Source organism: Lithobates pipiens, unplaced genomic scaffold (assembly GCF_037356315.1).
Source record: "Lithobates pipiens isolate NorthernLeopardFrog02 unplaced genomic scaffold, aLitPip1_a1.2 Scaffold_25, whole genome shotgun sequence".
Lineage (NCBI taxonomy): Eukaryota > Metazoa > Chordata > Amphibia > Anura > Ranidae > Lithobates > Lithobates pipiens.
The window spans coordinates 44,392,471-44,464,559 of NW_027507787.1; the positions used below are offsets into that span (position 1 = coordinate 44,392,471).

General features: G+C 45.3%; 1 protein-coding gene across 1 annotated transcript; it reads left to right on the forward strand.

Moving 5' to 3' along the window:
* Positions 1–2,310: 2,310 nt before the first annotated feature.
* On the forward strand, positions 2,311–29,835 carry LOC143929874 (beta-microseminoprotein-like). Its single transcript, XM_077453835.1, has 4 exons — positions 2,311–2,381; positions 16,299–16,404; positions 18,118–18,217; positions 29,426–29,835. The coding sequence occupies exons 1-4, from the start codon at positions 2,349–2,351 to the stop codon at positions 29,553–29,555; spliced, it is 369 nt and encodes a 122-aa protein (XP_077309961.1). The 5' UTR covers positions 2,311–2,348; the 3' UTR covers positions 29,556–29,835.
* The last annotated feature ends 42,254 nt before the right edge of the window (positions 29,836–72,089 follow it).

Below are 72,089 nucleotides of genomic sequence, written 5' to 3' on the forward strand. Positions count from 1 at the left end.
AGTTGTTGTGAAGCCACTCCTTCATTATTTTAGCTGTGTGCTTAGGGTTATTGTCTTGTTGGAAGGTAGACCTTCAGTCCAGTCTGAGGCCCTGAGCACTCTGGAGAAGGTTTTCGTCCAGGATATCCCTGTACTTGGCCGCATTCATCTTTCCCTCGATTGCAACCAGTCGTCCTGTCCCTGCAGCTGAAAAACACCCCCACAGCATGATGTTGCCACCACCATGCTTCACTGTTGGTACTGTATTGGACAGGTGATGAGCAGTGCCTGGTTTTCTCTACACATACCGCTTAGAATTAAGGCCAAAAAGTTCTATCTTGGTCTCATCAGACCAGATAATCTTATTTCTCACCATCTTGGAGTCCTTCGTGTGTTTTTGCGTAAACTGCATGCGGGCTTTCATGTGTCTTGCACTGAGGAGGGGCCACTCTTCCATAAAGCCCTGACTGGTGGAGGGCTGCAGTGATGGTTGACTTTCTACAACTTTCTCCCATCTCCCAACTGCATCTCTGTAGCTCAGCCACAGTGATCTTTGGGTTCTTCTTTATCTCTCTCACCAAGGCTCTTCTACCCGATAGCTCAGTTTGGCCTGACGGCCAGCTCTATGAAGGGTGTGGTCGTCCGAAACGTCTTCCATTTAAGGATTATGGAGGCCAATGTGCCCTTAGGAACCTTAAGTGCAGCAGACATTTTTGTAACCTTGGCCAGATCTGTGCCTTGCCACAATTCTGTCTCTGAGCTCTTCAGGCAGTTCCTTTGACCTCATGATTCTCATTTGCTCTGACATGCACTTTGAGCTGTAAGGTCTTATATAGACAGGTGTGTGGCTTTCCTAATCAAGTCCAATCAGTATAATCAAACACAGCTGGACTCAAATGAAAGTGTTGAACCATCTCAAGGATGATCAGAAGAAATGGACAGCACCAGAGTTAAATATATGAGTGGCACAGCAATAGGTACTTAGGACCATGTGATATTTCAGTTTTTCTTTTTTAATAAATCTGCAATCTTTTTCGTTTTGTTACGTTTCATATTAGCCGTTAATTCGTATTGCGTAATTCATGTCCAAAATTCTATTTGGATTCGTACAAAATACGAATTTTTGTTAGGTTTGTTAACTTTTTGTAACAATTACGAACGTTCGTTATGGTGAATTTAAAAAAGCAAAAAATACCTATCTCAATATGGCAGTCGTCGACTCATTATGAGGGGCTCCCACCATCCCTGTGCTGTGCTCATTATGAGGGGCTCCCACCAGCTCCCACCAGCCAAAGGAGGAATTCAGCTGTGCTGACTTCCTCCTGGGGCTGTACCCTTGCTGTGCTCATTATGAGGGGCTCCCACCATCCCTGTGCTGTGCTGACTTCCTGGGTTTGTACCCCTGCTGTGCTCATTATGAGGGGCTCCCACCATCCCTATGCTGTGCCAACTTCCTCCTGGGGCTGTACCCCGCTGTGCTCATTATGAGGGACTTCCACCATCCCTGTGCTGTGCTCATTATGAGGGGCTCCCATCATCCCTGTGCTGTGCTGACTTCCTCCTGGGGCTGTACCCCTGCTGTGCTCATTATGAGGGGCTCCCACCATCCCTGTGCTGTGCTGACTTCCTGGCTTTTTAACTTCATCATAACGAATAATCCTAATTATTATGACAATAATAAAACAATATTAACAAACATTCTTATTTTATCCGATTCTGAATCTCCCATTGACTACCAGTACCAGTCTCCCACTCCCACATAAAAAAGGTAATGCTATGACTTTTTTTCCTTCAGTTACATTTTTATTATATTACTGCTAAATATAGATATTTGCAGCCTGCTTTGTGTCAATTTATATTAATCAGTTATGATGAGTGCCACACACATTCGCTTTATAGATTTTTTGGGGTCTAGTTTTTGCTTCAAGTCCAAGTTTGGAACACCAAGTCATGATGACCTTGGTTGCTGCTATAGGTCTGTGTGTGAAGAAAAAACATTTGTTCTGGTTTTGGTTAGTCGAAAAACAAAGACTTAAAATCAGATTAAACTTGAGCTCTACTGCAGACCACATTTTCAAACATTAGTACTGGTGGTAGCACAATGGACACACCTGCTCGAGGATTTAAGCCTTGACATTTCTCTGATAGCACAACTATATTATTTCATTGAAAACCACAGGTTCCAACAAGAGTTCCCATGAATATTACAAATTGACACTGGCATCCAAACACCGCTTTGTCAATACATGTCCTTCTCTATCTGACAATCACAGCGTCACTTATATTTCTTAATCCTCACTGGGTGGTGTGGCAGACAATTTCTCACCATCATTCATACTATATAAATGGTGACTTGTGAATGATCAGAGATGGACCCTTGCAAGAACAATTGTGCAAAAATGGTGAGTCTAATGGTTTTTTAAGTAGATCTAAATGGGATGATATTTCGCTTTCAATCAATAATTTATAATTTTTTTCATGAATAATGATTTTCTCTTTTCTGCATCTCAATACTGCTGATCTCCTGCAGTCTTTTTTTTCAGGCATTTCCTGTCTATGTGCACTTGCTCCAGTGGCAACTGCACATCACTGCGTAATGCCAGCTTACCAGTTGTGACAACAGTGGACCATACTTGTACAATGTAGGTTGGTACTGTACACTGCTGGTAGTCTCCACCAGGGGTCTTCACAAGGTGCAGATGTGACAGGGTGAAAATGCAGGAGCACACTGGGGATGATTTATTAAAATCTTAGCGTGAAAAATCTGGTGCAGCTGTGCATAGTAGCCAGTCAGCTTCTAAAGCTGGCCATACACCATTCAATTTTCTTATTCAATTTCCTTTAGATTTGCCTTCAACTGTGTAGTACAAGGGCCTGCCTGATTGCACACAAGCTGAAAGTGTTCAGATTTGACCTCATATTATATGGTTTTGGTAAATCCAAACGAAAACTATAGAAGAAAATTGTATAACGTATGGCCAGCCTAACTTCAGCTTATTCAATTAAGCTTTGACAAAAAAAACTGGAAGCTGATTGATTTCTATGCAGAGCTGCACCAGATTTTGCACTCTCCAGTGTTAGTAAATCAACCCCACTAAAACAGGACGATGACTTTATAGCAAGATCACCAGGTATTAATTTAATCTAAAAAGGCTACTTTTGACATTACATTTGGTAATTTGGTTTAGAATTTAAGTGGAATGTATGGCAGCTCTGTACATACATATTCCAGAATGGTCAGGACTAAAAAAATATCAGTTTAAATTACTTTTTTATGTTAGTCATAAAAAATATGAAATATTTTATTTTAATATTTTGCGTTTTATTTACCAGCAGGAGCAGCTCTTGGCTCCTTTCCACACCTATTGCAGGCTCCAGTGACAAATTTACATACAATGGTAAAAGTGAATGATTCATGCCAGTCATGGGTGTGTGCAGCCTATTGCATTAGGGTGTGCACCCCCAAAGCTCAAACACATGTGTGTGTGTTTTTATATATATATATATATATATATATATATATATATATATATATATATATATATATATATATATATACACACACACACACCTAATAATAAAGGTAAACAGGCATTTTAAATTAAAACTTTATTAAATAAACACATTTCTACTTATTAAAATATTTAGTTTAGTGATGGAAGGCAAACCAAATGATAATGCCTGAACACAATTTTGCAACTTTACATGTGGTAGTAAAACGCACATATCATCGCTACTTTGTGTATCCAGGTGAATTATACTGCGTTTTTTACAGGACATATTGGGCTTTCTTTTGTAGGTAAATGGTAATGAACGTCTCATGATTTGTTTTATATCATCAAGGAAAACTGGCCCAAAATAGTAAAAAAATAAGATTTTTTTTTAAATTTAGCTGTATATTTCTTGCTATTACAGTAACTTACCACCATCAGATTTTCCATCTCCCTCTTTACTTTGGAGTCTTATGTTTATAAATCACTATTAATATTCTGCTGTCTTCATAGCAATCGCTGCACATTGACAGGTGAATGCCTCCGTATTTTATAGATTCATTTGTGGTATTTGCCCCTTCTTTTTCAAATATTTATTGCAGTGTTATCAGCACCTAAAGTGGCATGGATTGTATTATTATATGAATTCTCACGTTTTCGATATTTATTTGCTCAATGTCACATTATTTAAATCGCCATTATTTACATCCTTGCACATCAATGTCATGTTAGCTTTGTTGCATAAATTAATTTGGCAATCACTACAGCAGCGCAGCCCCGCCATTCCATATATATACCAATCATATTAGATACCGATAAAGTGCCTGCAGCAACGGGTCACTTTTCAACATTACATCTAATTCAAAGTTGAAGTATCCACTACACAGTTATTATGCCCCCAATCCCCCCTCCTAGCAGAACTCTACTCCCCCAATTCCCTATACCAGCACAAATCCCCCCCCCCCCAATCGTCCCCCAAATCCCCAACCCCATCCAAATTACCCTTTTCCTGGGAACAAATTCTTCCTCCCTACCCAAATCTCCCCCCAGCAGAAAACTACTCCCCCAATTCCCTATCCCTAGGATGGCCTAAAATACATTTTGCTGCTCCTGACGATTTCAGCAATACCTCACATGTGTATGTTATTTGTTGTTTGTATTTGGTTTTTATTATAACAAACCTACAAAATTTCTTAAAAGCATATAAAAAAGAATACAGACTTATATAAATGATATCAGCACATCCAACCCTAACCGAAAGACACCTCCACCATTGGATTCATACCATCCGGCAGGTTGCTTGTTTCCAGCGACACAAATGGGATTTCTTGCTGTGAAAGACTTGCATTTAATTATACTTCATTTCTTATAGCCCATAAATATTATAACTGACCAACCAGAGCCATATCTCTTTATCTACCATCACTGTTTGAGATAACATCCTAATTTTGTGAGCTTGTTACAATCCATTCTAGTACTTCTTCCACATGTGTCTGCTGGACTGCTCATATCGATGAATCGATCTTCTGGCCACTATGTGTATATATACTTACAATTGTGAAAAATATTGATAAGCTCCTGAAGAAGCAATATATCGTGAAACATGTCGAGCTTGCATTCTCAAAACGTTATCCTGCTCCCACTCTGCTAAGGGATCTTCCCAGTTGTTGTTACAATTATCGACCCTAGTCCAGCGGTTAGAGCTGGACGTGCTGACTATCATTTATATAAGTCTGTATTATTTTTATATGCGTTTGAGAAATTTTGTACGTTTGTTATAAGAAAAACAGTTTTTTACATTGGTGCTTGTAAAGTCCACAATTCTCCAAATTTAACCAAATCTTAAATAATGGGATGTAGCACATTATTATTATTATTATTATTTACACACCCACAGTACCATCCCATGGTGTATTTGTGTTAGTTTGTCTGATTTGTTGTACTTTCTGTGGGTAAGGGAACTGGACTGCACAGTGGTTACCACCAAGCTGGCCTAGGTCCCTCCTTGCTACTTCTCTAGATGGAATACACACATTCCTGTCTATTAGACTCCACCATATTGCGTCACAGATACGCCAGGCCTGAGGCCCACCCACTTCACAGTACTCACAAATTCCTGGCCAGAGGCCTGTTTTCCTAAATAATTAATGTCCACACAAAATGTCTTTTCAAAAATTTACTGAAGAACAACTTGCATATCTCATTGACATAATGATATTCCTCTTCACAGTGTATAGCACAACAATCTCATTAATATGACTTGTTGAATAGCAGCTACCTTCCCAAACAGTATATTATACGATTCTCAACTATGGGTCATCTCTTGGTATGTACTGCCAGTCCCAGCCCAGAAAGCCTTCAGACTACAAACCTACAAGATGTAGGTCAGGGGTAGCTGATTTTTTTCTGCTTTCTCCCTTGCAAGTCCCCAAACATGGGTCCTCATCTCAAGCATCCTGTCAATGCAGCCCCATAGGAGACCCTCTGTCTTGCATAGATGAAAGACCTACGGCCAGGGGTGACCTATTGACATGCTACCATCTGCTCTGGGACCCACCCACAATAGATAAAAAAAGACACCCACTAACATCACTGGGGCGGGGTGAAATAATCTCTAAAAGGGCACTACACCTGCCAACACGTGTAATATATGTTGCTTATTATTAAAAGACAATGCGGTTGATTTACTAAAGGCAAATATACTGTGCACTGCACGTGCATGTGTTCTAGATCTAAGGGGAAGCTCTGCCAATTTCTATCATTCAATCACGTGCAAGTAAAAATTCAGTTTTTTTTTTCATTTTCCTTGCATGTGATTTGATTGGGCATTCTTTTCATTTTCCTTCTTATTATAATCAGGACATGCTTATTATAATAGTGCATGCTAATAAATATATACCTGTAAAAATAAATAACATAAACTGCTCTATAGATAAGCAAGGATATAGATATATATATACAATATATATATTATTGTATTATATTGATCTATGCATACTTAAAGTATATCTATTTGCTTTTTTTATATAGGGGTGGGATGGGTTAGAACCTTGTCATTTTTTTTGCTTCCATTCCTATTAAGGAGAATTTACCCCAGGGACAGAACAGTGAGGAGTTCATTTATAAAGAACTTGTATAGCCATTTGCCCACTGGAAGTGCATGTACATTCATTCTATGTGAATAAAAACTGTTATTATTAGGCTATATCCTTTGGTTTTGAATTTCCTATAATCCTTAGCTCCATCTAGTGGCCAAATGGGGTATATTCTATTTAAAATTAATCATTTACAAACCAAAAGTGCAGAATGTAGCCTAATAACATTAGTTTTTTGCCCCATTCACACAGAACAAACATACATGCCATTTAACTTGATGAATGGCTATGCAATATCTTTACACATATACCCCTGTCTTTCTAGTTGTTGCCTAACTTGTTGCTTAATATTGCTTATTCAATAATCGTGTGGAGAAGAGCTCCCCTGTCACAAAAGTCCCCAGACCTTTGCACTGTTTTATAATAAGTAGTGATGGACGAACTTCCGACGGGACGTTTCGCGAACGCGAAACGCGAACGGACACAAACGTTCGCGAAAACGACCGTTCGCCGCGGGCTCCATTGACTTCAATGGGAGGCGAATTTCGCAAACCTTTAGGTCGAATTTGCGGCCACGGGGTAATTATTAGGGGGTAGCACGTAGTCCCACCACCTGGACAATAGCATAATACATGTATGAGGTGAATTTGGGATCGATAACTACAAGCATTTTTTTTTTATTTGGGAAATTGTTCTGACAATTCAGGACTATGGAGCTAATGAAGGCAATGGAGGAGAGGGAAGGTCAGGGACCAGGGTAGGCAAACAAGAGGGTGCAGGAGATACAGAGCACTGACAGCAGCACCGTAATACAGAGCACTGACATCAGCACCGTGACATACAGCGCTGACAGCAGCTCCGTGACATACAGCGCTGACAGCAGCTCCGTGACATACAGCGCTGACAGCAGCTCCGTGACATACAGCGCTGACAGCAGCTCCGTGACATACAGCGCTGACAGCAGCTCCGTGACATACAGCGCTGACAGCAGCACCGTGACATACAGCGCTGACAGCAGCTCCGTGACATACAGCGCTGACAGCAGCTCCGTGACATACAGCGCTGACAGCAGCTCCGTGACATACAGCACTGACAGCAGCTCCGTGACATACAGCGCTGACAGCAGCTCCGTGACATACAGCGCTGACAGCAGCACCGTGACATACAGCGCTGACAGCAGCTCCGTGACATACAGCGCTGACAGCAGCTCCGTGACATACAGCGCTGACAGCAGCTCCGTGACATACAGCGCTGACAGCAGCTCCGTGACATACAGCGCTGACAGCAGCTCCGTGACATACAGCGCTGACAGCAGCTCCGTGACATACAGCGCTGACAGCAGCTCCGTGACATACAGCGCTGACAGCAGCTCCGTGACATACAGCGCTGACAGCAGCTCCGTGACATACAGCGCTGACAGCAGCTCCGTGACATACAGCGCTGACAGCAGCTCCGTGACATACAGCGCTGACAGCAGCTCCGTGACATACAGCGCTGACAGCAGCACCGTGACATACAGCGCTGACAGCAGCTCCGTGACATACAGCGCTGACAGCAGCTCCGTGACATACAGCGCTGACAGCAGCTCCGTGACATACAGCACTGACAGCAGCTCCGTGACATACAGCGCTGACAGCAGCTCCGTGACATACAGCGCTGACAGCAGCACCGTGACATACAGCGCTGACAGCAGCTCCGTGACATACAGCGCTGACAGCAGCTCCGTGACATACAGCGCTGACAGCAGCTCCGTGACATACAGCGCTGACAGCAGCTCCGTGACATACAGCGCTGACAGCAGCTCCGTGACATACAGCGCTGACAGCAGCTCCGTGACATACAGCGCTGACAGCAGCTCCGTGACATACAGCGCTGACAGCAGCTCCGTGACATACAGCGCTGACAGCAGCTCCGTGACATACAGCGCTGACAGCAGCTCCGTGACATACAGCGCTGACAGCAGCACCGTAAGCAGCCCCAGGAGGAAGTCAGCACAGCACAGGGATGGTGTGATCCCCTCATAATAAGAACCCCCAGGAGGAAGTCAGCACAGCACAGGGATGGTGGGAGCCCCTCATAATAAGAACACCCAGGAGGAAGTCAGCACAGCACAGGGATGGTGGGAACCCCTCATAATAAGCAGCCCCAGTAGAAATATGACACCGCTCAACCTCTTCAAAGAGGAGGGTAGGGGCATATAGTACGGTGTGCTTTTTTGGGTCAGGGAAGTGAGCCAAATGAATTAAGAAGGTCTGTGTGCTTGATTCCAAAAATTGTTTATAGACATATACATGGTCTACTGATCACATGTGTTGAATTCCTCCGAGATCCATGCCTCATTCATTTTTAGAAATGTGAGGTAGTTAACACTGTGGTGAGCTAGGCGAGTACGCTTATCGGTCACAATCCCCCCTGCTGCGCTGAACGTCCTTTCGGACAGGACACTGGATGAGGGGCAAGCCAACAGTTCGATTGCAAATTGGGCAAGCTCTGGCCAGAGGTCAAGCCTGCCCACCCAGTAGTCTAGGGGTTCATCACTCCTCAGAGCGTCCACATCGGCCGTTAACCCAATGTAGTCGGACACCTGACGGTCTAGGCGTTCCCTGATGCTGGATCCGGATGACACCTGTCGATGGGTCGGCTGAAAGAATGACCTCATATCCGAAGTCACCAACACATCTTCAAACCGGCCTCTTCTTGCAGGCGCTGTTGGATTGGTACCCGCAAATCCTTCTCTGGGAGTGGGAATTGCTCCTCTGCCAGCGCACGCAAAAGCAGAATGCAGCATTTCTCGAAGCAAGGCCTGGAAGTGCTGCATTCTGACAGCCCTCTGCGACGGCGGTAACATTTCCGCCATTTTGTGTTTGTACCGGGGGTCTAAGTACGTTGCCACCCAGTACTGGTCCTTGACCCTCATGCTTTTTATACGGGGGTCCCTATTAAAACACTGGAGCATGAAGGCCCCCATTTGCACTAAAGTGGAAGCGGTGTGGTGGCCTGGCTCCTGCTCATCATCCAGGATAATGTCGTCCTCTTCATTCTCCTCTCCCCATCCTCGCACAACAGGGATCCCAGAAAGGTTTAAAGCATGCTCTTCTTGCTCCTGCTCATCCGCCCCGGCACCATCCTCCTCTGACTCCTCATCAGACTCCTGTTGTTGACTTGTCTCAGATAGAGTAGCCCCCCCTGGGAATTCATCCAGCATTGCGACTTCCTCATCTTCCCGCTCCTGCTCCTCCACAGCCTGATCAATGACACGACGCAATGCACGCTCCAGAAAGAAGGCATAAGGTACCATGTCACTGATGGCGCCATGGCTGCGACTGACCAGTTTGGTGATCTCCTCAAATGGCCGCAGAAGTCTGCATGTGTCGCGCATGAGCAGCCACTGGCGCGGTGAAAAAAAACCCAGCTCCCCAGAACCGTTTCTTTCGCAGAGTTCATACAGGTAGACGTTAACTGCACGTTTCTGCTGGAGCAGCCTATCAAGCATATAGAAGGTTGAGTTCCATCGCGTCGGGCAATCGCAAATAAGACGTCTGACCGGCAGATGGTGTCGCCGCTGAATGTCAGCAAGGCGAGCCATGGCCGTGTAAGATCTTCTGAAATGGGCCGAGATTTTCCTTGCCTGCCGCAAGATGTCCTGGACCCCAGGGTATTTGACAAGGAATCGCTGCACGACCAAGTTTAAGACGTGTGCCATGCACGGCACGTGCGTGATTTTGCCCTGTTTCAATGCGCTAAGCAGATTGGCACCGTTGTCACACACCACTTTACCAACTGTCAAATTGAGCGGTGTTAGCCACTCATCTGCCTGTGAACGCAAAGCTGAAAGGAGTGCCGGGCCAGTGTGGCTCTTTGCTTCCAGGCACAACAGACGCAGCACGGCATGGCAACGTCTCACCTGGCATGTGGAATAGGTTCTGGGGAGCTTGGGCGGTGCAGTGGAAGAGACGCTAGCAGCGGAAAAGGAGGAGGCAGCTGAGGAGGAGAGGGAGGAGGATGGAGTAGGAGGAGGAGAAGAAGAGTCAGGCCTGCATGCAATCCGTGGCGGTAAAACCAAATCTACACGGGTGCCACGGGTTACATGCTTGACGGCCGTCAGAAGGTTCACCCAGTGGGCAGTAAAACTGATATACCTTCCCTGCCCGTGTTTGCTAGACCACGTGTCTGTGGTCAGATGTATCTTGGCACCGACACTGTGTGCCAGAGATACATTCACTTGCCGCTGAACATGGCCATATAGCTCTGGGATGCCCTTCTCTGAGAAATACTTCCTTCCTGGGACCTTCCATTGTGGTGTTCCAATGGCCACAAATTTGCGAAAGGCCTCCGAGTCCACCAGTTTATATGGCAGTAGTTGGCGGGCTATGAGTTCTGACAAGCCAGCCGCCAACCGTTGGGCAAGAGGGTTATCCGGCGTCATCATTTTTTTACGCTCAAACATTAGGCCCACGGAAGCCTGCCTTTTTGCAGAAAAATGTGAGCTTGGCGTGATGGAAGGTGGAGTGGAGGACAATTGTGAGGAGAGAGGAGAAGGAGAAGTAGAAGACGAGGCTGGACGGTGAGAGCCTGCAGTGTGGCTTTGTGTGTTCCGTTGCTCCCACTGGGCTCGGTGATGGCTGCTCATGTGCCTTCTTAAGGCGGTCGTCCCTAGGTGAGTATTGGGCTTACCGCGACTAACGCGTTGACTGCAAAGATTGCAGATGGCAACGCTATTGTCAGCAGCGGACACGTTAAAAAAAGCCCACACTGCGGAGCCATGTGCCGGTGTCCTGGGAGCGCCAGATGTGACCGTACATGGTCGATGACTCGCTCCTGATACATTTGCAGTCTGCTTTGTCCCTGCTGTGCAATGTAAGTCATTGCTGCTTCTCCTCCCTATCTGCTGGTCCATATCTCCCTCTGAACTCCCCTCCTCTTCCTCTCTTGTGGGCACCCACGTGACATCACTAGACACGTCATCATCAACGTCACCTTCCCCACCGCTATAAGTAGAGTAGGCAGCAACACCGGGGACCAACCTCCTCCTTGGGCTGATCTGGGTACTGGCGTCAGACTGCTGAGTAGCGCTTGTTGCTACCTCCTCTTCCTGATCCAATACCAAGAGTGGCTGCGCATCAGAAATGTCCTCTTGATATGGATCGGAAAATAATTCCAGTGACTCAAGCGGAAGGTATGTGGTGGTGGTGGTGGTGGTCGTGTTGTTGGTGGTAGTGTCTTTGGGGGTGCACATAGCAGAGAGTGAAGAAGAGGGTGCAGATCGAGAGGATGAGGAGGGTGCAGAAGAGTAAGGCTGAGCGAGCCACTCAACCAAGTCTGGTGCATCCTTTAAAGTAATTGAACGCACCTTCTGCAACTTCCCACTTTGGCTCAAGCCTGTTGCTCCTGCCCTACCCCTACCACCCCTGCGGAAGGGCCTGCCTCTTCCTCTGCATGTCATTTTTTAAATGACCCTGTGACAAAACTCTTAGTCCCTATACCGCTGAAGGACTGCTGCAGTATAGGTGAGCGGTCAGCAGTGGTGCACGTCAACCCTATCTATTGTGGACCTATAGCGGTCCTTACAGAACAGCAGACTGTACCGCACTCAAGCCTATGTACCGTAGCACCCTATACCAAGTTACCAGTCCTTATAAGAACTTTTGTGGACCAAGCAGGTTGTGTATTAGTGTTTAGCAGACTGTACGTCAGTCCCTATACCGCTGAAGGACTGCTGCAGTATAGGGCAGCGGTCAGCAGTGGTGCACGTCAACCCTATCTATTGTGGACCGATAGCGGTCCTTACAGAACAGCAGACTGTACCGCACTCAAGCCTATGTACCGTAGCACCCTATACCAAGTTACCAGTCCTTATAAGAACTTTTGTGGACCAAGCAGGTTGTGTGTTAGTGTTTAGCAGACTGTGCGTCAGTCCCTATACCGCTGAAGGACTGCTGCAGTATAGGGCAGCGGTCAGCAGTAGTGCACGGCAACCCTATGTATTGTGGACCGATAGCGGTCCTTACAGAACAGCAGACTGTAACGCACTCAGGCCTATGTACCGTAGCACCCTATACCAAGTTACCAGTCCTTATAAGAACTTTTGTGGACCAAGCAGGTTGTGTGTTAGTGATTAGCAGACTGTACGTCAGTCCCTATACCAATGAAGGACTGCTGCAGTATAGGGCAGCGGTCAGCAGTAGTGCACGGCAACCCTATGTATTGTGGACCGATAGCGGTCCTTACAGAACAGCAGACTGTAACGCACTCAGGCCTATGTACCGTAGCACCCTATACCAAGTTACCAGTCCTTATAAAAACTTTTGTGGACCAAGCAGGTTGTGTGTTAGTGTTTAGCAGACTGTGCGTCAGTCCCTATACCGCTGAAGGACTGCTGCAGTATAGGGCAGCGGTCAGCAGTGGTGCACGTCAACCCTATCTATTGTGGACCGATAGCGGTCCTTACAGAACAGCAGACTGTACCGCACTCAAGCCTATGTACCGTAGCACCCTATACCAAGTTACCAGTCCTTATAAGAACTTTTGTGGACCAAGCAGGTTGTGTATTAGTGTTTAGCAGACTGTACGTCAGTCCCTATACCGCTGAAGGACTGCTGCAGTATAGGGCAGCGGTCAGCAGTGGTGCACGTCAACCCTATCTATTGTGGACCGATAGCGGTCCTTACAGAACAGCAGACTGTACCGCACTCAAGCCTATGTACCGTAGCACCCTATACCAAGTTACCAGTCCTTATAAGAACTTTTGTGGAACAAGCAGGTTGTGTGTTAGTGATTAGCAGACTGTACGTCAGTCCCTATACCAATGAAGGACTGCTGCAGTATAGGGCAGCGGTCAGCAGTAGTGCACGGCAACCCTATGTATTGTGGACCGATAGCGGTCCTTACAGAACAGCAGACTGTACTGCACTCAGGCCTATGTACCGTAGCACCCTATACCAAGTTACCAGTCCTTATAAGAACTTTTGTGGACCAAGCAGGTTGTGTGTTAGTGTTTAGCAGACTGTGCGTCAGTCCCTATACCGCTGAAGGACTGCTGCAGTATAGGGCAGCGGTCAGCAGTAGTGCACGGCAACCCTATGTATTGTGGACCGATAGCGGTCCTTACAGAACAGCAGACTGTAACGCACTCAGGCCTATGTACCGTAGCACCCTATACCAAGTTACCAGTCCTTATAAGAACTTTTGTGGACCAAGCAGGTTGTGTGTTAGTGATTAGCAGACTGTACGTCAGTCCCTATACCAATGAAGGACTGCTGCAGTATAGGGCAGCGGTCAGCAGTAGTGCACGGCAACCCTATGTATTGTGGACCGATAGCGGTCCTTACAGAACAGCAGACTGTAACGCACTCAGGCCTATGTACCGTAGCACCCTATACCAAGTTACCAGTCCTTATAAAAACTTTTGTGGACCAAGCAGGTTGTGTGTTAGTGTTTAGCAGACTGTGCGTCAGTCCCTATACCGCTGAAGGACTGCTGCAGTATAGGGCAGCGGTCAGCAGTGGTGCACGTCAACCCTATCTATTGTGGACCGATAGCGGTCCTTACAGAACAGCAGACTGTACCGCACTCAAGCCTATGTACCGTAGCACCCTATACCAAGTTACCAGTCCTTATAAGAACTTTTGTGGACCAAGCAGGTTGTGTATTAGTGTTTAGCAGACTGTACGTCAGTCCCTATACCGCTGAAGGACTGCTGCAGTATAGGGCAGCGGTCAGCAGTGGTGCACGTCAACCCTATCTATTGTGGACCGATAGCGGTCCTTACAGAACAGCAGACTGTACCGCACTCAAGCCTATGTACCGTAGCACCCTATACCAAGTTACCAGTCCTTATAAGAACTTTTGTGGAACAAGCAGGTTGTGTGTTAGTGATTAGCAGACTGTACGTCAGTCCCTATACCAATGAAGGACTGCTGCAGTATAGGGCAGCGGTCAGCAGTAGTGCACGGCAACCCTATGTATTGTGGACCGATAGCGGTCCTTACAGAACAGCAGACTGTAACGCACTCAGGCCTATGTACCGTAGCACCCTATACCAAGTTACCAGTCCTTATAAGAACTTTTGTGGACCAAGCAGGTTGTGTGTTAGTGATTAGCAGACTGTACGTCAGTCCCTATACCAATGAAGGACTGCTGCAGTATAGGGCAGCGGTCAGCAGTAGTGCACGGCAACCCTATGTATTGTGGACCGATAGCGGTCCTTACAGAACAGCAGACTGTACTGCACTCAGGCCTATGTACCGTAGCACCCTATACCAAGTTACCAGTCCTTATAAAAACTTTTGTGGACCAAGCAGGTTGTGTGTTAGTGTTTAGCAGACTGTGCGTCAGTCCCTATACCGCTGAAGGACTGCTGCAGTATAGGGCAGCGGTCAGCAGTAGTGCACGGCAACCCTATGTATTGTGGACCGATAGCGGTCCTTACAGAACAGCAGACTGTAACGCACTCAGGCCTATGTACCGTAGCACCCTATACCAAGTTACCAGTCCTTATAAGAACTTTTGTGGACCAAGCAGGTTGTGTGTTAGTGATTAGCAGACTGTACGTCAGTCCCTATACCAATGAAGGACTGCTGCAGTATAGGGCAGCGGTCAGCAGTAGTGCACGGCAACCCTATGTATTGTGGACCGATAGCGGTCCTTACAGAACAGCAGACTGTACCGCACCCAAGCCTATGTACCGTAGCACCCTAGACAGACCAAGTTACCAGTCCTGATAAAGAGCTTTGTGGAACAAGTGAGTTGTGAATGATTAGCAGACTGCAGCAGAAGGGCAGCAGTCAAGTATAATATTCTTTCTATATTTGGAAGAAAGAATATTATACGTGTACAAGCCTATTACCGTACCACTGATACCAGTCCTGAAAAGAACCTTTGTGGAACTAATAGTAACAGCAAGTCTTTAAAATTATCCTCACTGCCTGACACACTGCTTCCTGCCTGTCCCTATACAAATTGGCAAAAAAGAGTAGGCTGGAACGATTAGCTGGAACAGCTCTTTTGTGGACCTGATAGTAACAGCTAATGATGATGATGATGATGATGATGAAGAAAGACTAATCTGGCTGAGCTGTCCCTAAAATAGCAGCATACAGCGCTCTGTCCCTTTATCTAAACTGACAAAAGAAACTCAGGCTGCTGACCTAACACCTATACCAGTCCTGAAAAGAACTTTTGTGTACCAAATAGCTAGCGTTTTCTCTGTCCCTACTCCACACAGGATCCTTTCCCTACAGTGACAGAAGAAAGAATGTAAAATGGCCACCGGATCGGGTGTATTTATAGGTTAGGGGGAATGTCCAAGTGTCCATGAGCTGTCATGTCTCAATTGGTTGTCCTGTAACACATGATAAACGTGTCACGAAAGGTTAAAGTTCTTGTATACATTAAACACGTAAGTCCGCCGGGGCGAACGACGGAAAAAGGCGTTCGAACCCGCGGACGGCGAAAGTCGGAAATTCGCCGCGAAACGACCGCCGGGCGAACCGTTCGGCCATCACTAATAATAAGCACTATAAATATAAATATTCAAAGGAATCGAAGACAAAGAGCTCCAAATAAGAATTTTTATAAATATCAACCTCAGTATACCTAGAACATTGCTGTTTACTATATGAAATATACTCAACGATTTTTATCTTGTGTGTGTGTAATAGTATGCATGTCTTCCTCCCAGTGCAGAAAGGAAAAAACATTGATGTTTATGATCTTATTTATTCATCTTTTGCAGAGGATCCTTTTGACAGTGTGTATTGTGCTCGCAGTCTCAGTGGCACTGTCCAGTGCTTTATGTACACATGGTAGATTAAACATAGACTTTAAAACAAGAACTAAAGGTAAGTACCAGAAAATTTACATTTTGAACCCGGTAACTCTACTAGGTTTTACTTGCACAACCATTCACAAGGAAAAAATAGTGCTCGCTTTCTCTACCTCTCTGTAGAAGTAAATGCCATCATTTCCCACATCTCTTTTATTTGTACATTAAGACCCCTTTCACGTGGCAGGCATTTTTTAGGTGCTAAAGGTGCTAAAATCGCACCTGTAAAGCGCCTGAAAAATGCCTCCCCTTCAGCCCCAGTGTGAAAGAGAGTGCTTTCACACTGGAGCGGGGCTCTTGTTAGAAAAAGTCCTTGCAAGCAGCATCTTTGGAACGGTTTAGGAGCGGGGTATGCACCACTTCTCCAACGCCCCTGCCCATTAAAATCAATGGGTACTGCTGTCAAAGCGTGCTTACAAAGCGATTAGGCGGCGGCGCTTTTCAGGCACATTTAACTCTTTCCTCTGTGGTTAAAAGCTCCCCGCAAGCGGCTGAAAAGCGCAGCTAAAACATCCGTAAAGCGCCACTAAAACTAGCAGCATTTTACCACTACCGCGGCCGCGCTGTGTGTGTGAAAGGGGTCTAAAAATCACACTATTGCCATGATTGTGCACAATCCCGGGCATACATCATGGGAGGCAGAGAAATAAAATCTTTTTTTTTGAGCTGCAGTGTGTATGCGCCCTTATAGATCTCCTATTATTCTGTACCGGTAAAATTTCCAATATGCTCTACTGGTTTATCTTCTAGTTGTATTACTGGCCACCTGCATTAAATTGTGTTTTATATCTGCCTGAAGTTCAGCTTCAGCACCACTTACCTCTATAGTAAAGGAGGCCTGAGTACATTCCACATCACCTTATTTCACCCCAGCTGATTCGTTGAAAAATCAGGCCCTTTGAGTGATACACAAGTAGTATTCTTTCCCTCAAATGTTCACCTTTCTGATGACTGACAGCCCTTTAGTAATTCAGTGTTAGGCTGGATTCACACCTATGCAGTTTTAGTGCTTTTTGCATTTTGCAGATTTGCACTACAGAACGTGTTCCATAGGAATCCATGTTAAATGGACTGTAGTGCAAATCTGCAAAATGCAAAAAGCACTAAAACTGCATAGGTGTGAATCCAGCCTAATGCCAATGGCTGCTTTCATTAGTAAGGACAAAGCACCTGATCCTAACTGCCTTGGCTAAGCAGCTCTTAAATTTTCCAATGCATTTGTAGGGCTGGTTCACACTGCCCTGGACAGCTGCCTCCCACTAAACTGCAGCAGTTTAGTATGCGGCACCTGTCTGTTCTTGCTGCAGTGAGCCGTTGATAGTGGGCAGTGTGATGCGTGCTTCAAACACGTCAAACAGCTCCCTTTTTTTGTACCAACTTTATTTGAAGTGCACAAAAGTGACACTTAATTCATGTCACTGTACACTGTACAGCAGCATGCTGCGTTGGACTGTTGTATACTGAAATGTGATTCACAATTTATTGCAGCTCATTGTACCGCACCTCTGGGGTTTGTTGCACAATATGTGGTTTATTTTCAAAATCTGGTGCAGCTGTGCATGGTAGTTAATCAGTTTCTAATTTCAGCCTGTTCAATTTAATTTTGACACAAAATATATATATAATGCTCATTTCTGGGAAATTCTCACCATCCTCTAACCTTTGATCCCATCCCCCAACTCATCCCTGCTGGAAAATTAGCCTAAATCCAATATATTTCTTCCACTAGGGTGTATGCACAAGGGTACATTTCATGAAATGAATACCAAGTGGACTGTCAAATGTGAAGAGTGCGAGTGTTCACAGAGTGGGCTGTACTGTTGTACCAGGTATGATGTTAAATGTATTCCTGAATGAAAAATTTAAATACGTTTTCTTGTTGTTGCACAAGCTCACAACTGAAAAGGAGTATATTCTGCTTCCTTATTCCTAAACATCCTGGCAAATAAAAAATACAGTAATTAATTAAAAAAATTTTAACAAATGGGGAAAATTTATAATTCATACATTTAGGGTTGACCAATCGAAGTACAATGCTACAGAACAGGGGTGTAATTAGAAATGACGGGGGTCCTATAATTAAATATTTAGTAGACCTCCTAGCAGCATGCATAAATGGTGCAGAACCCAGCATTAAGAGTTTATACTCTTGGATCAAGGGGTAAGGCAAAAAGGCAATGGTAAGCAGTTGAAAAAATGCCCCATGTGATTGGTCAGTGGGGGAGAAAAAACCCTGACCCCACATTAGTGGTCAGGAGGAAAAATGCCCTGCTGGCAGTGGTCAATAGGAAAAAAGTACTGCATGTCCTGGTGTCAGTGGATAGTAAGAGAAAATTATGTCCTGGTGTCAGTGGTCAGTAGAACAATATTATGTCCTGGTGTCAGTGGTCAGTAGAAGAATATTATGTCCTGGTGTCAGTGGTCTGTAGAAGAATATTATGTCCTGGTGTCAGTGGTCAGTAGGAGAAAGTTTACTCAAGAGAGTGTTTTATTTAATCCTATATACCTGGAGGAGTAAGCTGAAGAAACATCAAGCCCAGGATGTCTGCAATAAAGCGCAACGGACTTCAAAGCTTTATTTGGTGGGGTCAACAACACTCAGTGAGCTTACGACCATTTGAGGGAGCACATTTGATGATTTAAAGTTTGAAGAGGGGAAGAACTTGTTCATTACATTTTGGGGTTTTTTTCAGTTTTTTGCAAGTTTTTCTAGTTTTTTTTTATTTTAACATATACAAGCTTATTTGATGGACACTTTGTTATATATGGACTTCTGTTGATTATATGTCTTTCTGTATCAAAGGGATTTGGGTAGTAAGTAGGATAAAATGATGTTCTGGTGTCAGTGGTCAGTAGGAGAAAATAATGTCCTGGTGTCCATGTTCAGTAGGAGGACATTATATCCTTCTGTTAGTAATCAGTAGAAGGAAACTATTTCCTAGTACCAGTGATCAAAGGAAGGAACAAAATGCCCTGGTGTTAGTTGTCAGTAGGAGGAAAAAGCGTCACATCAGTGGTCAGTAGAAGGAAAAAAATGCCTCAACATCAGTGGTAAGTAGGAGAAAAAAAGCCTCATCAGTGGTCAATTACAGTAAAAAAATGGACAGCTTGAAGTTTCATAGTTTGTAAGGTTGAATAAAGACACCAGTCCATCCAGTTCAACCTGAGTGAGTGTCTACAACTGTCCCCATCCCTGTACACTCGCACCAGTCCCTACCCTCAAGGAGGCCACAATCCAAGGTCCCCATTCATATACTAGGGCCAATTTTGGATAGAAGCCAATTAACCTACCTGCATGTCTTTGGATTGTGGGAGGAAATTGGAGTACCCGGAGGAAACCCACGCAGGCACATGGAGAACATGCAAACTCCAGGCAGGTAGTGTCGTGGTTGGGATTTGAACCAGCAACCCTTCTTACTGCTAGATGAGAGTGCTAACCACTACACCACTGTGCTGCCCCAAGTCTTGGACCAATGGTAAAGCACCATTAGCCCCAACTGTCCAATAAAAGGCACATGCTCCCTTCCAGCCCAGCCCTCTTAATTACAAGGAAATGCATGTGTTTATGGGTATAAGATTTACCCATAATCCCATGTTTTTCTCACATAGTTAAGAGGGAGAATGAGAATCTTTTGCTACTGAAAAGGTACTGTTTTTTAACAGCCGCCACAGTTATACTGTGGTAGGTTGGCTCCTCTGCATGAAACCACGTAGCTGTACTTTGGCTCGTGGGGGCCGGATAGCAGGCGCGTGTGCCCGCTGCATAGCGGAGATGCCGGTGCTCGCGGCCAACAGTCGTGATGACCACAGGCCACGAGCGATCATGACCAGGAGGCACAGAACAGGGACAAGTGTGTGTAAACACACACTGCCCTCTTCTGTTCTTCTGTCCCTCTTCTGTTCTGACAGGAGTAACAGACCCTGTTTTCCTATTGGCTGGTGAACCACGATCTGTCACTTCCTGTAGTTAGTCCCTCCCCCTTCAGTTAGAATCACATAGAAGGGAACACAGTTAACCGCTTCACCGCCCCCTAGTGTTAACCCCTTCACTGCCAGTGACATTTTTACAGTAATCAATGCATTTTTAATAGCACTGATCGCTGTATTAATGGCAATGGTTCCAAAAATGTGTCAAAGTTGTCTGATGTGTCCAGTATAATGTCACAGTCATGATAAAAATCGCGGATCGCCTCCATTACTAGTGAAAAAAAAAAAATAATAAAAATACTATAAATCTATCCCCTATTTTGTAGACGCTATAACTTTTGAGCAAACCAATCAATGTACGCTTATTAGGATTTTATTTTTTTACCAAAAATATGTAGAAGAATACATATCAGCCTAAACCGGGGAAAAAAAAATGTTTTTATATATATTTTTGGGGGATATTTATTATAGCAAAAAGTAAAAAATATTGCATTTTTTTTTCAAACTTGTCACTCTTTTTTTGTTTATAGCGCAAAAAATAAAAATCGCTGAGGCGATCAAATACCATCAAAAGAAAGCTCTATTTGTGGGGAAAAAAATACATAAATTCTGTTTGGGTAAAACGTCGCACAACCGCGCAATTGTCAGTTAAAGCGACGCAGTGCCCAATCGCAAAAAACGCTCTGGTCAGGAAGGGGGTAAATTCTTCCGGGCTGAAGTGGGTAATTAGGCTAAATCATATATTATTATGCTATATGTTATAACATAATAGCAGCAGCGGGTGCACAGAGCAAAATCGTTGCTCTCTAATTGAAATTTGTACATTACAGATTCCTTGAAAGAAGAACTTTAAAATGTGTCCTCAAGACAAAATAGCCGAAAAAAAGGGGGGGGGGGGGAAGGGGGAGGAAGGAAGTGAACTTAAATTAAGTTCTACTAAGAGGAATCTGTCAGTATATTCATACATGAGAAACAGAAAACATAAAAGCCTGACTGAGGTCAACCTCAATTATACACTCTGTATGTTGTATCCATAGATAAGTGTAACAGGACTCAGTGATCTGACACATGCATAGAAATATAAAAATCATTAAACACAACTATAGACATTACAAAACCCACTATCTATCTCATGAAAGCATAATTGCCCAATTATTAAAAATACACACAACCATGGCAGCTGCAGGGAAGTTGCATAAACAACCTCCTCTCCCAAAAGAAAAAAGGTGAGGAAAACACCTGGGGGGAGGCCCACGCCGTTTTTTCGGCGTAGGACTTCCCCTTTAAGCCCATACCAGGTGATGGGGCCAGCAGGGGCGTACCTAGAGCACTCGGCACCCGGGGCGACTATCTGGCACCCCCCCCCCTCACTTTAAAATGTAAAAACACTGCACTGTGTCCCTTGCATACCTCTGCATCCCCCAATATCTCTTTGTCACTACTTTGTACCCCCTCTCCACAACTGGACTCCTTTACATTGCACAGCCCCCCGCAGCTCTGGATCCCTTTACATTACACACCTCTGGACCCATTTACATTACAAAACGGGTGAACCTCTAGACCCCTTTACATTACACAACCCCCTGTACATCTAGACCTCTTTACATTACACAACACCTTGCACCTCAGGACACCTTTACATTACAAAACAGTCTGCACCTCTGGACCCCTTTACATTACATAGCACCCTGCACCTCAGGACACCTTTACATTACAAAACGCTCTGCACCTTTGGACCCCTTTCAATTACACATCACCCTGCACCTCTGGACCCATTTACATTACACAAACCCCTGGACCTCAGGGCCCCTTTACATTGCACAGCACCCTGCACCTCTAGACCCCTTTAAATTACACAACACCCTGCACCTCAGGACACCTTTACATTACAAAACCCTCTGCACCTCTGGACCCCTTTGCATTACACAACCCTCTGCACCTGTGGACCCCTTTACATTACACAGCACTCTGCACCTCAGGACACCTTTACATTACAAAACCCTATGCACATTTGGACCCCTTTACATTACACAGCACCCTGCACCTCTGGAACCATTTACATTACACAACCCCCTGAACCTCAGGGCCCAAAATGACATTAAACATAAATAACATCATTTAAAACTGCTTGCGGTTTTAATGTTATATCTGGTTCCTGCAATATGGTTGAAAATCATTGAGAACAATGGCATGGGTAGCCCTCCCTGCCCATTACCAGCCCCTTTGGGTCTTGTACGCATATTAAGGGGAACCCAGTACCCATATTAAAAAAAGGAAATGCGTTTGGCCCCCAGGCCCTATATACTCAGAACAGCAGTATATAGGCGGTGCAAACAAGACAGAGACTGTGTAGATTTGTTGTGTTAAGTTGAATCTGTTTGCAATTTTCAACTGGTACATTTTTAAAGTGTAGCTCCAGTCAAAAAAACTATTTTTAAGCTTTTTGGAAAATATAGGGAAGGGTTATCACCCCTGTATAATTTGTTTTGTCGTACATCTTTTTTCATCTCACTTGCTGTTGTCTCCTTCCGTTTGCAAGTAGGAGATGTTTGTAAGTTGGATGTTTGAAAGTAGGGGCCTGCCCTATATGCTCTGCAGAAATGGCGCAACAAGGTGTTGGTTTTGCCACAGCATTGTAAGCCCTCAAAGTGACTCTTGGTGGGCGCTGGAGCGCCCTGCTGTGAACGATTATATCAAGAATTGTAATTACATGCCATTGTTGAACAGTGGTAGAAAAATTGACCTTTGGTGGTTGTGGTGCTGGTGCCACAACACTATAAGTCCTCACAGTTACTCTGGGTGGGCACAGGAAGGGGCCCTCCTGTGAAATATTATATCAAGAATTGTAATTACATGTCCCTGTTAAACAGGGGCAGAAAAATTGGGCCTTAGGCACTGGTGCTGGTGCCACGACACTGCAACCTCTCCCATATATTCTAGTTTTATTTCAGGAATTAGCCCTGCTGCAAAGCATTGCATCAAAAATTGCAATTAAACGCCCCTGTTAAACAGGGGCAGAAAAATTGGGCCTTAGGCACTGGTGCTGGTGCCACCACACTGCAACCTCTCCCATATACTCTTGTTTTGTTGCACGAATTAGCCCTGCTGCAAAGCATTGCATCAAAAATTGTACTTAAACGCCCCTGTTAAACAGGGGCAGAAAAATTGGGCTGATGGCATCACCCAGAACCAGAAATGTTCTTCCAACATATCAGCAGAGGAGGAAGAGGATAGACAATCAACATAACAGGACAGTCACTCAGCTTCAGCATAGGCAGTCTTGAAGGGATGTGATATTTAAAAAAAAATTATTCGGTTACATCAGCTTCAGGTGCTTGGTAGCTGTAGGTGATCCAAGACTGATTCATCTTTATGAAGGTCAGTCGATCAACTGATTCGGTGGACAGGCGTACCCTGTGATCGGTAACAAAGCCACCAGCAGCACTGAAGGTGCGTTCCGAAAGAACGTTGGATGCAGGACAGGCCAGTAGCTCAATTGCATACTGTGCAAGCTCTGGCCAGTGATCCATCCTCAAGACCCAGTAAGCCAGAGGATTTTCGGTGGGAAAGGTGTCCAAGTCTGACCTTGCCCCTAGGCATTCCTGCACCATGTAAATCAGACGCTGGCGATGGTTGCTGTAACCGATCATACCTTGGGGCTGCGGGCTAAAAAATTGTCTGAAAGCATCAGTCAGACGGCCACCTTCTCCACCGCTCCTTCTGACCGATGCCTCAGCAACACGTTGTCCTGGACCAGGAGTTTGTAACCTCCCAGTCTCTGGGAACGCGTTGCAGAGACCTTTCTGCAAGGCCTCCCGGAGATGTCTCATCCTCTGCTCCCTCTGCGATGGCAAGATAAGGTCGACAACCTTACCCTTGTAACGTGGATCAAGGAGAGTGGCCAGCCAGTAATGGTCCCTCTCCTTGATCCGAAGAATACGAGGATCCTTCCGCAGGCTTTGCAGGATCAGGGAGGCCATGCAGCGTAGGTTAGCTGAGGCATTCGGTCCGGAGTCCTCTGGGTCACTAAGGACAACATGATCCGCAGCTACCTCCTCCCAGCCACGTACAAGTCCACGTGTTTCTTGGGACTGTAAATCATCCCTACAAGACTGCTGTTGCTGATGCTGAGTGCCAGCCTCCACCTCCATGCTGACACAATCATCCTCCTCCTCCTCTTCCTCCTCCTCATCCTCTTCCTGTGTGATGGGTGGCACAGCAGGAACACTGTCTGGATAAAGGGGGCCTTGAGAGGCAAGGAAATCCTCCTCTTCCTGCCTCTATTCTGCCTCAAGTGCCCTGTCCATTATTCCACGCAGCGTATGCTCCAAGAGGTGGACAAGAGGTACAGTGTCACTGATGCATGCACTGTCACTGCTCACCATCCTTGTGGCCTCCTCAAACGGTGACAGGACAGTGCATGCATCCCTGATCATGCCCCACTGGCGTGGTGAGAAAAAACCGAGCTCCCCTGACCCTGTCCTGGTGCCGTAGTCGCACAGGTACTCATTGATGGCCCTCTGCTGCATGTGCAGCCACTGCAGCATGGCCAACGTTGAGTTCCACCTGGTGGGCATGTCACATATAAGGCGGTTCTTGGGAAGGTTCAACTCCTTTTGGAGCTCAGCCAGCCGAGCACAGGCATTAAATGATCGGCGGAAATGCACACAGACTTTCCTGGACTGCTTCAGGACATCCTGTAAGCCAGGGTACCTGCCCAAGAACTGCTGCACCACCAGGTTAAGGACGTGAGCTACACAGGGCACATGGGTCAGTTGTCCCTGTCGGAGGGCGGAGAGGAGGTTGGTGCCATTGTCGCAAACCACCATTCCTGGCTTAAGCTGGCGTGGCGTCAACCCCCTCTCGGCCTGCCCCTGCAGAGCTGACAAAACATCCGCCCCAGTGTGGCTCCTGTCCCCCAAACAAACCAGCGCAAGCACGGCATGGCATCGTTTTGCCTGCGTACTTGCGTAGCTCCTGGAACGCCTACGGAGCACCGCTGGTTCTGAGGACAGAGCACTGGAAGAGGCCATGGAGGAAGAAGAAGAGGAGGGGTGGAGGAGAGAGGTGTGTCACAACCAATAGTAGCATTTTGGAGGCGTGGTGGCGGAACAACCTCCAACACTACTGCACCTTGTCCTGCATCCTTCCCAGCTGCCAGAAGAGTGACCCAATGGGCCGTGAAAGACAGGTAACGTCCCTGTCCATGCCTGCTGGACCATGAGTCAGCGGTAATATGCACCTTACCGCTGACCGCCCTGTCCAGCGAGGCAAGGACATTGCCTTCCACATGCCAGTAGAGAGCCGGAATCGCCTTCCGTGAGAAAAAGTGGCCTTTTTAGACCTGCCACTGAGGAACCGCACATTGTACAAACTCACGGAAGGGGGCCGAGTCTACCAACTGAAAAGGCAGCAGTTGAAGTACTAGCAATTTAGCCAAGCTAGCATTCAACCGCTGGGCATGTGGATGGCTGGCAGTGAACTTCATTCGCCGGTCCAGCAGCTGGGGCAGGGACATTTGCCTGCTATAATCGGACGTGGGTGTACTGCTAGCAGAGTGCCCGGATGCACTTGGCTGTGACACACCTAATTCTACACCTTCATTCCTCTCAGAGCAGGTTTCAGAGAGGACTGAAGGTCTAGTGGGGTTGGAGATGCCAGCTGATGAGGAGCAAGGAGAGGTCCGCTTTGTTCTTTGGTGTGGGTCTTTGAGGTACGCTTGCCAACGAGCTGCATGGCAGGTCAACATATGTCTGGTCAAGCATGTGGTGCCCAAGCGGCTGATGTTTTGGCCACACGAGATACGCTTGAGACATATGTTGCAAATAGCAGTGGTGTGATCTGATGCACTCGTCTCAAAAAAGGCCCACACCAAAGAACTTTTAGAATAACGCGCAGAGGCAGCGCCCTGCACAGGCGGAGCTCTGCGGTGTGATTCAGTCGGTGTGCTGCCCCTAAGCTGGCCCCCGGAGGGCATCCTGCCTCGTTGGACATGTGCCTCCTCCTCCTCTTCTCTCCTACCAGGCACCCACGTGGAGTCAGTGCCCTCATCATCCCCTCCCTCTTCATCGCTGTAGAAAACCTGGCAATATGCTGCAGCTTGTGGAACATGACTGCCAGATTGCTGTCCTTCTTGAGCATCCCCTCTCTCTGCATTCACGCTACTGCCTTCCTCTAGCTGAGTGTCATCATCAGAGCCCACAAAACACTGGGCATCCTCCTGGAGCATGTACCCAACACTGTGCTCAAAGAGTTCAGGAGACTCTTCAGGAGGACGTGGTGGGTCTATGGAAGGAGTCACTGATGATGACATTGAGACGAGGGAAGACGATGCGTTGGCAGCTGCTTTGCTAGTACCCTGAGACTGGGTGAGAGAGGATGAGGAGGATGAAGAGGGCTTGGTCATCCACTCTACCAAGTCGTTGGCATGTTGCGGTTCAACATGTCCAGCTGCCGAAAAGAAGGACAAGCGTGTTCCATGGCCAAGTGCTGATGACAATGCACCGCGTCCACGACCAGCACTGTTGTCTCTAGACACAGAGCCTGCTTGCCCTCTTTTATCGTCTCGCGCCTGTCTGCCTCTCCTTGCTGGCCTTCCAGACATGGTAATGGCCTGAAGGGAGTTGGGTAAAACAGCAGTTGGGTAGTGTATATTGTGCTGGAGGCACACAACACCCACTAACTCCTGCAGATGCCTTTATTATAGAACACCAGAGATAAAGGGATATACTGTAATGGAGTCACACAACACCCACTAAGCCCTGCAGATGGCTCTATTAGAGAACAGCAATAAAGGGTAGATACAGGTGTATATTGTGCTGGAGGCACACAACACCCACTAACTCCTGCAGATGCCTTTATTATAGAACACCAGAGATAAAGGGGTATACTGTAATGGAGTCACACAACACCCACTAAGCCCTGCAGATGGCTCTATTAGAGAACAGCAATAAAGGGTAGATACAGGTGTATATTGTGCTGGGGGCACAAAACACCCACTAACTCCTGCAGATGCCTTTATTATAGAACACCAGAGATAAAGGGGTATATACAGATGTATACTGTGAGGTGAATATAGTGGTGTATACTGCGGTCAGGGCACGCAGACAAAAACCACTACAGAAGAGCAAGATCGAAAATCGGCCGATAAAGATCGGTGTATACTGTGTTGAAGGTACACAGAACACCCACTAACTGCTTCAGACGCCAACCCACTACACAAGGCCGCCGCGCTGGTGGCCTTATATAGTGTGGGGCGTGTATTACACAGCCTGAGCTATGATTGGCCACAGGCATCCTGCCTGTGGCCAATCATGGCTCTCCTCGTTGCTGGCGCTGTGATTGGCCAAGCATGCGGGGTCACAGTGCATGCTTGGCCAATCATGAGCCAGCAATGCACTGCGATGACGCAGTGCATTGTGGGCCGTGAGCGCCACACGAATTTGTCGCGAACGGCCCATAATGTTCGGAATTCGCCGAACGGGCGAACAGCCGATGTTCGATTCGAACGTATGTTCGACTCGAACAAGAAGCTCATCCCTAGTCATCACGTTCTGAAAGATCGGATTTTCCGACAACTTTGTCCGATCGTGTGTATGCGACAGTTTTGGACAAGATCCGTCGGACAAAATCCGATGGACACAATCCGACGGATTTGGTTGTTGGAATCTCCAACCGTGTGTACAAGGGCTAAGAATGTGGAGGAACCATGAATCTAAAGGGATCAGAACAATGCAAAGGGCTGGGAACAGAGAGATGACTCAGATTTAGACACCTTATTCCCTGTCTTTTTACCTCCAGCTACATTTTACTGGAGTTCTTTGTATCAGTATACATTTAGGTTGATTTATTAACCACTTAACAACTGCCTGCATTTTTCTGCAGATGGGTGGCCGCCTTAGGCAAAGCGACGTACTGGTACGTCTCTGCCTACTTTCGAGTTTAGGGCGCAGATGAGGGATGAGAAATTGAGAGGTCATTAGTAAAAAGCAACACACTGTACACACATTACACATAGTTAGGCGCACATTTAACCCCCTAATCTCCCTAAATGTTGAACCCCTTCCCAGCCAGTGTCATTAGTACAGTGACAGTGCATATTTTTGCACTGATCACTGTTATAATGGCACTGGTGATGTCAGTGGCAGTTAGTTAGTTCCCCCAGTATCAGTTAGTGTCAGATTGGCTGCCACAATATCCCTTTATAGTCCCTTTATAAGTCTTTGATGTCCCCATTAGTAGTATTTAAACAAAAAAATCCAGTATATATACCATAGTTTTTAGGTGCTATAACTTACCTGCAAACCAATCAATATATAGACTTATTGGGAATTTTTTTCATAAATAACATGTAACAGAATACACTTTGGCCAAAATTTATGAAGAAATACGATTTTTTTTAGATTTTTTTTTCTCAATATGTTTTATAGCATAAACTAAAAAATACAGTTTTTTTTGTTTTGTTTTTCAAAATTTTCATATTTTTTTTGTTTATATTGCAACTCCCCCCCCCTCCCCCCACACTGTCGGATGGTCAGGTTACAGGAGAAGGATTGGTGTGACAATAGCGAATACTCATTCACTATTGTCACAAAACTTGGTGGACTCAGAGCGCATTGCTCTGCGCCCCAAGCCCACCCTTTTTTTAAGCCTCTGGCTTTAATCACGTGCTTCAAAAAAAAACAACCCATTTGAATCCACGCGTCTGGTGTCCCAAATGTAGATTGGGGGGCCTGACATTGGATTAGCTCTTCCAAACACTTCATCACTTTGGTATGTATGTACTGCTGTCTGTCCAACAGAAGCTGGTCTAACAGCCAGTTTCTGTCTAACGGTCCTGCTGGAAAACCAGCATAGATGGGTAGGCAGCGTCTGGGCACCCCTAATGGACGGGCCGCCACTGCAATCAAATGTAAGCAAAACTTCTGTTTCTTTTTTGGTTTTCCTTGCAAATGATTGGATATTTAAAGTGAATACCATTCCATTTCATCTTATTCAATACAGCAAAGTGATCATCCACTTGTCACTTTCCAAAAACAGAACTCTCTACTCCTTTAGTAAATCAACCTCATTGTTTATACATTGAGTAACATTTATCTTCTCTTTGACAGTACTCTTATGCCATCTGGCTATGACCAAGAGGCATGTAACTCGATGCTTGATGAGGAATCATGTACCTACAAAGTGACCCGAAAAGATGACCCGTCCATTCCATGCGAGTACAAATCAATGAAAGGGTAAAAGATCCGACTGCGGAGGTTCAATACATCAGAAGACATTGCACACCTAGATATCAACTACAAAACTAGCATTGAGCATTTCCTGACAAAAATCACTAGCCTTACAATAAATAATACATTTTCATTCTTGTTCTTATTCTTAACCATGTGTAGTACTGTAAAGGTGCAATGGTATTCTTCAACAAATAACACTGTAATAATATATATTTTAAAATGATCTCTAATGCTGCTACTTATTGTATTTTCATCTTGTATTTCCTGTAGTGAATACATCCATATAAAATAATGGCAACAACATTGTTTGTGTCCTTTTAAGCTCTGTTTTCATGAAACAAACCTATTTCCATAGGAGTTGAGAATGTTCTAGAGTTGAGAAATTACAAGAGAGCTGGCTACAAGACCACCATTGGAAAGCATAGGGCCTGATACAGCCTACCTGATAGGGCCCCCCTCCCCTGCTCACCGTGACAGCCTTTACTAGTGTGTGCAATGTAGTGTCAGTGCAGGGCAGTACATAGAGAAAGTGCAGTGAGCAGTATGCAGTGCAGGGCTGTGAGCAGTGCGAATGGCAGTGCAGAGCTCTGGAGTGTGTTGTATTTAGCAGTAGAAAAGTGTAGGGCAGTGACCGGCATGCAGTGATCAGTATGTAGTAGTAAAAAATGCAGGGCACAGCAGGCCATGAGATTTTCTTGTACTGGCAGTAAAGTAAACATTATGCAGTGGCAAGATACAGAGCAGTATGTAGTGATAGGTCAGTCAGTGAGCAATATATAGTGATAGGGCAATCAGTGAACAGTATGTAGTGACAGGACAGTCATTGAGCAGTATGTAGTGATAGGACAGTCAGTGAGTAATGTGTAACGATAGGGCAGTCAGTGAATAGTATGTAGGGGTAGGGAAGTTTGTGAGCAGTATGTAGGGGCAAGGCAGTCAGTGAGAAGTATGTAGTGATAAGGAAGTCATTGAGCAGTATGTAGTGATAGGGCAGTCAGTGAGAAGTATGTAGTGGCAGGGCAGTCATTCAGCAGGATGTAGTCATAGGGCAGTCAATGAGCAGGATGTAGTGATAGGGAAGTCATTGAGCAGTATGTAGTGATAGGGCAGTCAGTGAGAAGTATGTGGTGGCAGGGCAGTCAGTGAGCAGTATGTAGTGATAGGGCAGTCAGTGAGAAGTATGTAGTGGCAGGGCAGTCAGTGAGCAGTATGTAGTGATAGGGCAGTCAGTGAGAAGTATGTAGTGGCAGGGCAGTCAGTGAGCAGTATGTAGTGATAGGGCAGTCAGTGAGAAGTATGTAGTGGCAGGGCAGTCAGTGAGCAGTATGTAGTGATAGGGAAGTCAGTGAGCAGTATGTAGTGATAGGGCAGTCAGTGAGAAGTATGTAGTGGCAGGGCAGTCAGTGAGCAGTATGTAGTGATAGGGAAGTCAGTGAAAAGTATGTAGTGACAGGGAAGTCAGTGAGCAGTATGTAGTGATAGGGCAGTCAATGAACAGTATTTAGTGGCAGGGCAGCCAGTGAGCAGTATATAGTGGGGGGGGGGGGGCAGGGAGCAGTTCCCTGGCTGTTGTGTGCAGTGCAGCAGCCAGGGTGGGGGCCAGAAGCAGCAAAGATGGAAAAAATTCCTCCAGGGGAAAACTCATCACCATCAGCCACCTACCTGTTGGTTGGAGGTGAAAGACTCCCTACGCTGCTGTCTCTACTCATCCTCCTGTGCATGGGGGAGAAGTTGGCCACAAACCCCATGCTGCCCACCACCTCATCCTAAGGAGAAACTGCTCAGCTGTAAAAGAGTCCCTGCCGGCTGCCAGTCTCAGAAGGATTTACACAGCACACTAGAGACATAATGCACCCGGGTGAGAGAGTCAAGGGTAGGCCTTGCCGGGCCCCCCTGGTGACCCAATGAATCCTTGGTTTGGTATCGGCAGCCCTAAGTGGCTGTTAGGATGCTTAAAGTGTTATTAAATTCTCGGTTTCTTCAATTACTTTCAGCAGCTGATTTTATCACTGAGCATGCAGCTTCTTTATATTTTGTTCCGTACCTATGTGCTCATTATGAAAGCTAAAAAATGCTGATGGTTTAATACTACTTTAACACTATGCATAGTTGCCAACTGTCCTGAATTTCCCGGGACATTCCCGGGATTAGGACATTTGTCCCGAATTTATTTTGTCCTGGGAAATGTCCCGGGAAATTCGGTTTGTCCCGGGGAAATTCAAATTTCCAGTTTTTCACCGCCGGCCGCTAGAGGTCCGCGGCCGGCGGAGACAATGTCTCCGCCGGCCGCCATTTTTAAGAAGACCAGAAGCTGGTCTTCAATAGAGATCATTGCTGTGGCGCCGCCCACCCACGCTGCCAGTCTGTGTGTGTGAAGTGCAGTGGGCAGCGCCACAGTTGGTTCAAAGTCTCCACGCAGCAACAACGGGATGACGGGGCCAGTGAGTCTGTGGATCATGCCGGGGGCTAGTCTGTTAGTCGGGGGCCAGTCTGTTAGTCGGGGGCCAGTCTGTGTATGTCGGGGACCAGTCTGTGTATGTCAGGGGCCAGTTTGAATGTCGGGGGCCAGTGGTATGTCGGGGGCCAGTCTGTGTATGTCGGGGGCCCGTCTGTCTGGATGTCGGGGGCCAGTGAGTCTGGATGTCAGAGGGGCGCAGTCAGAGTCTGGATGTCAGAGGGGCACCAGATGTTAGGAGGACTGATGGGGACACCAGATGTGAGGAAGGCTGATGGGGACACCAGATGTGAGGAAGGCTGATGGGGACACCAGATGTGAGGAAGGCTGATGGGGACACCAGATGTGAGGAAGGCTGCTCTGATGGAAACCAGATGTGAGGAATGCTGCTCTCATGGGGCACCTGATGTAAGGAGGGACTCTGCTGGGGACACCTGATGGCATCTGGTGGCAGGCAATGTGGCTAGTGACATGCTCATGGCTCCCACTGATTCTGCATTATGGTGAATTGAATGATTTCATTTCATATTAAAATGTAATAATAGAAATAATGAGCTTCAATCATCCCGACACCATAACAATCATGGTGCCGGGATGATTGAAGCGCTAACACCAGGTATTTGGAGTATCTTTATCTGCTGATTGTCAAACTCTGGAAAACACATTGCTATTGTGGTGTAGGATCGGGGGGCTGCTGTCCCTCCATCCCTCCACCCTCCCCCTTTCCCTCTCCATTCCGCATTCATCTCAGACACTAACCACAACCCTTTTAGCCATGCCCCAATGTAAGCCACGCCCACTATTTTACATAAACCACACCCATATTTTGCCGCGGCGTGCTGCTCGCCCAGCATTTTATCCTTTTCCTATGCCACACCTATAACCCCTAATTATAATACAACTCCGCCTACTGCCAAAAAAGTGTCCCGAATTTTTTTTTTTACAATGTTGGCAACTAGGCACTATGCTGTACCTGCCATAAAAATAAACAGGGGATGCTAAAACAACTGATCTTGAAAAGTCTATTTTTTGGCTAATAAATACATTTCAGTGGCCTTGCAAGATGTGTGCGAGAGCAGCTATCTTTCTACATAGGCCCAGCATTTAGCCTGTTAATTCAAAATTACAGCACTCCAACCAGCAAAGCTCATGCTTTGTGCTAATTAGAGATTTAGTGCCACCCCCATGAGGACTGCTTGAGAATGATTGATCCCAAGGATTGTCCTGACACCTATGACACCCTTGGTTCAGACATTTCTAATGACAAGTGCAATTCTACAGACACTATACTGCTATGGATTAACCAAGCATTATTTTTACTTATAGTTCTTTAAGTGGTTGCATACCCCCAATGCAGAAGTTGTACTTATAAGTAAGCCTATAATAAGGCTTACCTATAGGTACTATAAATATCTCCTAAACGTGCGCTATTATTGAAATATTTACCTTGTAGTGCGCCAATGATAAAGAAATGGCCCTCTGTGTCGTTTCTTCATTAGCAAGTGCTGTGACTGATGGTTTCCACACGCATGCGTGGGAGTGACATCACGTGACTCTGGCCAGTCAGAGAGCCGGAATCTGCAGCCATGGAAGGAAGGTGGGCGAAGATGGATGCGGCCATCAGCGGGGATAGCGTGGGCTTTGATTGCAGGTGGCACATAATGGGCTAGTATTCGATTCATACTAGCCCATTCTGCTTTTACTTTTCATGGGAAAAAAGAGGAAGTAAAACCCATCATGGTTTATTTCCTCTTTAAGACAGGTACTGCAAACAATGGCCTAGGAAAGTATTATTGTAGGCTTACATTTTCAACACACTTGAACAAGTACGCAAGATAAAGAGAATTACAATACATTCAATAGCAACAGTAGGCATAAGAGAGACTGATTACCTTTTTCTTCGTCAGACAGCCCCCTCCAACTTATGGTGCCATGGGCCCAGAACTTTGTAAACAAGTATCAACAATATAATATCAGAACTGTAACACTTAGCTTTCCAGAGAGAAAAGTTCCCCTTTGAATGTGTGAATATTTGAATATATATTTGAATATTCCTGTCAAGGCCACACCCCTTGCTGTTTAAGGTCCGTCCTGAAATTTTTGAGTGGGGACACTAGTTCTGAGGGCCTGGGGGGAGGCAATGTATTCCCTTAATTTGCATAAATTTCCTCTCACTTCCTGTTTGGCTATGGGGCAGGAAGTAAAGGGAAATCTCTGCAATGGGACAGGAATGGTAAAAAAATAAACTGACAGAGGCTATAACCATCCCTTATTCTATCCAAAATGAAAAAAAAAAGTGTTGCCTATAGTTCTACTTTAAGCACAAATTTCTGATAATTTGAGGGAGAGGACTAAGAAGATATAACCATGCCAATGGTGCAGCAGAAAACATATAGCACAGTGAGGAAGGTTTGTGGTCCAGAATGGTAGGACAGTCAAAATTAGAAGCGGCACCCCCCACAGTGTCGGAATGCCAGCCGCAGTGCGGCCACTTTATGGGGGCGTTAGACTAATTTGCCTCTCAGCCCAGTCCACCCCATAAGACTGGCACTACACTAACAGTGTAGCGCAAGCCGGTGGAGACACTTTCCGTGCTGCCCCCTGCAAAGTGCTGCCCCCCTCCAAAGTGCTGCTCTTGGCCTGGACCTTGTCGGCCTAGGCCAGTATAGAGCGTTGTTCATGTCCCTGTAACGGCAGCAACAGAAAGGTAGAGATGTTTGTGCTGGGGCAGGAAGAGATTATATAATAACCTGACAGAGTTAATTTTGGTTCCTCAATAATTCATATTCATTTTTATCATATGCCAGCAATAATTGTTTTAGAATTTAGGAGGTTGTGTATATTTTGACTGTTTTAAACATTTCTATACAGTAAAAATGCAGCAAGGGTTTCGCAGACTATGGCTAATATAATAAACACCAGAAAATATAACTACTCAAAGGATAATACCAGTAGTTGGTGTTTAGTGACTTTGAGTAGTTATATTTTACACTAATCTGAAAAAGTAAAACAAAAGTAACAAAAAATATGTTTGCCAACCAAGTTCTCAGCAAAGAAAAACACACATTTTTTAATGCATCACAAGTACCGTATATACTCGAGTATAAGCCGAGATTTTCAGCCTCTTTTTTGAGGCTGAAAGTGCCCCCCTCGGCTTATACTCGAGTCATCGCCGTCTGACTGCTCGATCAGCGTATCGAGCAGACAGACGGCGGACATACTACAATTCGAAAGCCGCGCCTCCGCCTCCGCCTGTGATAGGCGGAACACTCAATTTCCCAGCAGTCAGTGTTCCGCCTATCACGGACATCCGCTCATCCTCGTACTACGGACGAGGATGAGACGATGTCCGTGATAGGCGGAACACAGGCTGCTGGGAAATTCAGTGTTCCGCCTATCACAGGCGAAGGCGGAGGCGCGGCTTTTGAATTTTAGAATGGCCGCCGAGGCGCCGACGAAGAGCGGCGATCCTGGCAAGGCACGGGACGGAGGCAAGGCAAGGCACAGGACGGGACGGAGGCAAGGCACGACACGGGACGGAGGCAAGGAGGCAAGGCACGGGACGGAGGCAAGGAGGCAAGGCACGGCACGGGACGGAGGCAAGGAGGCAAGGCACGGGACGGAGGCTCGGGACACAGGCTCGGGACACAGGTAGGCTGGACACACACACACACACACACACACACACACACACGGACACACACACACAGGGATGGATGGATGGAGACACACACACACAGGGATGGATGGATACACACACACACAGGGATGGATGGATGGAGACACACACACACACAGGGATGGATGGATGGAGACACACACACACAGGGATGGATGGATGGATAGAGACACACACACACAGGGATGGATGGATGGATGGACACACACACACAGGGATGGATGGATGGATGGACACACACACACACAGGGATGGATGGATGGATGGACACACACACACACAGGGATGGATGGACGGACACACAGGGATGGACGGACACACAGGGATGGACGGACACACAGGGATGGACGGACACACACACAGGGATGGACAGGCATGTCTCACCCTCGGCTTATACACGAGTCAATAAGTTTGCCAGTTTTTTTGGGGGTAAATTGGGGGCCTCGGCTTATATTCGGGTCGGCCTATACTCGAGTATATACGGTATATAGTAAAGTCATATATACAATAACATGTCAATACATTAGCAGGGTAAACTCATCGAACACATGATATGACCAGGGGCAGACTGATAACTCATGGGGCCCCGGGTTTAAAGGAGTTGTAACAGGCAGAAGTTTTTTTTTATCTTAATGCATTCTATGCATTAAGATAAAAAAAAACCTTCTGTGTGCAGCAGCCGCCCCAGCACCCCCTAATTATTTACCTGAGCTCTATCTCTCTCCAGAAATATCCACCAGTGCTTTAGCCATCCAGGACTCTCCTCCTGATTGGCTCAGCAATGCAGCAGTGTCGTTGCCTCCCGCGGCAGTGAATCAATGTCAGTTAGCCAATCAGAAGAGAGGGGGCAGGGCCAGGTTGGGGCTTCGTGTCTGAATGGACACACAGAACTATGATTAGGCTCGGGTGCACACATAGCAAGATGTTTGTTGTGGGGGGCACTCGACAGGAGGGAGGGGCCAGGAGAGCCGAAGAGGGACCCAAGAAGAGGAGGATCCGTGGCTCTTCAGTGTGTTGTGCTTTTTAAGGACATTTTCCCGCACAATATTTACTAAGTAATTTTTAATGAAGATATTTTTAAGCTACAGAATCAATCTATATGACACAGTCTATACATGTGCAACTTATTCACGGAGACGAGTGATCATACAAAATAGCTACATTTATTGGTTGACAGAAAACGAATATTTACATGAAATATTAAAATACAGATTGCATTACTTGATCATTTTGACAATTAATGGAAACACCCTCAAACTGGGCGTAGTAGTACCTTGGACAAAATTATCACCATTATCACTTCTCGGTAGAATCAATAACCTTTTGATAATTGACAATTAAACAGAATGTATGTATTTCACACGTCCAACCGTTACTATACTGCAGGTAAGTAAGTGGTTAACAATGTGAAATAAATTAGACATTTGTTTGTCAATAAAATTGGCATCTATGCAAAAAGAAATTTATAATGAAAAATTTAATTTATAGAAAAATCTAAACGGCGGTTATTGATTCGGGAGAAATATTTTCAATAATATAATATTCAAAAAAAATCTATATTTAAGAGAACATAGAATAGATGATAAACATATACTTATCAATGTGGTATATTTACCCATTCCGATTGGCTACTAGTGTGGATTGTTGGTTACCAGGAATTTTAAGATGGCTGCCATGGCTTTCAACATGGATTCTCTTGCAGAGGAATTACTTTGTGTGACCTCCGAGTTCCAAGGAGCAGGGATCTTCGTGAATGTAAAAATATGTATTCATGCATGGTGCATGAGTGTCAGTTGTCTGGGAGTCTTCCAGTGTCCCTTCTCAGGGGGGGTCCCTAAGCTTCCCCCTGACTCTCTCCCCCCAGCTCTCTCTTTGACCATCTTTTTAGTTTCTTAAATATCTTCTTAAACAAAAAGGTCATAAAATTATACTAAGTTCTGCCCAGAGGGTATGTGTCCCTTTCCTATTGGCAGGCAGACTTAATGATCACCTTTCCCAGTAGTCTCGTGATTTTAAGGTACTAGCACCTTCAACCACCAGGTGTCTCACATGTGTTTGGTGTTTTATTTCTTTAAGTTAATATTCTTATCTCTATAATATGTGTTCGTTGTTTATATATGTTATAACGAATATATCTCGAGTGTTCAGGAATGGTAGTATAATATAAAATACGCTTAACATAATTTTGAATAATCACCTGCATAAAATGGTGATATATATGCATATCAATGTATATCTATTAATCTTTAGTCCATTTAGAAAGGACACAGGTTAGATATATATCAAACAATATCACATACAATTATTATCTATATGGATACATGTATAATTCGGGTATCCAATCAATATTTGTTTATCTAAACATAGGTTAAATTCTTATACAGTTATAATCATGATTATATATTTTTCATAATACTAATTCGTTGCTAAAACACTTCTACTTATGATCACACTTTCATATATAATCTCTCCATGACAAAGTTTCCCAGATCACTAGATACCAAACCACAATATCTCCTTGTTGACCCACAAATATCACATACAGTTTGAATCACTTGAAGTATTTTTGAAATATGTCTGATTTGTATATTCCTCTCACATCTCTCTAACACCATGTGTAGAGATGGACTTTGAGCAGTCCCATGGATGTTTAAAGATAACTTAGTTTGTCCAAACAGTTCCTAAAAATTCACACAATGAGTTGTGTTAGCTGCTCTAACACAATAGTTTAACCTTTTTTCTTCATGGCTGTTATTTGTAGCTTCTGTTTATCCATTAACACCAGGTAAATATCTCCTTGTTTTGTGACGAGATACACCATTGTTCCAGCGAGTTTCTATCTCAATGCATGCTTGTAAAAGTTTTCAATAGTTGATGTAGTAAACATGAGATCATGTATTTTGCGTTAAAGTTCTCCAAGAGGGTAACAGTTCAACGATAGCAAAATCGTGGTTCATCTGTTCTTGAGGCCTAAACAAATCTCACCTCTCTGACAGTAAATATTAAATGTATTATTATTTTTTTTTTCTTAATGAATTCACAACAAGTGCAAATCCACTGTAACGGAGCAGGTAAGTATAACATGTTTGTTATTTATTAAATTTTTTTAAACAAGACTTTACAATCACTTTAACCCCTTCAGCCCCGGAAGGACTTTACCCATTCTCAACCAGGCCATTTTTTGCGATACGACACTGCGTCGCTTTAACTGATAATTGCGCGGCCGTGTGACGTTGTGCCCAAACAAAATTGACATCCTTTTTTCCCAGAAATAGAGCTTTCTTTTGGTGCCATTTGATCACCTCTTTTTTTCATTTTTATTTTTGCGCTATAAACAAAATAAGGCCAACAATTTAAAAAAAAAAAAAAACAATATTTTTTACTTTTTGCACTAATAAATATGGCAAAAAAAATAAATGTCTTTCTCAGTTTAGGCCAATGTGTATTCTTCTACATAATTTTGGTTAAAAAAATCGCAATAAGCATTTATTGATTGGTTTACGCAAAAGTTATAGCTTCTACAAAATAGGGGATATATTTATGTCATTTTTATTACAAATTTTAATTCTGCGATCTGCAATTTTTATCTGGACTGCGAAATTGCGACGGACAGATCGGACACTTTTGACACTATTTTGGGACCTTTAACATTTATACAGTGATCGGCGCTAAAAATAACCACTGAATACTGGATAAATGTCACTGGCAGGGAAGGGGTTAACACTAGAGGTTAAATGTGTTCCATCAGTGTGTTACTGACTGGGGGAGGAGACCGATCACTGCTCCTAAGTACTAGGAGCAGACAATTTGTCTCTACTCCCCTGATAGAACGGAGATCCCCCTATACTCCTCAAAGCGCTCACTGTACAGCTACAGCGATTCGCGCAAGAGTACCATACTGCCGCCATCAAACGTTTGAAGGCGGGCAGTCGGCAAGTGGTTAAAGGTGCAGAGCAGCCACCTTTATGATGCAACTTTAATTCTGCAGGTCCACACGGAGGGGCACTGAGCGCGGCAACATCCTCATGGGCAATGCCACCTTAACAGCATCATGGGACCCTGTACAAAGTAATGCACTGAATTTTTTTTTGACAGCAAAGAAGGCGCAGCTGAGAAACCCCTTCTAGCATCAGCCAGAAAGAGTAGAGGAGAGGAGAAGAGAGGCGACCAGTCACGTGATTTTAGAAACACAGCGGCATTGGAAAAAAAAATGCACTGGGGACATTATTTAACATAGCAGAGGGGATTGTTGCAAGCCTGTTGTATTATGAAAGGAACAGGAGGGGAAGATTGTGGAGTGGACATAGCTGACAGGCAGGGAGGGGAGGGGGAGAGCAGAGAGGAGGGGGCAAAGAAGGACAAAAAGAAAAGAAAAGAGTGGATGACAGAGCCATGTAAACTGACCATGGTGTCAGGACTCAGTAGCCATGATAAAACATGGTCAGTTTACAGGAGAGAGGGCAGAACCAGGCAGGATCAGCCAAGTATTTCAGGATATATAGGGGGCCAAATTACACAGCAAAAGCACTGTGCTGTATAACATACTTTAAGGGAACAGGATCCAATTTTTTTTTTTAGGGTAACAAACGCTTTAATGCTGTCTTTGTGGCTCAGAACCCGGGATGCAGCTGCTGCGGTACAGCTGGCAAGTATCCTCTCGCTCTCTAAACTATATATCAGTGTGTGGAGGAGACAGACTACTGTGTGGCTCCTGCAGCTGAAAGGCTGCACTAGCCTAGCTGCAAAACTGGATGCTCACTCTGGGGGCCCCCTACTGGCCTTGGGCAATCAGGCGGTGCCGAATGGTCAGTCCACTCCTGGATATGACAATGAAAAATGACAATGAAAAGATAAAAATAAAGAAGGAAAACTCAACAGGGTGTTCAGACTGTGGAATACCCTCCGCTACATAACATATTTTCTGGAGAGAATGGCAGATGCCGCATGAAGTTACTAGGGTTAGGACAATTCCCTCTGGCTCGGGACACAAACAGTAAATATTGAGGACCGCACATTGCTTGCATTTTTAGTAAGCAATAAGCCTCGTTTCTTAATATATGGGGAATGAGGAGGGGAACTAGGGAAAACTTAAGGGTTTTGAGTCCTTTGCTAGTGGGATCTGCTGAACTACAAAACCGCAGAATGTGGCAAGGAGGCATAGGATAGGGAAGAAGAAAGAGGAAGAAGAAAAAAAAGGAGGGGGAGGGGAATGCGTCTGGAGTGGAAAAGTAATCAGGTTGGTAGAAAGGGGCAAATAAAGAAAGCAATTCTCTGCTTCATCAACCCCCACCCTCTTCCCACTGGAGACCTGCAGATACAAATATAGCCATAATTCACTAGAAGTCTTGGTCAGTCAGTATAGGTAAGGTAGCTGTACCCCCATGAGGGCTGCTGATTGACTCTATACCCCACTGGCTACCTGGACTCTGCAGATCCTTTCTTACCTCTGACACCTTGAGTTCTATTCTGTAATAGGATGTTATCAATGAGAAACTCACACAATGTCACTGAAACATTCAGAAGGTTTACTAGAGTATAAATTACAGTTGATAGCAATCAGTTTAAATATGAAAACTGTGGATCTAAAAATCACTGTAGGGAGTATATGAAGACAGGAGTGCAATGGAACAAGTGTTCAATATACTCCAAAACCTATATTAAACACCTTCCCACTGAAGCCTCAATACACACACCTATTTACATTCAATAATGCAATGCAATATTTAACCTGTACTCAAGGGCTCCCCCTAGGTTGTAATTCAATGTTCTAACTACAAAATAGAACTGTGATGCTTTGCAGAAGATGATAAAAGTTCCTTGACTCCAGATATCTTCAGCTAGACTGTACTTTAAACTGCATTATTAGTTATTATTATTATTATTATTATTATTATTAGTATTTGTAATCAAAGAGGGCAAAAGAGAGAAATCAAACTGGAATAAATGGTACGTTGATAACTGGTTAACTGAAGAAATATGGCACTTGTAACTTCCTCCTTATGTGTGAGTGCAATACAGTATACTGACTACAGCACAGGGAATAACAAACCCCAGAGTTCAGCTGTATGTGACCTGTGAATACATAGAATCACTTCTGTGGAACTACAAGTCTCACCAGCAATCTGTAAAAAACTCACTCAGCAAAGGCTGCGAGGCTCTGTCTGAACTCCTGATGTCTCAGTCTGATGAAAAGATGGCGCCGCCGCGTTATACAGCTCCTTCAGATGGCTGAAATGCAGGGAACTTCCAGATGTCCTGGCACTGCAAACCGATCCGCTTGCTAAGCTAGTAGGGCTATACTCTGAAGCACCTCAGAGGCTGGCAGTCCTGCTCTGCGCTGTATAGGCTGCAGTCTCCCGGTCACATACACAGACCTCCTGCTGGCATGTATTACATGGCGGTCACACACAAAGACCTCCTGCTGGCAGGTATTAAATGGCGTCACACACACAGAGCTCCTGCTGGCATGTATTAAATGGCGTCCAGAGAGGCCGAAAGATGGCCGCACTGGTCCTTTTATTACTGCTCCCAGCATGCAGTGCTGCGCGCTTTGCATTGTCTGTATTATAGTTCTTGGCTGATCAAGCTAACAGAGTCACTTTCTCCTCCAAACTATATCTCCCACAATGCTTTTCAGCCCTGCTTCTCAGGAATTAAAGAAAATCTTAACAGCATTAAAAGGACACTAGAGGGAACCAAACTAATTTGCAACCATAACAATTGTAATGGCTTATATTAGCAAACCCTTGGCTACACGTGTTAACATACAGACTTAGGCCGCGTACACACGGGCGGACTATCCGTCCAACTAAGTCCGTCAGACAATCCGACAGACAGTCCGTCCTACTTTTGAATGAACGGACTTGACCACACACGACGAACAGACAGTCCGCTGAAAGCTTGCGCGATGACGTGTACGGCACGTACGACGGGACTAGAAATACGACGTCCAATACACTGCAATGCAACCTTCGGCCGTGTAAATCCTTTCTGAGCATGCGCCATACTTAGTCCGTCGAAATAGCCTACTCACGAGCGGACTGTCCGCTGAAACCAAGTTTGGACGGACAATATTACGGAAATTCCGAAAGACTTAGTCCGCCAGACTGTCCGCTGAAAAAGTCCGCTGAAGCCCACACACGAGCGGATTGTCCGCTGAAACACGTTTCAGCGGACCAAGTCCGTCAGACAGTCCGCCCGTGTGTACGCGGCCTTAGATTCTCTCTTCATGATGAAATCTGGTGGCTGAAGGTTCAGTTTCGCTCTGATTTATTTGACACATTAAATTAGCCGAAGTTAAGTCTTCAAGGACCTTTGGAAAATATTATCACTTCAACATCAAAACTGAAGTGATTTAATGAAAAGTTGTCGCTGTAGCAAAGTAAGTTCTCAAAGGGAGTCCTCGACTGCTTTCCTACTGTAAACAAATCTCATTCAAATAAGAAAATCATCCCAGAAATTCTGGACACACTGAGAGACCTACAATTGGCACTGCAGCATTACTTCCAATCACATGCAAGAGATGAATATGGATGGGTGATCAATCCATTTGGAAACAACAAAACTACAAATCTTACAACAGAAAAAAAAACAGCTGTTGTTTTTTTCCTACACTATTGTGTTATTTTCTGTTTTATTCTACTCTATTCTTTTCTATTCTATTCAAATTTGAATTGATTCTATTTGAATTTTGGAAAATGGTTTTATTATTTCTATTCTATTTTATTGTTTTTTAAATTCTATTCTTTTGTATTCAATTCGAATTTTAGAAGATGGTTATAATCTTTCTATTTTATTCTATTATTTTCTTTAGTCTATTCTATTCCTTTCAATTCCATTCTTTTCTATGCTGTTCTTTTACTTTCTATCATATTTTGTTCTGTTTTTCTCTATTATATTATATTATTTTATTTTCTGCTATATTATTTTCTATTCTATTCCTTTATTTTCTATTCTACTTTATTCTCTTTGGAAATTCGAAAACTTTTCAAATCCGAAGACTATTCAAATTCGAAAACGTTTCGAATTGAAAAAAAATTCAAATTCGAAAACTATTCAGAATCGGAAACTATTTGAAATTGATTCCAAAACTTTTAAAATTGTTCAGAATTAGAAAAATTTGAATTAATTCAAAAATTAATAAACAAAATTAATTCCGAAAACAAATTAAACGAATTAAACAAATTTATGTAAATAACAAATCAAAACAAAATTAAACCAAACTAATTTTTTCGTTCTGCACATGTCTACCGTTTGTGTCTTCATGATTTTGTGAGTTTGGATTTTCAGTATTGACTGAAATCATATTGAAAAAGAGAGAGCGACGTCTTAAAATCCACAATGAAATGCACACTTGTTTGTCGACTTTGGAGCCTCGTTTTAATCTGATTTGTTCTCGATAGCAGGCACATCCTTCACATTAACCACCTCCCGCCCGCCCTATAGCCGAATGACGGCCGTAGAGCAGGCGGGTTCCTTCGCCTGGCCGTCCCTGGACGTCCTTTTGTTTACTTCCGCAATGCGCGCCGCCGGGGGCTCGCATCGCGGAAGTTTTATATTCGCCGTGTCTCCCGGAGACAGGCAAACACAGATCGCCGTGAACGGCCAATCAAAGCGGCCGTTCACAGCGCGATCGCAGCTGCCAATGGGAGATGATCTCAAATGTAAACATATGAGATCATCTCACATTGCCGTGTCTCTCCCTCCTCACACAGAGACAGCGTGTGAGGAGAGAGAGGATCTGTAAGTCAGCCCCAGTGCCAACTGTCAGCCCCAGTGCCATCTGTCAGCCCCAGTGCCATCTGTCAGCCCCAGTGCCAGTGCCATCTGTCAGCCCAGTGCCATCTGTCAGCCCAGTGCCATCTGCCAGTAGTGCCAGTGCCGCCAGTGCCACCTGCCAGCGCCAGTGCCACCTGCCAGCGCCAGTGCCTGCCGTCAGCCCCAGTGCCGTCAGCCCCAGTGCCGCCAGTGTCAGTGCCGCCAGTGTCAGTGCCGCCAGTGCCAGTGCCACCTGCCAGCACCAGTGCCACCTGCCAGCGCCAGTGCCATCCGTCAGCCCCAGTGCCGTCAGCCCCAGTGCCGCCAGTGCCGTCAGCCCCAGTGCCGCCAGTGCCACCAGTGCCACCTGCCAGCACTAGTGCCACCTGCCAGCGCCAGTGCCATCTGTTAGCCCCAGTGCCGTCAGCCCCAGTGCCGTCAGTGCCGCCAGTGCCGTCAGTGCCAGTGCCACCTGCCAGCACCAGTGCCACCTGCCAGTGCCATTCGTCAGCCCCAGTGCCGCCAGTGCCGCCAGTACCAGTGCCGCCAGTGCCACCTGCCAGTGCCACCTGCCAGTGCCACCTGCCAGCACCAGTGCCACCTGCCAGCACCAGTGCCACCTGCCAGCGCCAGTGCCATCCGTCAGCCCCAGTGCCGTCACCCCTAGTGCCGTCAGCCACAGTGCCGCCAGTGCCAGTGCCACCAGTGCCATGTGCCAGTGCCCCCTGCCAGTGCCAGTGCCACCTGCCAGTGCCAGTGTCACCTGCCAGCGCCAGTGCCACCTGCCAGCGCCAGTGCCATCCGTCAGCCCCAGTGCCGTCAGCCCCAGTGCCGTCAGCGCCAGTGCCGCCAGTGCCAGTGCCACCTGCCAGTGCCACCTGCCAGTGCCACCTGCCAGCGCCAGTGCCATCTGTCAGCCCCAGTGCCATCTGCCAGCCCCATTTGCCAGAGCAATTAGCCAGAGCAAATAGCCAGCACCATCTGCCAGTGCCAGTGCCATCTGCCAGTGCCAGTGCCAGCCCCAGTGCCATCTGTCAGCGACATCTGTCAGCCCCATCTGTCAGCCCCATCTGTCAGCCCCATCTGCCTCCAGTGCCATCTGCCTCCAGTGCTATCTGCCTCCAGTGCCATCTGTCAGTGCCACGTGACGTCAGTGCCACATGTTGTCAGTGCCACGTGGGGTCACTTTGTGGGCATTTCCATTGTCCTGGTGCTCCAGGGCCTTCAAAACTGTAATAGGTGGTTGAGAAATGAAATGTGTAATTTATGCTCCTAGAACGCCTGATGGTGCTATTTCAATATTGGGCCTCTGTATGTGGCCAGGCTGTGTAAAAGTCTCACACATTTGGTATCGTAATACTCAGAAGGAGTAGCAGAACGTATTTTGGGGTGTCATTTGTGGTATACATATGCCATGTGAGAGAAATAACCTATTACATTGAAAATTTTGTGAGAAAAAAAAAAATCTTCATTTTGCAAAGAATTGTGGGAAAAAGATGACAACATCAAAAACCTCACCATGCATCTTAGTAAATACCTTGGAATGTCAAAAAAGGGGTCATTTGGGGGGTATTTGTACTTTCCTGACTTGTTCGGGTCGCAAGAAATGAGATAGGCCACCAGTACATCAGGTGTGATCAATTTTGTGCGATTCCCACCACAGCTTGTAGACTCTCTAACTTTCACAAAGACCAAATAATATCCACTAATTTGGGTTATTTTTACCAAAGATATGTAGCAGTATAAATTGTGGCCAAAATTTATGGAAAAAAAATTATAATTTGCAAAATTTTATCACAGAAACAAAGAAATATGCGGTTTTTTTCAAAATTTTCGGTCTTTTTTCATTTATAGCGCAAAAAATAAAAACCTCAGAGGTGATCAAATACCACCAAAAGAAAGCTCTATTTGTGGGAAAAAAATGACACAAAATTCATTTGGGTACAGTGTTGCATGACTGAGTAATTGTCATTCAAAGTGTGAGAGCACCAAAAGCTGAAAATTGGTCTGGTCAGGAAGGGTGTTTAAGTGCCCAGTAAGCAAGTGGTTAAATAAAACATTTAATTTATATGTAGAAATAAATAAGTTCTTCACCACAAAAATTGTTAAATATTTTCAGGTGTGCCACGAAAATGTTTCGATCTTTTGGGTGTGCTGCAAGACAAAAAAGTTTAAGAAACACGGCTATAGTCAGTGTTGATGGTGGCACAATGGAAAAGGAGGTTTACAGATTAGGCACCTCCTTATGACTATAGTAATTATAGAAACAAAATAGGGTACCTGTTGTAAAGTGTGACTATTGCTAAAGTTAAAATAGCAATCATTCAATTGCTTACAGCTTAATTTTACAGTTCCTTCTTAAAGCATAACCGTGGCTAGGCTACAAACATACAAGTATTTAGGTATTCAAGTAGGGATGGGCAAACGGTTTGGCCTGAGCATAAGTTCGGGCCAAACTTTCGCTGTTCATACATTCGATGAACAGCCCAAAAAGCTGGTCGTTCGACCGTTTGTTCGGCCCCCTTACCGATCACAATGCATTGCGGCGCTGAACAGTGCATTGCAAGACCTGATTGGCTGAAGCAGTAAAAACTTCAGCCAATCAGGGCACAGAGCACTGTCAGAGTCATGATTGGACAATGTCATCATGACTTTATTCCAATCATGGCTCATTCCCGCCCCACAGTATAAAAGAATTCTTTCAATGGCAGCCATTTTCAGTGTGATTTCGGAATGGAGAGAGATAAAAAAGGGCTCTGTTCAGTGTTATTAGTTAGTTAGTGTGCTATACTGTGCTATTTTGCTTTAATTGTCAGTGTAGAACAGGGGTCTCCAAACTTTCAAAACAAAAGGGCTGGTTTATTGCCCTCCAACCATTAGGAGGGCCAGACTATGGCCAGTGGGAGTTGAAAATGCCCTGAAATCGGTGGGTGTAAACAAAACCATGGGCTTGGTGGTCAGTGGGAGTTAAGAAATTACATCATTGGTATCAGTGTGAGGAATAGTGCCCCATCACTGGTGTCAGTGGGAAAATTGGTTCCTCATTACTGGTGTCAGTGGGAGGAATAATACCCTATTGAATAGTGCCCTGAGGGCCAGATACAGGCAGTGTAGTCACGGTTGAACACGTCTATATGATTGTGTTACTTCCAGTTTAAAGCCATTTACTTCTGTGTGCGTTACTGCCAGTTTAACGGCATATAGTTTTGTGTGCATTACTGCCAGTTTAACTCTATATAGTTCTGTGTGCGTTACTGCCAGTTTATCACTTTATATAGTTTTGTGTGCGTTACTGCCAGTTTAATGCCATATAGTTCTGTGTGCATTACTGCCAGTTTAATGCCATATAGTTCTGTGTGCGTTACTGCCAGTTTAACGCTATATAGTTGTGTGCGTTACTGCCAATTTAACGCCATATAGTTGTGTGCGTCATTGCCAGTTTAATGCCATTTACTTCTGTGTGCGTTACTGCCAGTTTAATGCCATATAGTTTAGTGTACATTACTGCCAGTTTAACGCCACATAGGTTTGTGTGTGTTACTGCCAGCTTAACACCATATAGTTCCATGTGTGCTACTGCCAGTTTAACACCATATAGTTCTGTGTGTGTTACTGCCAGTTTAACGCCATATAGTTCTGTGCGTCACTGTATGTTTGGCGCATTATATTGCAGTGTATTATAGTGTATCCGTGGAGTGTGTCTGTGTAGTGTGAGTACTCAAATTAAAGTGCACCAAACACCTCTTTACATTAAAAGTGCATCTACATACAGATATAAACTTCTTCTTTACTGTCATGATCGTCCTGGCGTCCCGGTCGCACACGGGAGAATTACCCACAGAAACCTGTTGTCGAGAACCCGTCGTTCCCCTTTGACGCGCGTTAGCGCGAACGGAAGCACTCGGGTGCGCGTCGGCACGAACGAGCGCACGCGTGTGCGCGGGGTCACGAACGGGCGCACGGCCATTTGCGGGGGCACGCTGACTCGTCGTGCGACCGTTTTGGTGCCCTAAAGGCTTCTTAAGGTCTCTGCTCCATTCCCTTCTTGCTGTCCAGTCTACAGCGTGTTCGGAGATTCTGCTATCCTGTTACCTGTTACCCGTTGCTTAGATTCCTGTGACCCGGCTTGTTCTTGACCACGATCCGTTGCTGCCTGCCTTCGACTACCTGCCTGTCTGACCACGTCTCTGCCTCGTCCCCTTGTACTGTGTTGACCGCCTGCTGCCGACCCGGCCTGTACCCGACTCTGCTGTCCCTGCCAATCCGTTCGGATTTCCTGTGCCTGCTGTCTCCGCTGACGATCGTCTGCTTGCCAGTCTATCCACTTGTGCCTGCCATCACCAGCCGATTGTCATCAGCCTTATCTACCTGCTGTCTGTGTGCTGCTGACTATCCGGACCTGCCTCTACCTGCCAGGCACTTGTGCCCTCTGAACTTTTGAATCTCTGTTACCACCTCCAGGGGTTCTTGAGCCAGGGGATACGAGGGGCCGCTCCCTGCATTCCGGGCTCGCCTACTAGGTACGTGACAGTACAGGACAGCCATGTCCGAGCCTGCGCAGGGAGCCTCCCCCATGGACGAGCTCTGCCGCCACCTGGCTGGCCTTACCCAGGCGGTAAAGAGTCTACAGGAAGGTTATGGCAGATTGGAAGAACAAGTCCAGGCGCTATCTGCTACCTCGCCAGCTGCCCCAGGGGCCCATGCCCTACCATCAGTGGTGATGATGCCACCCGAACCCAGGGTCCCAACTCCGGAACGATTTGCGGGCGACCGGAATAAGTTCAGAGCCTTCCGCAATTCCTGTGAGCTCTATTTTGCCCTGCAACCGAGGACCTTCTCCCTCGAGGCGACCGAAGTGGGGTTCGTCATTTCCCTATTGACGAACGAACCTCAGGCCTGGGCACACCGTCTACTGGAACGAAAGGATCCGTCTTTAGACACCCTAAACATCTTCTTCCTGGCGATGTCTAGACTTTACGAGGACCCCCAACTTGCTGCGACCGCAGAGGCAGCCTTACATGCCCTGCAACAAGGTCGCAGGCCAGTGGAAGATTACGTGTCGGAATTCCTACGTTGGAGCGCTGACACGGACTGGAACAATGCAGCCCTGCGATACCAATTCCGCATGGGTCTGTCTGAGCCTCTGAAGGACGAACTGGCACGTGTAGGCATTCCCGAGACTTTGGAAGCTCTGATAGACATTTCGGTCCAAATTGACAGACGTCTGAGAGAGCGCCGCCAAGAGCGTTCCACCGCAGCTACTCGCCCCGTCTGGATGTTGCCACGAGTGCCTAGCTCCGCTCACCCAGCTCCTTCTGCTCCTGCCACAGTCACACTGGATCCTCCGGAACCTATGCAGCTGGGGCTACTCCGTCCATCCCTGACTCCAGAGGAACGTCAACGTCGCCGGGCCGGTAACCTCTGTTTGTATTGCGGAGAACCAGGACACTTTGTTCGCACTTGCCCAGCTAAGATGCGTAAGTGCCTCTTCATCCCACCTGTTCCCTCACCTGTGTTGTCTGATAATACCTCTCACCTGGCTGTTCCTGTTCTTTTGCAGCTTCCAGGAAGGACTATCCCAACCCACGCAGTTATTGACTTCGGGGCGTGTAGTGGCTTTGTAGACTCGTCCTTCGCCCTGAAGAACAAGATTCCCCTTAGACCTAGAGAGAAGGGGCTTTCGGTATTCCTGGCCGATGGGTCTACCCTCGAATCAGGACCAGTGACTCAGGAGACTACCCCCTTATCTGCTACCATTGCCGGGACTCACCAGGAATTTTTATGTCTAGATGTCATTAAGTCTCCTTTGTTCCCCATCATTCTAGGCATGCCTTGGTTGAGAGCACACAACCCACGCATCGACTGGGCCACTGGGATGATTGAGTTCCCTTCGGTCTATTGCCTCCAGCATTGTTGCCCAGCTGTTAACAGGGACTCTTCGGCCCTCCTCTGTTTGAAAGCAGACGCTGAAACCCGGCAAGCTGTACCCAAGAACTATCATGATTTCCTAGATGTTTTCAGTAAAAAGGGGGCCGAAACTTTACCACCCCATAGGCCATATGACTGCCCTATTGAACTACTTCCCGGGGCAGAGATCCCTTTCGGAAGAATCTTCCCTCTATCCGAGTCTGAACTGAGTACCCTGAGATCCTACTTAGATGATAACCTTCATCCGACCTTCTACCTCCCCGGCTGGCGCAGGGATTTTCTTTGTGGAAAAGAAGGACCATTCCCTACGCCCATGTGTGGACTATCGGGCATTGAACAAGATCACCATTAAGAATCGTTACCCCCTGCCATTGGTACCCGAGCTTTTTCAGAGACTAGGTTCTGCTAAGATATTCTCCAAGCTGGATCTTCGGGTGCCTACAACCTCGTCCGTATTTGGAGGGGTGACGAGTGGAAGACTGCCTTCCGTACCCGCTTTGGGCACTTCGAATATCTTGTGATGCCGTTCGGGTTGTGTAATGCCCCAGCTACATTTCAGCACTTTGTCAATGACATTTTTAGAGATTACCTTGACCTATTTGTAATTATTTACCTCGATGACATTCTGATTTTTTCCCCCACTTTAGCCGACCACCGAGAACACGTCAAGAAGGTCCTGACTCGTCTCCGTCTTCACGGCTTGTATGCTTAACCCGAAAAATGTGTCTTCGAACGGCAGAGCATCCAGTTTCTCGGCCTGGTCATTTCCGTAAGAGGGATTGAGATGGATCCCCAGAAGATCTCTGCAATCCAGGACTGGCCTGCCCCTTCCGATAAAAAGGGGGTTCAGCGGTTTGTGGAGTTCGCAAATTTTTACCGAAAATTTATCAAAGGATTCTCTTCTATCATCTCTCCCATTACCGGATTGACCAAACAGGGTCAGAAGTTCCGATGGACCCCTGAGGCGCAAGAGGCCTTCAAGATCCTGAAGGATTTGTTTGTATCGGCCTCCATCTTAAAACATCCCGATCCCGCTCTACCATACATCCTCGAAGTGGATGCTTCGGAAATAGCAGTTGGGGCGATACTTTCCCAGAGGCAGGGGCCCGGTCGCTTTCTTCTCCCGCAAATTGTCGGAGGCGGAGAAGAACTACGACGTCGGTGATCGCGAGTTACTGGCAATAAAGTCTGCATTCGAGGAGTGGCGCTATCTTCTGGAGGGTGCCCCCCACCCGATCCTGGTTTATACAGACCATAAGAACTTGGAGTATCTTAAGACAGCGAAGAGATTGAAACCACGTCAGGCCAGATGGGCACTCTTCTTCTCCAGGTTTTCATTCCATATCACCTACCGTCCCGGATCCAAGAATACCAAGCCTGACGCCCTCTCCCGCATGTACAGTCAGCCGGAGAGTCTGCCATCCACGGATACCATCCTCTCTACGGGGAACTTTCTTCTGCTCCAGGGGGACTTAGTGTCTCAAGTTAAGCAGGCTTCCATAGGCACAACACCTCCATCCCGTTGTCATCCAGTAATGACCTTCTGTGGCATGAGGACAAGATTTTTGTTCCCCAGGAAGTTCGGACTCTGGTTCTGGCCTCCTGTCACGACCACCCATTGGCCGGCCATTTTGGGGTATTCAAGACTTTGGAGTTACTCCGCTGTACATTCTGGTGGCCACGAATGAAAGACGACTGCAAGAAATATGTGGAGGCTTGTGTCACCTGTATTCGGAGTAAGGGCAGCAAGTCAAGAGCCTGGGGTCTGCTGAAGCCACTGCCTGTTCCTGATAGACCATGGAGGATGATCTCCATGGATTTCATCGTTGAGCTACCCCCTTCGGAGAATTATTCAACAATTTTCGTCATAGTCGATAGGCTCACCAAGATGGCCCACTTCCTGCCTATGAAGGGCACCCCCTCAGCCACAGAGATGGCCAACACCTTCATTAAGGAGATTGTGAGACTCCATGGCATTCCCGCCAACATCACATCTGATAGGGGGGTGCAGTTCACCTCAAGGTTCTGGAGAGCGCTCTGCGGAGCTCTGAAAATCGAACTTTGCCTGTCCTCAGCCTACCACCCGCAGACCAACGGCCAGACCGAGAGGACAAACCAGACGCTGGAGCAGTACCTACGTTGTTTCTCGTCCTTTTCCCAAGACGACTGGGTCTCGCTTCTGCCTTTGGCTGAATTCGCCTACAATAATACAGTCCACTCTGCCACCAAGCAATCCCCATTCTTTGCGAACTTTGGCTTCCACCCACTATTCCTGTCTGGCAATCTCCCCGAGTGTTCGGTACCAGCGGTACAGGAGAACTTTAACTTCTTTGAAGTAAATAACAAACTTCCTCAAGAAACCCTGACCAAGTCACAGGAGTACAACAAAGAAGTGTTCGACAGAAAGAGAAGGGGGGAGCTGGATCTCAAGGTTGGGGATCAGGTCTGGTTGTCCACCTTGAATCTTAAACTGTCTTGCCCCTCCAAGAAGTTGGGCCCGAAATTTGTGGGTCCCTTCCCGATCAAGAGGAAATTGAATAATGTGGCATTCGAGCTCAAGCTTCCTGAATCCTTCCGGATCCATCCAGTCTTCCACGCGTCACTACTCAAGTCTGCAGTCCCGGATCCTTTCGCTGACAGAATTACCAGTCCTCCAGAACCTGTGATGGTCGATGGGGAAATTGAATTTGAGATTGAATCCATACTGGACTGCAGGAAGAGACGGAACCAGATTCAATTCTTAGTCAAGTGGAAGGGGTACGGACCTGAGGAGAACTCCTGGGAGCCAGAATCCAACATTCACGCAAAGAGACTAATCCGTGCCTTTAAGAACTCCCACCCGAGTAAGATGGCTCAATTGGGCACCAGAGGCTGCCCCTTGGGGGGGGGAAATTTCACGATCGTCCTGGCGTCCCGGTCGCACACGGGAGAATTACCCACAGAAACCTGTTGTCGAGAACCCGTCGTTCCCCTTTGACGCGCGTTAGCATGAACGGACGCACTCGGGTGCGCGCCGGCACGAACGAGCGCACGCGTGTGCGCGGGGTCACGAACGGGCGCACGGCCACTCGCGGGGGCACGCTGACTCGTCGTGCGACCGTTTTGGCACCCTGAAGGCTTCTTAAGGTCTCTGCTCCATTCCCTTCTTGCTGTCCAGTCTACAGCGTGTTCGGAGATTCTGCTATCCTGTTACCTGTTACCCGTTGCCTAGATTCCTGTGACCCGGCTTGTTCTTGACCACGATCCGTTGCTGCCTGCCTTCGACTACCTGCCTGTCTGACCACGTCTCTGCCTCGTCCCCTTGTACTGTGTTGACCGCCTGCTGCCGACCCGGCCTGTACCCGACTCTGCTGTTCCTGCCAATCCGTTCGGATTTCCTGTGCCTGCTGTCTCCGCTGACGATCGTCTGCTTGCCAGTCTATCCACTTGTGCCTGCCATCACCAGCCGATTGTCATCAGCCTTATCTACCTGCTGTCTGTGTGCTGCTGACTATCCAGACCTGCCTCTACCTGCCAGGCACTTGTGCCCTCTGAACTTTTGAATCTCTGTTACCACCTCCAGGGGTTCTTGAGCCAGGGGATACGAGGGGCCGCTCCCTGCATTCCGGGCTCGCCTACTAGGTACGTGACATTTACATTTGCTTATAAGCATTGCCCCTCCCTCCCAATAATGCCTGGGGGGACAACAAGGACAGGCAGACATTCCTTTGGTACTGTAAGGGGGCCAGCAACAAATGTGTCCACAGTCAAAGGTGGACGCGGTGGTCAGTCCTCAGGCAGGGCATAATTTCCTCTGTTTAGTGAGTTTGCAGCATGCAGAGGAGGTGGTGGACTGACTTACTAAACCTTCCTCATCCTCCACATCCTCTGTCATGCAAGCAGAGACAAGTGCGCAGTCCCCTGCTGTTGCCAGAGTGCATAAACCTGCCTCCTTGTCCATATTTATTCCTGCCATAGCCCCAACATCAGCCATTGAGGAGTCAGCTGAGTTATTTGACCACAGCATCAGCCACTTGCACCTTGATAATGCCCAGCCATTACTGGATTCAGATGTTGGTTCTGAGGTTGAGGATGACAGGAACATGAGCCTAGAGAGAGGGAGGAACACTGGTAGACAAATTGGCATTCCTGTTCCCCAAGTCACAGCATATTGCCAAGTTGTCTCCAGTGGTAATGATGATTATGGAGGAGATGATGATGATGATGATGATGATGATGAGGTCACTGATGCCGCTTGGGTGCCAGATTGAGCAGAGGAGGAAACCGAAGGTGAGGCTGCACAAGCCCAAGGAGACAGACATCAAGAAAGAGTAGAGAGCAGCCACTCTATTCCATCTCATTCTGCAGCTGTTATCTCCCAGCCCACTCCCCAAAGCCCATCTGTCTGGGCCTTTTTCAGCACATCTGCAGCAGATTGCATGTTGCTATCTGCAAACTGTGTCTCAGGCACATCAAACGTGGCAAAAACACCAACCATTTGGGTACCACATACATAACAAGTAATTTAACTTCCAAACACTAAGTCCTTTGGCAAAAACACCTAGAAGCCACACAAAAGGGGCAAAAATCGTTCCCCCCTCCTCCTCCTACTCAGTACCCACTTCAATTTGCCCCTGCTTTACCAAGTCATTACCTCTCAGCAGCCTCCACTGACAGGGATGATGGCATAGGACAATGTCCCAGGTCCTAGCAGCACATCTGCCAGTAACACACCACCAGCTGTAGACTGTAGCCGGCAAATTTCTCTGCCCCATGTGCTGCAGCGGAAAAAATACAGTCCCTGCCACCCACATGCCCAGCATTTAAATGCAAGCTTGTCAAAGCTGTTGGCTTTCCAACTTCTGCCTTTCAGCCTGGTGGATTCTGTCCCCTTCCGTGAATTCACACAATGTGCTGTACCACAATGGAAGGTTCTCAGACGCTACTTTTCACGTAAGGTCATTCTATCTCTCTACCATCACGTGGAAGGGAATGTTCTGGCATCGCTGGGCAAGGCAGTCAGCCATAAAATCCACCTAACTGCTGACATGTGGTCCAGCAAGCATTGACAGGGATGATATATTTAGTTCACAGCACATTGGGTAACGCTACTTGCAACTCGAAAGAATGCAGGACAGGGTTCGATGCTGCAGCTTGTTGTGCCCCCACATCTCCATACAGCTGGTGGTGATGATGCCAAACCTGTGAGCTCTACCCCCTCCTTCTCCTCCTCCTCCACGACCTCCATGCCCTCCTCTGCAGAATTGTCCTATGAACATCAGGTACCCCCCAGAGTCAGGCTAAAAGGTGCCATGCAGTGCTTCAGCTGGAGTGTTTAGGTAACAGGAACCACACCGGAGCAGTGATTTTTGCAGCTCGTGGTGATTCACACCACGCCAGCTGGAGCCAGGAATGGTGGTGTGCAATAATGGCTCAAACCTCTTGTCCGCCCTTAGACAGGGAAAGTTGGCACATGTGCCATGCCTGGCACATGTCCTCAGTTTGGTGTGGCAGCGTTTCCTAAATATGTACCCAGGGTTGCAAGATGTGCTAAAGCTGGCCAGAAGAGTCTGTAGCCATTTCAGGCAGTCATACACAGCTAGTGCTCGGTTGGCTGAAATTCAATGGGAAATCCACCTGCCCGTAAACCGCCTGAATTATGACATGCTCACCAGGTGGAACTTGACTTTGTCAATGCTGGAGCGGCTATACATGCAGCAGAGGGCTGTCAGGGAGTACCTGTGCAAATACGGGAGGACGACAGGCTCATGCCGCCTCGGCTTTTTTTCCCATGACAATGCCTGATCATTAAGGATGCATACACTGTATTGTCACCATTTGAGAAGGCCACAAGGATGGTGAGCTGTGACAGTGCATGCATCAGTGACACAATCCCTGTTGTGTTACTGATGGAGCAGACTCTGTGTGGCATTATTCACAGGGCACTGGAGGCAGAGCAGCAGGAGGAAAAGGAGGACTTCCCTTCCTCTCAAGGCCCACTTTATCCAGACACCATCATTCCTATGTCAGAGAACACACAGGATGAGAGGGGGGAGGATGATGAGTAGGAGGAGGATTCTGGCACCTTCATAGGTTTAGAAGAAGAGGAAGACATGCGTCAATCTGTAAGCAATGGCTTTCCAACCCCAGGACCCTTGGGAGTAGTACGTGGCTGGGAGGAGGAAGTTCCAGATGCTGTCATCCTGAGTGACCTCGAGTAGTCTGCTTCACAAGCCTCTGTAAATTTGAGACGCATGGACAACCTCATGCTTTAAAATCTGCGAAAGGACCCAAGAATACGTGGCATAAAGGAGAAGATTACTGGTTGGCAACCCTTCTTGACCACCGTTATAAGGGTAAGGTACAGAATTCATCCCATCCCCACAGAGAGTGTAGAAGATAAAATCTCTTGAGGACACGTTAAAGAGGATTTTATTGAACCTTTTTCCTGACTCCAGTAGGTTACAGTGTCGTGGAAAACGTCATTTTGAGTCTTCTGTTGATCAAGAGAGGAGTGTTGAAGAAGGCTTCCGCCCAAGTGAGGCATTTCGGAATTTTTTTAGTCCTCGCCACCCAGGGCTGTCAGCTTTCACATCCCATCGGCAGCATCTGCATCACATGGTGAGCGATTACCTCTGGGCCAAAACAGAAATGGAGAGCTTTCCAGCTGACGATCCACTGACTTACTGGGTCATGAGAATAGACCACTGGCCAGAACTTGCCCAGTATGCTATTGAGTTGTTGGGCTGCCCTGCATCCAGCGTGCTTTCAGAATGGGCATTCGGTGCTGCAGGAGGTTTCATTACTGATCATAGAACATGTCTGTCCACAGACTCCGTGGACCATTTGACTTTTATAAAAAATTAATCAGTCCTGGATTACTGGCTATGAAGTCCCTGATGCTGGTGTCACCGATTAAGTCTTTTTGGGAATATGGAATCTTTGCAGGACTTCAAGGCTGCCTAGCTTTGAGGGTGTTCAATCAGTTCATTTGGAAGAATGTTTTTGGTATAGGTTTCATGGGCACAATTAACACCCAAAAAACAATTTTTTAGCACCTGTTTACAGGTGCATATCATTGCAATTTTTTTGCCTTCGTCAAGAGCACCTCTATAGGGTTACGGTGAGAAGGCACCACCGACACCCACAGACCAATTTTTTTGCACCTGTTTACAGGTGCATATCATTGCAATTTTTTGCAGCAAGGCCAATTCTTGCTTTCATCAAGATTACCCTTATAGGGTTACGGTGGGAAGGGACCACCGACACCCAAAGACCAATTTTTACACACCACTTCTATACAAAGTCAAAATGACACCAGAATGTATCCAAAAAATGTATAATGTTATTCCCAGTGCATTACATTGTGGCCTCAAAATACACAAAATAAAGGCAGCTTGCAGTGAATTATTTTTTATTTTTTTAAATGCAATTATTGCTGCAGCACATTCTAGACATGGTACAGATCTGACACTTTACAGGTAGACTAGGGGGACCCCCCACGCACTATATTGGAAGGAATTTTTCATTTTTATGCTTTCACTTTAAAAATCAAAAAATCACTGCTCATTTAAAAATGACGTTTTTCACAAACTTTTTTTTTATTGATAGATGTCCCCCAGGGCAGGACTCAGACCTCTATAACCATTGTATGCCCAATTACTTGCATATAAGCCTTTAAAATGGACACTTTTGATTTTTGACATTTGGGTCCCATTGACCTAAATGGGGTTCATTATTCGGTTCCAAACTTTTGCGGTGTTTGGAAGTTCTGGTGCGAACTGAACAGGGGTCCATTCGGCCCATCCCTATTCATAAGAAGCAATAAATGAGCTTTAAAACCAACCCTGGCTAAACCCTGCAGCTGAAGACACTGTAGAGCCATTGATCCTTAAATTGCATGGCAGAAGCACTAAGGCCGCGTACACACGCGGGGACTGTTCGCCCAACTTTGTCCGTCAAACAGTTTCGGCAAACAGTCCGCTCAAAATTAGCATGGACGGACATGGCCACACACGACGGACGAACAGTTTGCTGAAACCGTGCGCGATGACGTGAACGGCACGTACGACGGGACGAAAAATACGACGTCCTATACACTGCATTATAACTTTCGGCGTGTAAATCCTTTCTGAGCATGCGCGGAACTTAGTTTGACGAACAAGCCTACACACGAGGGGACTGTTCGCTGAAACAAGGTTTCAGCGGACAGTTTTTCGGAATTTCCGAAAAACCTTGTTCAGCGGACTGTTCACTGAAACTGTCCGCTGAAAGCCCACACACGAGCGGACTGTTTGCCGAAACACTGTTCAGCGGACAAAGTTGGGCGAACAGTCCCCGCGTGTGTACGCGGCCTAAGGATATTCAAATTATTTCAGAATCTCAGCTTGCCCTGCACCCCCTACCCAGCAGTGACTTGAAAGTCTTCCAGTCTTATAATCCTTAATGGTAGCACAGAGCACATCCTCTGGAAGGGAGGAACAGACTGAGCAGAGCTGCTTCAGTGTTTCTGCTGTGAAATTTAAGAGTTAGTTGGTCCACAGGACCTGCAGCTACAGAGGTCAGTGAGGGCATTTTGTAAAGCTCACTTACTGCTTGTTAATAATAAATCAAACCGTAAATTAAAATCTTTAATTAATAAATCAAATATTTTTATTATGAGAAACCGGTATCAGGGCACAATTTGATGCATGCAAATGAATAGTTCTGTGAATGTATGATATGAAAGCTTGACAGCAATAATTAAGGAGGTGTCAAATATGGGTGGATGTTTAATATCCAACACAAATAAAAAGATATCCTATGATTTTGTATGGGGATTTTAATCAACATTAACTGATATATAAATAAAATTACATTTTAAGACTTTGATGCTTAGAAATTTGATGCGACATGGGACTCATGGATACGATATTTATATACAACTTAGTAAATCTCTGGCTGGCCCTCTTTTTTCCCTCTTTCTTTCTTTCTTTTTCTTTTCCTTTTCTTGATCTACTCCCATTTTTCCTTTTTCTCCCACTGAGGGCATTTATGTAGAGAACTCTCTCTTTAACATTAGGAGGTCTTATGCTTATGAGCATTTTGAGGGAAAGGCATTTTTGTATCTGTGATCTGTTCACCATTTGTTTGCATTATTATTCAAATAGAGTTCCTTATACGGCCTTGTCTAGTTACTTCAATAAAATATATTGAAAATTAAAGGAGTTGTAAAGTCAGAAGGTTTTATATCTTAATGCATTCTATGCATTAAGATAAAAAACCTTCTGTGTGTAGCAGCACCCCCCTAATTATATACCTGAGCCCCTTCTCTCTTCAGCAATTTCCACGATCCCCTCAGTCATCCAGGACACTCCTCCTGATTGGCTGCGACAGAGCAGCGGTACCATTGGCTCCTGTGGCTGACAATCAAAGTCAGTCAGCCAATCAGGGGAGAGAGGGGGCGGGGTCTGGTGGGGGCTTCATGTCTGAATGGATACACGGAGCTCTGACTTCGGTACCCCTTGTGGCACTCAAAAGAGGGAGGTGCCAGGAGCAGCAAAGAGGGACTCGAGAAGAGGAGGATCCAGGCTGCTCTGTGCAAAACCAACTGCACAGAGGAGGTAAGTATACTATTATTAATATTATTATTTAATATTAAATATTATTAGTATTATTATATAAAATTTCTAGTGTTATTTTTTTTAGAAACAAGCCTTTACAATCGGTTTAAGACTTTATACACTGTCTATGAGGTGCCTTTTATGATTTCATTGGACATTAACAGTACAACGATACAGATTAGAGCAGTGTTTCTGAACTCCAGTCCTCAAGGCGCCCCCAGCAGGTCATGTTTTCAGCTTTTTATTTATTTTGAACAGGTGATTTGATCAGTTTCACTGCCTTAGACTCCTTTCACATTGTGCCGCCCCAGGTGTAAGTGGTAAAGCGGCGATATTTTTAGCGCTTTTCTACCGTCGTTTTAGCAGCGCTATTCAGCCACTAGCGCTCGAAAAGGGGTTAAATCTGCCCGATATGACAGCAATGCCCCATTGATTTCAATGGGAAGGAGCTGTGGAGGAGCAGTGAGTTCACCACTCCAAAGAAGCTGCTGGCAGGACTTTTTCTGATGCCCTGCCAGCGCAACATTCCAGTGTGAAAGCCCTCGGGCTTTCACACTGGAGTGAATGGAGCAGCTGTTTTGGGCCGTTTGCAAGCGCTATTTTTAACGCTATAGCTCCTGGAAAACGCCCCAGTGTGAAAGGGGTCTTAGTAATTACCACAGCAGTTTCATCTGAGGGAAATTCTGAAAACATGACTTGTTGGGGCGCCTTGAGGACTGGAGTTGAGAAACACTGGATTAGAGTATATGTCAAGTATTGTTAATTCCAGTAAATCCTTCATAGGAAGAGATTATAATGCTGACAGCATTGTCACTGAAGTGTTCTTGTGTTAAATATTTGCTTTCTGATGATTATTTGTGGTATATTCCCTCTCACATTACCATATATATAAGTTCTTCAAACATGCCATCCAGCATTTGAAACAGAACACATTTCACAATGGTAAGTCAAAATTAAAATGACTGTAACATTGTTTTTAGGTGTAGGTTAGAGGTCTGCATTGGGTTAGAACTGATTTAAAAAAAAAAATTTTAATTATCTCTGGGCACGTTCCCAGTGAATACTAACAGGAGGAAGTTTAAGAATGTGTTGAATTAATGCAGATTTAGTAACTCATGACACATGAAATATATTGTATTTGATGATGATTTAATACTATGTACCGTATGTTGTTTGTTATATAGCCAAATAGTATTGTTAATATTACTTTAGAGTTTATCTAAACCCAAAACTTTTTTCTTTAATTTTGGACAGAGTATTAAAGTGTCCCCATAGGGCAGATTGACCTTGTTTTTTCACGGTGACCATTGTTACCACGAAATAGTGTATATTGAATGGAAATCTAACATTTTACAGTTGTCAAAGGAACAATAATGGAGGGGAAATTTTCAATGGGACACCTGGCCTAGTAACCACTGTCAAAGATGAATCTCCCTTCACTTGTCTCAGTGACAAAAAGTAGAGGAAAATCACCTCAATGATACACATAGAGCAAAAATAAATTTTTTTTTGGAAAGGGTTTGATTTTTTTTAAACTGAAGAAAAGAAGCATTTAGTAAAAGTCAAGTTTTTGTATCTAGTAACCAGGCTGTTTCCTTGTTTCGATGTACCATGGGCAACAATAGTTTTTGTAAATATGGCTTAAGGCCTGATTCACACCTATGCAGTTTTAGTGCTTTTTGCATTTTGCATATTTGCACTACAGTCCATTTAACATTGTTTCCTATGGATCTGTAGTGCAAATCTGCAAAATGCACAAAAAATACATAGGTGTGAATCCAGCCTAAGGCTTGATTCACATCTGCAATTTTTGTGCTTTTTGCATTTTGCAGATTGGAACTACAGAACGTGTTCCATAGGAAACCATGTTAAATAGGCTGTAGTACAAATCTGCAAAAAGCAATAAACATGCATAGGTGTGAATCCAGTCTTAGGATTTAGCACATTTTCTGTGCTTTTTGCATTTTGTAGATTTTCACTACAGATTGTGTTCCATTGGAATGTTAAATGGACTGTAGTGCAAAAAGCACTAAAACTGCATAGGTGTGAATCCAGCCTAATAGAACAGCTTTTGCAACAAAAAGAATAGTTAATAGTTACAAATACTGCAGCTGCTGACTTTTAATAATTGGACACTTACCTGTCTCAGGGTCCAACAATGCGGGGGAACGAAGCCCTGCTCGTCTCTCTCTCCTCTCTGCGGCACTGGCACTATCACTGTGGGTGCCCGGCTGTGGCTTCACAGCCGGGCACGCACTGCGTATGAGCGAGCTGCACTGTGCTATGACTGGCCGGGCAATCATCTGGGACCTGTGGCGTGTCCCTGATGATTGCCAAGAGGGAGGGGGGAGAGGTGATCTTCCTTCTGGCACAGAGGTGCCTCAGGAGGAAGTGGGAGCTGGAACCCTCTAAAAAATAAAAAATAAATATTTTTTACTTTTTGCTATCATAAATATCCCATTTAAAAAAAAAAAACAACACACTTCTTAATCAGTTTAGGTCAGTATGTATTCTTCTACATATTTTTGGTAAAAAGAAAATGCAATAAGCGTATATTGATTGATTTGCGCAAAAGTTATAGCGTCTACAAAATAGGGGATAGATTTATGGCATTTTTATTATTATTTTTTTTGTACTAGTAATGGCGGTAATCAGTGATTTTTAGCGGGACTGCGACATTGCGGTTGACAGATTGGACACTTTTGACGCTTTTTTTGGGACCACTGACATCTATACAGCAATCAATGCTATAAAAATGCACTGATTACTGTATAAATGACACTGGCAGGGAAGGGATTAACACTAGTGGTGATCAAAAGGTTAAATGTGTTCCCTGAAAGGTGTTTCTAACTGTTTGGGGAGTGTACTGACTGGAGGAGGATAGAGATCGCTGTTCATGATCACTAGGAACACATGATCACTCTCTACTCCCCTGTCAAAACAGAGATCTGTTTGTTTACATTGACAGATCCCCATTCTGGCTCCCTGTGGAGCGGACATCGCAGCTCTTAAAGGAACTGACGTACACCTACGGCGATTTGCTGGAATGAGCTGACCTGCCGCCATATAATGACGGCGGCTGGTCGGCGAATGGTTAAAGTAGTACTATAGGCAAAACTTTTTTTTTTTTTTTGGATAGAGCAAGGGGAGGTTATTACCCCTGTCAGATTTCTTTTGACCATTTATGTCCCATTGCGAAAGTTTGCCTCGCCTTTCTGTCCCATAGTCAAACAGGAAGTGGGAGGAAATCCCTGCAAATCAAGGGAATTTTTGGAGGACCCCCAGGTCACCAGATCTAGTGTCCCTATTAGAAGATTTTCGCCTGATGATCCAGGCAGTAAGTTATTTCCAACTTCATTTGACAGACCAAACTGTCCAGCAAGTGTGGCTGTTAGAGGGTTGACATAAATAATTTTACACTGACAGAGGTGCTTAACTGTGTCAACTTTTATTAATTTATGTAAAACTTTTATCCCAAAGGGAAAAATCTGTTGCTGTAATTGCCTAAATTTTTTTAGCAGCAGTTCAGCCTTACATTGCTATTCAAGTTCATCTAAATTTGCTAGTGCATCTACCACCCTCTCCCCAGTTTGATAATGCTGTCTAAAGGTTTCTCCATTGTGTCTACACCGAGACTGGAGACACTCTAAGACAGGAAGTGCTTTAATGGCTGGATCACCAGGTAAAAATAAAGGAGAAGAGGCCTAAAGAAGATATTTAAAGTGGAGCTAAACTCTGAGAAACTTACCTCTCCTTCAACAATCTGATGTCTATCTACTTCTTCCTGGTGCCGGGCTGTAGCCTTCTTCATTGCCTGGCATGGGGTGACGTCAATCCTGTGCATTCACTGGAGTGCAGTCATTCTGGCACACAGGTGCTGTGCCAAAACGTAAAATAATTGTTCATTCCACAGAACACTACAATCAGGCAGTAATTTTCCTTTTTTGCCGAAGAGACATAGCAAGTCTCGTCTACAATAAAAAGCATGCCTGCTTGCAGTTTTTTAAAATGGGAGTTTGCAGTCACCACATTTAAGGAATGGTAAGCTGCAATATATTACATTTTTGTTTTTGGATTTATTAAACACTTTAAAGTTCCTAGTATAGATTAAAATGATAGTGATTAAAAAAACATGAGTAAAGTAAAGGGAACTCTTAAGGCATCAGCATACCAAGATATTTTGGACAATTTCATGCTTCCAACTTTGTGGGAACAGTTTGGGGATGGCTCCTTCCTGTTCCAACATGACTGCTCACCAGTGCACAAAAAAGGTCCATAAAGACATGGATGAGTGAATTTGGGGTGGAGGAAGTATGCGTCTACCTTCCATCTGCGATTGGTGACACCACAGAACTGATGGTTCAAACATAGATGGGCTCCCTTACTGGGTTGTTGGCTTCTATTCCTGTGGATGTTGTAGTGCAGTACCTGAATTAGAAGTATTGAGCATTGTGTGTACCAGGCTCTTCTCATTATACCAATACATTTACATCTACATTACATTCATACCTGGATTGGGATTCCAAAGTATTGTAGTGCCTGTCTCTATGTATGAAAAATTCTGGTATCTTTTCTCGATATCAATACTCTGCGTTCCTGAGCCTCTCTTCTGGTTCTTTCTGATCCGCATAGATGCCCCCTTCCCCTGTGTGTTGGGGGGAGGATTCTTGGTCTGGTGTGCTGAGGAACATCTGCTTGGGTCCTGAGGAAGCCAAGTTTTTGGCAAAATGTTGACCTTACAGGCGTTTCCATGTACCATGCACGTTGTAGATTTTTGATCATGTTTACACTATGACCATGTATGTTTTTACCCTGTTTTGGATTATATGTTGGTACCCCTGGGCATAGGGAATACCATGTCTAGTTTTTTGTAACTATATATTTTACCTTTGTATAATAAAAATTACTTTTTATGATATCCTTGTCATGCACCTGCTATAGTCTGCCATTGTAGGTACCGGAAACATCGTTTGCATATATTTTACTATTGTTTTTCTTGCTTGCTGTGAACAATCTATGCAGTTTGGTATGTTTGATTTAAAAGCATTGTAGAACTTTGGCAGCCTATTCAAAATTATTAGACTGCGTAACGCAATGCACATTAATTGCAAGATACCAGCCATTAAACATATATACATTACCGCAATCTACTGGTGTAAGTTGGACTTCTCTACTCTTCCTGGCCTTTACAGGGTATTAATATTATTATCATTATTATTATACAGGATTTATATAGTGCCAACAGTTTTTGCAGCATTTTAAAGCACAAGGGTAGACAGTACAGTTACAATTCAATTTAATGCAGGAGGAATCAGAGGGCCCTGCTCATTAGAGCTTACAATCTAAGCCCTTGTACACACGGTCGGAGATTCCAATGGAATGTTTCCTATCGGACCGTTTTGTCGGATATTCCGACTGTGTGTGGTCTGCATCGGATATTCCGAGGGACCCACTTTTCCAACTTGCCCGTAAAATTTTCAGACAAAATGCTCCGATCGGACATACTCCGATCATGTGTAGCCTACTCCGATGGACAAGGTGCCACGCATGCTCACAATCAAATTCGGACACTGAAGCGCTCGCTCAGGTAAAACTACTGCTCGTAATCGATATAGCACATTCGTCACGCTGCAATGTTAAAAATTCTTTCATGAAGCGCATTCTCTTGTTCTTTACAATGCTGCAAGAATGAACTTCTTTTGATGCTCATAGTCACACACACTTCTACGTATTTCTTCAGTCTTTTTTACTCATTTCAGCAATACAATATTTTAAATCGTCACATCTACACATTTTTTTTTGTTTGTTTGTTTTTTTGGGGAATTTTGTGGTTTTTTTTTTCATCAACATCTCCTTTTTTGACAGTTTGCTCATCTTTGCATTTTTTGGGGTGTGTCAACTTACCACAATACCATTATTATCTTTTTTGTATTTTCTTTTTCTTTTTTAATCTACAGGAGGATGTTTAGTGTTGGTGCCCCTAGTTATTCATTTCACTTTGTATTTTTTAAATGTACCTGCCTACTCACAAATAAACTGTCCTTTTTGAAGTAAAACACATACGCAAGTATTTCTTCAAACAAAAAAAAACCTTTATTTAGGTGTCAAACAACTAAAAAGTGGGAGGCAGCACTGGAGAAACTTGTCAATTTGGCAAAGCCTTTAGCCCCCAGGGCAGACATGAACTAATTTGAAAATTCTAAATTGGTGGCCTGAGGAGTACATATCTCAGGGAGAGCAGTCTGGTCCAGAGGTCCTAGAGATCAGGAAGAGCAGATGCCATCTATGTCCCCAGGATGTGGTTCTTCAAAAGGCTGCATCTTCTGTCAGACCAGACTGAACTCAGGCCATCACTCTCTCGTCTTCCTTAGGCACTTCCCGCCAGGCTTCCTTCCAGGCTGTGGCTGGGCTCCTGTAGTTGTGGCAGGAGGAGGAGGAGGGCTTTGGTCGACCTCCTGGCTGCCACTTGCCACAGCCTCCCCCCAGCTGAGGTCTTCCTGTGTATGAAAATGGGACATAGTTTTCGTTATTTGCTCATCAATCACACCATTTTGTGCTCATGACTGTTGCAAATTGAATGTTACCAAATAGAACAGACTATCATTCTGAGCCCAGCATTTTTCATTCTTGTACCAATCATTTTTGGTCACTACTGTCTATTAAGATGTAAACCACTTTGTTAATTCACAACTTACTAATCAATAATAACATCTAGTTAACAACACTATACCTGTCTCAAGCTGGGCCCCTCCACATGTTGTTGCCTGGAAGGCCCAGGTTGTACATTGGAAGCCTCAGCTGGGGGTGAAGGAAGCCTTGACGGAAGACTGGAGAGTGGTGGCCTGGGTTCCCCCTGGTCTGCCAGAAAATGCAGCCTCTCGTAGTACATCATCCTGGGGATATAAATGGCATCTGGATCTCCTGATCTCAGGGAATCCTGGAACTTCTTGCGCTCCCTGAGATAAGTACACCTCAGGGCACAAATTTTGGCCATCTCATAGATCATGTCTGCCGTGGGGATCATGATCTTAACCAAACCAAGCACTATCTCCAGTGCTGCCTTTCTCTTTCTTGGGTCCTTACAAAGGGGGGTTTTCATTTGCCACAGGCAGGGCAGCTCCCTGAGCAGATCAATGATCATTTCTAGAAAATGAGGTTCCTTGAAGGGATCCATCTTGTCTGCAAGACACAACACAAGACAAAACCTAATAATATCGGGCTAAACTCTCTATAATCTTGTGCCAATATAGGCCTCAATCTAGAAGCAGTATAGGCTAGTGATGTACCAAGTTAAAATTGTACCTTTGTTTGAACGATCAGAGTTTTGGTTCCTCCTTCCTCTACTCACAGATCGTACGTACGACACACGCGTGTTGCGTTTTATATACAGTGCGCATGCGTGAAACTCCGCCCGCCCCTGATGTTCTTTCTAGACTATTCCCCGCCCCTTCTCTTTTGGCGCAGTGGGGAGAGCACATGGCAGAGAGAACGGAGGTGCGCAATCAGAGTTCCACTAACGAGGAGGAGGGTGAGGAAAGCCCGGAGCCTGAAACATCCCGATCCTGGAAGAGAAGATTTAAAGCCTCAAATATGTCTTTTGGAGAGATGTTGGAGATGGTGGACATATTGAAGAGGACCGACTATGATGGAAAGTATGGACCTTACCCAAATCCAAATATCAGAAAGGCCAAGATCATGACTAAAGTTGTGAAGAGTCTTCAGAAGAATTTTGGGGTACGACGATCCAAGGATCAACTGAGAAAACGCTGGTCAGACCTGAAACTGAGGGAGCACGATCAGTACAGAAGGATCAAGCGTGTTCTTCAAAAAAGTAAGTAATTGTCGTGTGTTAATATGATTATTCTTGCTTGCATACTGCTTCATGTGCTTTGATTTCACGTTGTACAGTTTAAAATGGCCAATTTCAAATTCATGGGTTCAATCATTCGTAAGAAACATCATTCTGCAGGTAAGTATTCCAGCTTAACAAAGTGTCCACAATAATGTTCTCACCTTTGAACTTGGCCAAAAAACACAATTGTACCACACTTCCAAGCAATGTTTCATATTCCTATTTCTGCCCTCTGTGTGCTAAGTATTCCTTTTTTACATTCTCATAGGGGAGAGAAGACTCGGGAAGTCTGAGGACACCAGGGACCCCACCCCTCCCAAAGAAGGCGAAATTTCAACACCATAAGCAGAGGAGCAGGAGGAGGAGGAAGGAGAGATCGTTGAAGTTGGACAAATTGTCACCACAACAGGTGAGTGTCGGAGACCACCGCTTCCGGTAAGCTCATCAATGTATGTCGGCATATTTATAATACATGGTGTGTTTTTTTGCTTTTTTTTGTAGGTGATGTGGAAGAATAATCACATTTTACCAGTGAAAGTGCCCAGATCCTGATTGGGGAGATAATGGGGTGCAATCGGGATTTAGAAAATATACAGCAAAACATCAATGATGTTCAAAATAAAATGAACAACATCATTGATGTTTTGGGGAGAGTGTGAAACACCCTAAACTAGCTAGGGTTTTCTTTTTTTGTTTTGAAACAACAACTTTTGGATTTTACAAAAAGCCAAATTTGGAAGATGCACAGAATGTGTCAATATGCGCTATCTCCCATCACGGGGATCAATGTATGTGTTTTGTGGAAAGTGGCTGAGTTGAAGGGGTTGCAGCCCAAAAACATCTACATTGATCTCCCATGATGGGAGATAGCACATGTTGACACACTGTGTGCATTTTCCAAATTTGGCTTTTCCAGGGGTGACACCCCATGTGATGAAGGCAATATCAGCCCAGTTTGTACATACTCATGTCTGATGTTGTCTTCACTTTTCAAAGTTGAACTTTGTAAGTTCCTGTGTTCTGTATGTTACGCTTTGATACATGCCTGTTTACACAAAAACACCAAGTTACCCAAAAATGACCTTAAATAATGTTTTTGATACACCAAATATGTTGGTTTGTTGTAAAACCCTTTTCTAAACGCAAATGTGAATGTGCTTTGATTAAAAAGTTAAATTATCAACTATGTGTGGCTTCCTTTTTCAATGCGCAAAAGCAGTATTTGGAGTAAAATTGTTGTTTTAGGTGACAATGGGTGTTATTTACTAAAGGCAACTCCACTTTGCACTCCAAGTGCAGTTTCAGGTGCACTTTTGCAGTGCACTTGTAGTGCATAGTGGATGTGCCTTTAGTAAATAGCACCCACAGTGATGTGTTAGTTTTCACAATCATGTCATTTTCATGACCCCACATATTTCTGCCATGGTGCTGAAAATGAGCAATATTTTACTTTAGTTAACACAAACAAGGTGTGTGTGTAGCAGACCCACAACATAATAAGATTATCTGAAGAGACTGTCCCCTCATCTCGCTCAGAACTTGGGTTTGCACTGTTGTAGAAAAAGGCACAACAACAAAAATCAAAAAGTTACCTAGGAGACACCTAAAACCAAGCCAAGCAGTAAATGAAAACAAAGATTATTGGAGTTTCAAAGAAAAATGTATTACAAAAATGCCGCTCAGACATTGTCTGGCATATCAATGGCCCCCCTACACATAAAGTACTCCATGTATTGGGTTCGGACCTCATGGGCGCTTTGGGGGGGCAAGCCAGGACGAGCAGCTTCAAGGCCCATGAGGTTCTCATTTTCAAGCAAGTCTGCATCTTGGCCAACTGAGACCACATAGTTTGCTGAATGTCTTTTTTAAGAAATTGTGCAGAGCACAGCAGGCAAGCCCTATTTATTTATTTTATATTCCGCCATGTGGATAGGCGTTAAAAAAAGGCAGAACCGGATGGCCAGTATTCCAAAAGTGTTTTTCACCACTCTTCTGGCTCTGGCCAGCCGGAAATTAAAAATCCTCTGGTCCGGGGTGAGGGTCCTCATCGGGAAAGGCTGCATCATATGGTTTGCCAGCGCAAACGCCTCATCCACGACGAAGACGAATGGGAGTCCTTCCTGATTCTCCTCTGGGGGTGGCAAGCCCAGACTGCCACTCTGGAGACGCCAGTAGAATTCCGTCCCTTCGAACACTCCACCATCCGACATCCGGCCATTTTTCCCCACGTCCACATACAAGAAGTCATAGGTCGCCGACACCACTACCAACATCACGATACTATTAAAACCCTTGTAGTTAAAATAGTAGGACCCCGAGTTGGGGGGTGGGACGATGTGGACATGTTTCCCATCAATTGCACCTCCACAATTGGGAAAGTCCCAACGACTGGCAAAGTGGGAGGCCACAGTCTGCCATTCCTGTGGCGTTAAAGGAAACTGTGGAGTGAAACAAGACAAAAAATTTGTAATTTTGCTAATCAACATTGCAAGCAGATTAGACACCAACATTTTTTGGCCAAGATCAGTATAACATTTTGGTAAATTAGTATTTAAAGCCTAAAGTATCAGGTCCCCTTATCAGAGTCATCACCCCCCACCCCCCCCCCCCCCCATCTGATGGGCCCTTGCAAAAAATGAGAGTGGGGGGTATGTTTTGGACAGGTAACCCTCTCCACTTGATTGAGAGCTGAATGCCTAAATAATGTGTGATACTTTGGGAAGCCCCTCCTTACTTACACTATTGGCAGCTCACCGGACAGGTAAGAAGTGTCATAATACCAAAAATTGGAAAAAATGGAAGCACATTTTGACATTCTGCTATTACATATCAAGATAATAATAGGGGGAAAAATACAATTATAGCATTTGAAAGTATTGAGGCAGGCCCTTGCACTACATGCTTTGGTGAACTCGTCCATAAATGTGACCATAAAAAAGGTAAGTAGAGTGTGTATTGGGTTTGGTAAAGTCAGCAGATAGAGGATTGCTATCAGCTGACCTAGCAGTTGGGGGGAGGGGGGTTTCTAATGAGTTTGGCATAACCAAAAAAAAAAAAAAAGTCACTCTGCATGAATTGAAGCACACATAACATTTGTAGACATTTTAGGGGGTGTTTAGGGGAAAACAATACTATGGAGCTGACAAAAGACATTGGTAAGTGACTAGACTATAGTTTTATGGGCCAAGAAGAGCATGGTGGGGAAGTTAGTGAGGCAAATATGCATGAGGACAACGGGGCAGAGCATATGAATTAGAGCATATTGCAATCATGGTAATTAGGGAATGAGGAAAGAAATGCAAGACATTAGCAATCATTAAATACATAGAATGTGATGTTAAAGGATAAAACTTACCTTCATATAGTCCTTCTGCAGGACCTGAATGATGGCAGAACAGGTCTCTGGAATAATGATCCCCAGAGCCTGGGGGGAGATGCCTGTGGAGAACTTGAGGTCCTGAAGGCTTCTCCCTGTCGCCAAGTAGCGCAACGTGGCTATGAGCCTCTGCTCCAGAGTGATGGCTTGCCGCATGCAGGTATCCGGCCTGGTGATATAAGGGGACAGCAAAGCCAGCAGACGGTGAAAAACTGGTCTGTCATCCGGAGATAATTCCTGAAATCATTAGGATTATTCTCCCGGATCTCACAGAGCAAAGGCATGTGCGAGAACTGGTCACGCTGGCACAACCAATTCTTGCCTCCCCTCCCTGTTCATGGACTGGGCTTGTGTCAAAGTAAGAACCGCAACACGAAGCCCCTGCACAGCACAAACTCTATGATGAGTACGTAGACGAAACATGGTTTGAAAACGGTCGGCTGGTCAGAACGGACAACAGAAAGCACTGATAAACAGCAATGCCTGAAAGAACGACCTGAATAGCAGAAACAAGCAGACAATAAGCAATGCAAATCAAAGCGTACTATACCAAGATATAGTCCACAATGAGAAACTAATGCTTACTGACTACACGCACTGATTATCAGATACGCAAAGACAAGCAGAAACTGAAGAGCAGTACCGAACTGAAGCACAAATCTGAAAAGCGCGAATCGTCTCTCACCAAACTTCTACTAACACGCGATAAACACGAGATCAGCAGAAGGAGCCCAAAGGGTGCCGGACGTGGTGCTGAACTTCCTTTTTCTAGTGCCGCCGTACACGGCTTACATCACCGCGTTCTTGGCAACCGGAAATTCCGACAACTTAGTCCGACCGTGTGTATGCAACATCACTTCCGGAATTAATCTGTCGGAATAACTCTGACGGATTTGGTTGTCGGAATCTCTGA

Excerpts from the sequence above, each read along its gene's own strand:
- LOC143929874 (XM_077453835.1), top strand. The coding sequence starts at position 2,349 with ATGGACCCTTGCAAGAACAATTGTGCAAAAATG. Across the intron at positions 2,382-16,298 it reads AGAACAATTGTGCAAAAATG|AGGATCCTTTTGACAGTGTG; the intron begins GTGAGTCTAATG and ends CATCTTTTGCAG. Across the intron at positions 18,218-29,425 it reads GGGCTGTACTGTTGTACCAG|TACTCTTATGCCATCTGGCT; the intron begins GTATGATGTTAA and ends TCTCTTTGACAG.